Source organism: Mirounga angustirostris, unplaced genomic scaffold (assembly GCF_029215605.1).
Source record: "Mirounga angustirostris isolate CCGP_5_RB_7025 unplaced genomic scaffold, mMirAng1.0.hap1 SCAF_4, whole genome shotgun sequence".
Taxonomy (NCBI): Eukaryota; Metazoa; Chordata; class Mammalia; order Carnivora; family Phocidae; genus Mirounga; species Mirounga angustirostris.
The window spans coordinates 168,077,063-168,148,720 of NW_026991712.1; the positions used below are offsets into that span (position 1 = coordinate 168,077,063).

At 50.5% G+C, this 71,658-nt stretch overlaps 1 long non-coding RNA gene across 1 annotated transcript; it reads right to left on the bottom strand.

The window, feature by feature from the left end:
* Positions 1-34,364: 34,364 nt before the first annotated feature.
* Positions 34,365-46,230, bottom strand: LOC135364011 (uncharacterized). The gene is made up of 4 exons (XR_010410438.1): positions 45,964-46,230; positions 43,401-43,613; positions 34,944-35,043; positions 34,365-34,534 (listed from the first exon to the last, which is right to left on the bottom strand). It is a non-coding gene; the product is annotated as an uncharacterized LOC135364011 (long non-coding RNA).
* Between the last annotated feature and the right edge of the window lie 25,428 nt (positions 46,231-71,658).

Consider the following 71,658-nt stretch of genomic DNA (forward strand, 5'->3'; position numbering starts at 1 on the left):
AGAACCTGGTCCCCCGTGAGGCAGACACCAGCAGCCATTTACTAATTTCAGGAATTGCCAGCAACTATTCCCACAACTAGTAAACAGCTGAGCAGGGATTTATGCCTGAATTTCAGCTCCAAGGTTCCTCACTGCGGTCCAGCAAGGTCAAGTAGCTGAGTAGTTAAACCTACTCTACGTTGACACTTGGAAAGCCAGACATCTGAAGGTAGCCAATTAGACAGGCCCAGGGTCCAAATGTACAATCCCCGCTTCTCATCGCCAAGTACGTGGCCCGGCGAGACCCTTGTCCCCTCCCCCTCCCCGGGTCAGGACGGGCCGAGATCTCTAGGAAACACAGTGAGGGTTTCTGCCTCAAACATACTGACTTCTTTGGAATTGCTCAAGGTGTGAAGGCTTATTTTTTAGGCCATATCGAAATGCTCTGATATCGCCCCAAACAGTACATCAGACGCTCCTGCTAGCCAACCAAGAGAGAAAAATGTCGCAAACATGGGGCACAAACAGGGGTGATGAGATGCAGACCCCGACCAGCAGGAACGGAGAGCTCTGGGAGCGGGAGAGCGTCGGCCTTCTCCCCCACCCCCACCCTCTAAGGGTTGTGCAGGGCTCAGGGCTGGGCACCTGCTCACCTCGGGCGTTTTGCTTTTGTCCGTCGCTGGCTCCTTATGACGTTGCCGGAGGCAAATGCCCCAGGAAGGGGGCATCAGGCTCAGGTGACCTTTGGGGGCAGCTGGGGTGTCTGTGCTGGGCCCTGAGCTGTGCTCGAGGATGCAGGGATGCCGGATGCTTTCCTGTCGGGGCGGTGGGGGGAGGAAGATGTCAACCAGGTTGAGGGAGGGACCTCCAAGCTTGCAGCTGATTGTCCATCTGCTGTGTCCTGGGCCCTTTTCTAAGGACTTATTTGTATTAACTCACTAAATCCTCACAATTACCCCCGCGAGTGTGAGGTAGTTACTACTATTCCCATCTTACAGGTGAGGAAACTGAGGCACCTGATCATCATCCAGTAAATGGCAGGGCCAGGTTTCAGGCTGGAGGGTCTGGCCCCCTTCATGCCATGAGCAGGGAGAGGGAACAGTAGTTACAAAGGCTCAGAGGCGAGAGCGAGGGGATGGCGGACTCAGGACCTGGAAGCAGCTCGGTCTGGCCTGGAGGGACAAGGTGGGGAGCTGGGAGCTGGCCCATGGAGGGCCAGGCGCCGAGTTAGGGAGTGTGGACCCCCAGAGTCACTGCCCTGGGCAGGAGGACAGGGACAAAGGTTTGCCCGCCCCATGCTGGGTGGGTGACTCTTCTGTGCATCTGACCCACCCCCGGGGGCTGTGTCATCGTCATCTCTGGGCCCCCAGACCGGGCACAGGAGGGGCATGAAGCACGTGCTGAACTGAACTGACTGAAGGTCATTTGTTTTCTCCCCCATCATGCTCAGCCCTGGGCAGGCACCTCGGGGCTGAGATGCAAGGCCCTGCCCTGGCTTCTGACTCATGGTGGGGCTCCTTTCCACCCCCACCTTCAAATGCAGATGGGGCCTGTGACCTGCTCTGGCCAAAGAGATGTGAGAGGCTGGGTCTGTCACTTGGAGGGAACTTTAAGAGCCAAGCGCCCAGTGGGCTGAGATGGTCAAAGAACCCTGTGTCAGCCCAGAGTGACACTGGTGAGCCCTGGCGACCCACCCTGAGCGTGTCAGTGCCAAGCGAGGGACTTCCTCTTGTGTTGGGGATGCTGTGGCTGGAGCCCAGCCCAGACCTTCCAACTGATGTCACTGCTGGAACCATGTCACCCTAGAAGGTGCACATGACTGTGAGGAGGGGCGAGACCGGTGCTCCCCAGCCTCCAGACCCCCTCCACCCATGGATGCCGGTCCCTGTGGGACAGGCCACTCGACACATCCCCAGTCATAGGGGTGGGAGGGTCCTGCCAGCATCGGGAGGCCAACTCCCTCAGTTCTGACTCACCCAGACCTGGGCCAGACTGGCATGTTCTGTTCCAATGTGCGGATCACCCAAGAGCCTCTGGGCTCTTTACTCCTGTTTCCTCATCGTTCAACAAAGAACCCTTCAGAAGATGGAGTCTGTGCCAGCCATGCACTGGGCACTGAGAATGCCCCAGGGAGCAGGACCCACACAGCCCCTGCCCTCCCAGAGCTCACAGACTCGTGTGGGTGACAGTTGGTACCAGTGAACACCCCACGGAAAAGAATTACAGATGGTGCTGAGGGGGACAAGGGAAAAAACCAGGGCTTGGGGAGAGGCTATCAGGGAAGGGAAACCAAGTCAGCAGGTAGGGTTAGAGGGTCACATTTGGGCTGAGACCCAAAGATAAGAGGGACCAGCCAAGTGAAGAAAGGATAGGAAAAGGCATTCCATGTGGTAAGAACTGCATATACAAATGTCCTGTGGCAGGAAGGGGCCTGGAGAGAAGTAGCAGAGAACAGGAGAGAGGGGAGGGAGCCGGGGCAGGGAATGGACAGGAGCTGGACCACACAGGCTTTAGGGAGGAGTCTGCAGTTGATCTTGGGATCAAGGAGAAGCCTGAGAGTCCTCAGCTTCAGGAGTCAGGATGGGAGGGAAATGACCAATTCATATTCAGAAGAACATTCTCTGGGCCCAGGGCTTAGCACAGGGCCTGGCATACAGTGGTGCTCAATAAATGCTTGCTGACAATGACGTCACATGAAAGAAGCAGAGAGACTCTCTTTCGGGCAATATCGACTGGCCCTGGTCAGTCTATGTGCTCTCTACCCCCGGTGAGGACTGTCCACTTGAGGACGGGGAGGAGCTGGTGTTTGGGAAGAATCTGCCACCTGCCTGGACCCCTGGGCTTCTCAGGTGACCTCAATGAGGGCCCCATGAGAGTGCACACAGATGGCCCCCGTGAGGTACTGAGGTTCTTTTTACAATAAAACAGGTCCAAAATGAAAACGCTCCAACCCTGACGCCAGCACGTGTGAAACTGGATTCTCATTAACAAGGGCATCAAGGGCATCAAGAAATATCTCAATGTGGAAATCAATGGACAGTCATGAAAAGAATTACTAGCTGAATAATGAGGAAGGACAAGTCAATATAACTAAGTAAATACAGAGGAAAAAATCCACAACTCACCCCTGATTATAGGATAGGAGACACCGAGTTGATAAAACCATGACATTGAATTATGAGGAAACAGGCAACTTAACAAAAGGGGCAGAAACCAGCTGATGTGCTGGCAAACCACGCTGAGGGTTCCTCAGAGCCTGTGGCCGGCCCTGAGCATTTTCTAGCCATGTAAGTGATTCCAGAAGCCTGGCCTGCATCCCAAAGTGAGCCCTGGGACTGGCCCCTCAGCCCGGCCCTGCCCTCGCTGTGCTCCCTGAGCTCAGCCTCCCCAACACCTTCTCCGGACCAAACACCTCTCCACCTCCTCCAGGAAGTCTGCCCTGATTACTCCAGGCCCCAGTCACCCCAACTCTGACCTCAACCCATCTCCCCGCAAATATCAGGTGGTCTCGGCAAAATGTGAGATTAACAGTTTACAGAGCACATAGCAGATGTTAGATTCAAATTCTCTTTCCCATAGAAGGTGACCTCATCTGGCATTTCTGAAGCTTTCTAAAGCTGGCAAAACCCCGCACCTCCTTCATCGATTCTCAGAGCCCCGAGCAGCAGGCAGGAGTGTGAGCTCCAGAGCCAGAATCCCGGTGTTCAAATCCTGCCTCCACCACTTCCTAGTTGGCCTTGAACAAGTTATTCCCCCTGTCTGAGCCTGTTTTCTCACCTGTAAACCAGGACTAACAATGATATCTCCCTTGCGGGATTATTGCAAAGCGTGTAGAACAGAGCCTGGCCTGTGAAAGTCCCTCAGCCGTGTCTGACACCTTATCAGCCCTCCCATTTTACAGGTGAGGAAGCCGAGGCACACAGAGGGGACATGACCACCTATGTCCTCACAGCCGGTGGCTGGACCAGGATTCAGAGTGTTGTAACTTCTGAAGTGTTGTAACTTCTCCAGTGGCAGGGAAGGGGTAGGGGGGAGATGCTTTATCCACCAGCTTCATCAGCACGGAGCCCCTCCTCCCACCCAAGCCCACACAGGGCCAGACCCGGCCGTACGGGCCACCCGGGAGAAGGGGGTCGGTAAGCAACCTGAAGACTGACCACATGCCCCACACAGTACGAAGCATTGGCCATCACTCTATTCCCACTTCAAAGAGGGGCAAACTGAGGCTCAGAGGGGCTAAGGCACACGCCCAGGATCACACAGACGATGGCCATCAGAGTCAGCTCTCTACCTGGGATCCGTCGCCCTGGGACCCTTCCACACATCCCACCCCCACGTGGCATCTCATCTCATCCCACAGCCTCCTGTTTCACAGGCGAGAAAACTGAGGCCCAGGGTGTGCATGGAGCTGACTCAAGGTCCCACAACCAGCAGGTGGAAGCAGCCCATGGAATTCTGATCCAGGGCTCCCTTTCCCAAACCCACAGAGAAGGGGGTTCCCTCCTCCCTTCCTTGTTCAGAGCCTGCGGGGGACCCAGGGCCCACCTGGGGGAGGGGGCTGCAGGACAGGAGCCGGCTGGGGGCTGTGGGGAGGGCAGGTCCCTGGAGATCACCCCTGAGTTCTGAAGTTGCCCAAATTTTGCAGTCCTCAATCCTTTGCAAAGTCAGAGGGCTTAAGGTAGAGCCAGTTCTCAGAGAGCCCCGGAGGGGAGGCAGAAAGTGAAGCTCGTTTCCTGGGGTTTATGCCTGGGTTCCTCTTCTCTGACACTTGGAGAGTTGTGTGTCTGCATCAAGCCACATCTCTAAGTGGCCAGCAATAAACCCTGTGAAGACAGATGTATGATAAACTCATTATCTTTCCCTCCCCAGGGTCAGAGGTCACATCAATAACTTCCTGCCCACTTTCTCCTGCAGATCTGCTGCAAGGCTGCAAACATGGTTTACAAGCTAAAAATCCATCCTCCTTTCCCCATGGAAATCAATTGGAAGCCCAGTTGCTAAATCCACCCTACATATAAAAGCTCTTAAACCACAGGACTTTTCTAGACCAGGATGGACGCTACCTAAGGACCTGCCCCCAAAAGACACCCTCCTTGAGTCAGACCAGGCTTCTATCCAGGGTCTGGGCGTGGGGGGGATAGCAAGGGGACACAGCAGATGACAGTGGGAAACCGGAGCTGATGTCTCCCTCTCCTCCTACTCAGGGGCCCATTCCAGCTGCGAGTCTCTCTATCGAGGGGGAGAAAGAAGATCAGCTCAGAAAGGGTGGGGGTCTCCCCAGCTTCCACCAAGACCAGGCTGAGGGTGGGTACCATGCCTGAGCATCCTCTCCCTAAGCTGCTCTTGCTGTGCTTAGAGAAGAGAAGACGTCCACGTGGGGGTAGAGCATTGACAGTCCTGTGTCCCCAGAAATGAGGTGACAGTTCCTGTGAGTATTGCCACGGCTCTTGTCACCTGCCGTCGTCTTGGGTTCTAGAATAGAAGAGAACAGGCCATGTGTGTTTGCTGAGGGAATCGACTGATGGCTTTGGGTGGGTCAGATCCAGATATGGCGCCTGGAATTCAGGGGTAATCTCTGAGCAGCTTTGTGCAACAACAATATTGTCCATCACCAACCATGGCGATTTGAAAAACATTATACATGCTTTGATTTCTCTTCCCACGACTCTTTTGTGCACAATCGTGTATGATGGAAACCACATGATCTCCAGGGCTAGCTGCTAAAAGCAGCTGGGGGAGAAGTCCCACCGCCCCTGAAGCGGCCACATTGTGAGAAAGCCCAAGCCGCAGGGAAAGGCTCCAGCCAACAATCGCAGCTAAGTCCAGCCTCCAAACCCACCCCACCCCAGCTCAGCCCTCACATAAGTATGTGAACAATCCTCCAGATGCTGTCAACAGCCAGCTGTTCAGGTCACCACCAGCCATTCCAACCTTCCTGGCTGAGGCCCCAGACATGGTGGAATAGGGCTTGAACCACCCCTGTGGCATCTTGTCCAAATTCCGGATTCATAAGCTCTGGTTGTTACTTAGGGCCACTAACTTCTGAGTGGTTTGTTATGCAGCTGTGGGTAATCAGACTACCAACCTGGGGCACCAAACACTATTCAAAGTGGTCTGCCTCTGAGCCTCCCCCTTGAAGTTCTCACGCAGTTGACTTTCTTCTCCCGGGAGAGACCATCAACGCTGAGCACTTCAGCTAGGCTTTGCTGTGTAACAAAGCACCCCAAACCGTAAACACTTAAACCTTAAAAACAATGACAACGTATTATTTCTTACAATCCAGCGGTTGGCTAGGTGGTTTCTTGGCTGGTTTCACCCAGACTTACTCCTGTGCTGCATCCCATCTGGCCTGGAAAGTACAGCCTGGCCACACTCACTGTGCTAGTGGTCGGATGTTGGCCTGGGTGCCTGAGCTGCCCACACACCCACTCAGCTTCCAGCTTCCTTGCGTGGAGGTCTCAGGATAGCATTCCAAGAGGCTGCAGAGCCCTGAAGCCAATTTTCAGGAGGCACAGAACATCCTTCCCCTGCATTTGAGGGTGAAAGCCAGCCACAGCCCTGCACAGATTCAAGGTGAGGAGAGTCTATCTCTGTTTTGTTTTGTTTTGTTTTTAATTTGTATATGCTATTTATTTTTTCTTTTTTTCCTTTTTTTAAATTTTATTTTATTATGTTATGTTAGTCACCATACATTACATCATTAGTTTTTGATGTAGTGTTCCATGATTCATTGTTTGTGCATAACACCCAGTGCTCCATTCAGTATGTGCCCTCTTTAATACCCATCACCAGGCTAATCCATCCCCCCCCGCCCCCTCCCCTCTAAAACCCTCAGTTTGTTTCTCAGAGTCCATAGTCTCTCATGGTTCGTCTCCCCCTCTGATTTGCCCCCTTCATTTTTCCCTTCCTACTATCTTCTTCTTCTTCTTCTTTTTTTTAACACATAATGTATTATTTGTTTCAGGGGTACAGGTCTGTGATTCATCAGTCTTACACAATTCACAGCACTCACCATAGCACATACCTTCCCCAATGTCTATCACCCAGCCACCCCATCCCTCCCACCCCCCACCACTCCAGCAACCCTCAGTTTGTTTCCTGAGATTAAGAATTCCTCATATCAGTGAGATCATATGATACTTGTCTTTCTCTGATTGACTTATTTTGCTTAGCATAATACCCTACAGTTCCATCCACGTCGTTGCAAATGGCAAGGTTTCGGGTTTTTTGATGGCTGCATAATATTCCATTGTATATATATACCACCTCTTCTTTATCCATTCATCTGTTGATGGACATCTTGGCTCTATCCATAGTTTGGCTATTGTGGGAGGAGAGTCCATCTCTTGATGGGACAAATGACAAAGTCACACAGCAAAGGCACACACACAATGGATGGGAGGACACGTGGCCATATTTTATCATCTCCCCCCACTGAGGAAGCCCTGTGCAGGCCAGTGGGAAGAGACTGTGTGTTCCATGTGGAGAGAGAGGTTCAAGGGTGAGTCTACAACCCCCAAGAGGCTTATTCAGTTCCAAGGGACACCACTGTGTCCCCAAGAAGAAAGCAGGCACCTGCTCTCTGTCCATGGCGGCCACAGAGCTCCCTGGCGTCAGGGAGCAGGGCTCACACACCTCCCTCCCTAGAGTCGGGTCTACAATATTCCCAGCCCCACAGCCTTCTGCAATGGGTATGGTTTTGTACCTGCACAAAGTGGGCCCTGGAGCACCTGGGGAGGTGTGGGTGGCAAGGAGGTTTGGCTGTCCGGCTGAGGGTGCCAAGTAGGGCTACATCATGGAGGTGGGTAGCGTCCAGTTTCCAGGGGTAACCCGGAAGGAAGATGGCAAGGGAGATAAAAACAGAAAGACGAGCTGAGGGATGGCGGGGGCAGCAGCAGGTCAGGAAAGGGGATGCCTGCGGCCCACTAGAAGCTGGCCGGTGGGGTGAGGTAGCCCCCTCCTCCACAGCCCCCGTCCCAGGAATTGACCACCATGTGGAATGGGGAGCCGAGTCAGTCTTACCTCTATCTTGAAGGTCTCTGAGCTGGGGGACCAAGATCAGCCCCACTTGGGTCAGGGGCCAAACACAGACTAACTCACAGTGGCCAGGGGAGGGGACCAGGTCAAGCAAGACCATGGAAGCCCCCACCACACTATGTGGAAAGGATGGGGGGAGATGCCTTGAGGAGAGAGAAGTGGGAAAGCTGCAATCCCCCTGAGGAAAGAGGAGGAAACTGAGGCACAGAGCACAGGAGCTTACCCGATGACACAAGAGAGGTCAAGCAGCAGAGCAGGGACTTGAACCCAGGTCCCTCTGGGCTCCGGAGTCTCTGCTCTAACCACGAGGCAGCAGAGCCTCGGGCTACAGACTTAGGAGGCCCTACGAAGGCTAGCGGGGTGGCAGGTCCCAGGGACCAGGCAAAAAGTCCTGAGTCCCAGGGCACGAGGGATGGCTGACACTCTGCCCTCAGCGTCCCTCAGCCCCTCTCAGAGGGCTCAGCTTTGTGAGCATGCCCAGGGCTGATGGCTGAAGTGGGGTCATGTCATGAAGCTTCCACACCTCACAACCAAAGCTGGCGTCAGTAAATTACCCCAAATAATGGGGCTGTTTGCTCAGGAAATCGAGGAAGCAGTAAACAGTTGCCGAAGTAATTAAATACAAGCAGTGGACGTGCCAGGCTTCTCAACGCCGCCAAGCCACTCCCACGGTAGCCTCCCCTCCGCCGGGGGAGATGGAACCACGGTGTTGTCTGTCTGTTGAACTGAGAAACTGAGAGTCAGAGAATCAAAGAAAATCCAGAAAGGACAGGGTAGGGGGAAGGGTGCCTTGGAAACCACTGACTATAAACCCCTAGATTTACAGATAGGGAAACTGAGGCCCAGAGAGGAAGAGAGACCCACTCAAAGATACACGGCAGACTAGAGGCAGAGGTAAGTCTGGAATGCTCCCAGCACACCTAAGGTAGGGTCAAGGTCATGGTGATAGGGTGGAATCTGATGGGTGGTGAATAAGGAAGCTGAAGCTCAGAGAGGGTAGGTAACCAGCCCAAAGACTCGCAGTAGGGTAGGTGGTGGAGCAGGGGGTGGACCTGGGTCTGTCCGACAGGTTTTAATTGTGCTCTGCAGCCTTCCTGTCCTTGGCTTCTGGATCAGGACTTAAAGGAGACGGTTGGGAGAGGTCAGGGAGATCAGATTTCCAGAGCCAAGGGATGACGATCCCGGCTGAGGGAATGAGCAAAGGCATGGAAGTGGGACCCTGTTTGGTATACGTAGCAGCAGTCCTCAAGGTGGCAAGCAAAGTCCCACTCACCCTGCCTCGAAGAGTCAAGGGAATGCATTGGCTCTAGTAACTGAGAAGGCCAGAGAGGGCCAGAGCAAAGCCCGGACATCTCCATCGGCTCCATCCAGATCCACTTTCACTTCCTTCCACTTTCCCAATCGTGTTTCCTACTGAGGCCCAGATTCATAAAATTGGCTTCAGGTGTGGCTTGATCCAGCAACTCAAACAATGTCGCCAGAGACCCAGGTGCTCTTCATCTCCCTGCTCTGCCTTCTGTGACAGCAGTCTCATCTGTAGGTTATGCATGGTAGCACCCCCTTCCCTCCCCCCATCCCCAACCCACTCATTCCCACCTCTGATACCCCACACACTCCAAGTCTCACCTCCATGTGTCACACCACTTGAGGGGAAGAATCTCCTTGGGCAGCTGAATGGAAAAACCTGTTTGTCTCCCTGACACCAGAGAAAACATCTCCACATCTCACTGATTCTGATTTGATTAGTTCCCAACCAAGCCAATAACTAGCCAATGGCTAACTGACTCCAGCTAATCAGGGCCCACCCTGAGGCTGTGAGTGGGCCAATCCCACCCAAACCACATGGTTGAGGATGGAAAAGGGGTCGGCTCCACAGAGGGGAATCCGGGAGAGCCCCGAGGTGCTGAGGCGGAGGGGAGGTAGTCAGGAGGTTGCTGCAATGGTTCAGGGGCGCACTCATAGGCCTGGTGCAGGGCTGGAGGGGGCGAGAAAAAAGAAGTTTCAGGGAGACATGTATAGACATCCACTCCTGCATTCCAGGGCCCAGGTCAGCAACTGAATTACAGAGAAGGCATCCTCTGGCCCTGTACGATTCAGGACCTGGCTCCCCGGCCTTCCCAGACCGTGTTGATGGATGAACAGCAGCTGTGGGGAGTGCAAGCACAGAGCCAGGGCCCAGCAGCCACCCATACCCGCAAGTCATGGGGACCGGGCCACAGATGGAGCAAAATTAAGCATACAGATGGGCCTGAGACAGGGTAGGATCCTCTCCTGGGGAAAGACAGACAACCATGCAGGCCAGGGGAAAGGCCAGGACACTGGAATCTCACGCACCTGGATCCAAATCTCAACCCTGTTATTCACTCGGTGTGCAATCTTAGGCAAGTTACTGATTTCTCTGAGCCTTGGCTTTCTCATCTGTACAAAGAGGGGTTAAACTTGATTATAGGAACGCACCATGCAAGTCAAATTCTGGGCCACACAGGCTGTAGCTCCAAGACGGATCCCTGAGACCATAATGGCGAAGTTCCTCGCCTAGTTCACCAAGCACCCAACCGGACTTCATCTCCCCCACCCCGCGCCCAGCTTCCAAAGAGGAATCCCAACACGTAATTGTTCAGGTACTGGAGGCAACATGGGCCTCCTTAGGTATTTTGTTGAGCCTTACGCATAGACTGACCAGAAAACCTGCGGAAAGTAGCGGGGATCAGCAGGTGGTGCTACCGACAGCAGGATAGGACGTCTCAGCAGCTCGGCGGAGACCTGCCAACCCAAGGCCCCTCCTTCACTCAGGTCGGCTCGTGCTGATTGGAGTCTCTGGCAGAGGGAGGTGGTCCCCGCCTGGGGGCGCTCCTGGGGGATTTGGAAGCCCTGCCTCCCTGACCCGGCCACCCCACTCACTACACTCTGCTTGAGAAAGCGCTTCCCGTCCCCTACGGGGCACCTGTGGAAACTAAACACCATAGGCAGCCCCTCCTGGTCACACTGCACCCAGATATTCCTATCTTGGGTAGGGTCCCCTCAGGCACTGACCGCAGCGCTGGAAAGGCACCACAATATTGGCTTTATTAAATGAAAATGAATATTCAAGAGGGAAGCAAGTGTGGCCCCACAGGTGTGTCCCTCTAATATGAAAAGGTGGAACCACATCTTCAGGGGCCACTGTACCTCTCCTCAGTCAGCCACAGGGGCACCCTTCGGCCCCCTGGAGATCCCAGTTCTGGTCCCAGGAAGTCCCTCGGGATGCTTGGGTTTGGTTTACTGACCACTCAGCCAAACCATCAGTTGATGGTTCCACTGGGTAACTGTCCAGCCCTAACAACTCTGGAAGCCCAGGCTGAAAGCCATCACCCTTGTCTTTGACACTATTCCTAAAGACCAGACCTGTTATATTTTCACCACCGCTTGGGCTCTAGCTAACGGCCTAGGTATCTGGTCCAGTCCACAGGTGGTGGGCGACGGAGAGATGAGACACCCTTCTGCAGAACCATGAGCTCTGCAAAGCAATTGCCACAGCCCAACGGGACATCTATAAACCCATGTGGATGCCATATTCACACGACACTGGATAGAACAAGGTGGCAGATCAGGCCTGGTCAGCCCAGGTGGCCAGCATCGCTGGTGGGATCAATTGCTGGATTGGGTACAGCAATCCTGCCACCACAACCCAGTGGACTCCAAACATGGGTCTCCATCTGCATGCCAAGGAGTGACCATGGTATCTGTCAGTAGGCACACTCGGTAGCTGCTTGCTCTTTGTGGGAAGGGGACTGGCTTGTTCAGTGCCTGTTACAATGTTTGCTCCATGCTCAAAAAGTGCCGAAATCTTAGCCGTGAGCTCCCCAGCTCTCCCATAATCCACTGCGGGCACAGCACCCCCCTGGGCCCATCACTACGCCCTGTAGGGCTGGGGACAGGGCGATCGGTGCAGCTATGCTAATGGTCCCGCTGTCGGCTGTGTGGACTAAGTAACACATGGTCTTGCTCTGACCCACTAAGTCTCAAGTCTACTTGCAGCACCTATGGAGTAGAGGCAGGGTTACCCCTTGCCACCCTCTGTGAAGTTGGGAATCTTCTGGACAGGCCCCGGGGGCCAGAGAACGGACGAGGGAGCTCTCGAAACAGAAGTCTGCAGGAACTGGCATCTCAGAGCCTGCCAGGATTCTTCCTCCACCCATCTTTCATCGCTGCTTGTTTCTGCTCTGGTCCACACATTCAGTGGCTCTCACCAGACCCAGGCGTGACCTATAAGAACTGGGGAGCTGGCCCAAGCATCTACTTTCAGCTCCAGGACCCCAAAGAGGCGAGCTCTCCCTTGAGCTCCAGCAGAAAGTCCCAGAGAGGGCTCGGATTGGCCCATCTCTGAGCCAATCACTGGGGCCCAGAGTGCAATGCTCTGATTGGCCGAGCTTGGGTCACATGTCCATCCCTGCACGGGGTAAGGTGAGGTTAAGGAATTGAGAGTTCTCAGAATCACCTGGGGCTGATGGGAAGTTCTCACAAAGGGAGGGAGGGGCTCTTGCTGGGAGAGGAGAGGGGGGACAAAAAAGTTAACAGCCTACTCACCCAACACACACTCGCAAAGTCTGTTCCACCTAGTTAATTTGTACTCACCCTTTCAGACTCAGCCCCACCTCCCCCTCTGCCAGGAACCTCCCCTGACCACTTTCAGGCTCTGCCAGAAGCCCCTCTTGTGTGTCCCTGCAGCATCCCGCACCTACCACGATCACATCCCTGAGCAGCTGGTACACGTGTGTCTCCCCCACTGGACGTGACTCTTGGTGGAGGAGGGCAGGGCCCAAACACTGGCATGGAGGAGGTTTCAGAAAGTTGTTTGTTGAGCGATTTACACATCTCCTCCTGACCTTTCCTAGGACTCACTAGTAAGGTAGACTGAAATCCTTCAAATAACCAGTCAGTCCAAATGTCAGTACCCGGAGGAAGAGAGAGGGAGGCAAATAGTGTATGGAGCTGGCCCCAGAAGTGACCCACAGGGCTGTTGTGATCATTCTGCCCAAATGGCAACAGGCCCAGGAGCTCTGTGTCACAAGGAGCTGTCCGAGAACTTGGCCACATACAGCAAACTATTGGATAAAAAGAAGGTCCCCTCCCATCTTGTCTCCTGCTGGCTGTTTGCACGAACAGCCACCTGGGATCCACAACCCACATCTTTCCCAGCCTCCTGGGCCCTCAGACAAGACCTGGCCTGCCAAACCCCTTAACCCAGCAATTCCACATACTGATGCTAGAGAAAAAAGTCCCATGTGCATGCAGTGAGGCACACACAAGGATGTTTGTTGCAATAAATTTTATAGAGAGAAAAAAAATGGAAACCATCCGAATATCTGGAGGGGAATGATTTAGGAAGGAAAGGAAGGAGGGAGGGAAGAGATCCAAGCAATTGAACATGACACGTGCCTTGTGAAAGAGGTAGCTCATCTTTTTGGAACGATGTCAGTGATTTCAAATGATAAAAAGTTAGATACAAAACAGCATATATAGTATGATAGCTTTTATGCTTTTAAAAACATGCATAGCTCACCATACAATTATATGTGCAGAAATGCATATTAAAAGGGTCTGTGCAGATTACACACCACGCTGATAACGTGCACTATGGGGAGGAGTTTGACAAATGGAGGTGATTATGAAGGAGGATAGAACAGAGGCACTTTCCCGTTATCTGAATTCTTGAATGTGAAATAATGAGAATGTCTGCATGCAGCCCTTGTGTAATTAAAAATCATTTTCAGTGAATGAGGGAAATGGCAGGATACACTCATTGCAACATTTTTATAATAGCAGAAAAGCGAAAAACAACCTAAATATTCATCTATAGGGAACTCACTGGATAAATGATGGTGCCCTATGGCAACAGAACACCAGGCAGCCAGTGAAGGAATGGAGCAGGGCCATGTGGGAAGATATTCTTAAATGAAAAAGCAACTTGAATAAAGTGTGTATGGTATAATCCCATTTTTGTAAAGAAAGAATATGTAGAATACAGTTTTCCCCTGCTATCCAAAAGTAGAGCGTTACAATGAAGCCATCCCTAAGCCCAAATGGTGTAAATCGAAGAAGCAATTACTGTTCATTTATTATTTTGAGCATTCCCATACCCCAAAAATAACCTCTCTTAAGTTTCTGATACCTTAGGACACATCTCACTGACAGGTGCCCAAAATAAATGAAGATAAAGCACAGATGCTCCCGGACACAGTTCAAAGCTATGGCAGCTTGATGCTGAGATGCTGAGTGTAGCTCCAGGGGAAGGAGTTCGGCAGGACCACTCTCTCTGCTCAGGGTGCACGCTGCTCACTGCAAAATAAATGCTAAATGCTGATGTCACTTTTCACCTTTTCTCATAAAAGTGAAAATCCTCTTGGATTTCTTTTGGTCATCGAATACAGGTGTGAATGTAAGTCTTTTGTAAAAGCAAAGTGATGTAATAGAAAGTATACTTATATTGAAGTGTAACTGAAATGCAAACAACTGAACATATTTAAAGTGTAAAATTGCATAAGTTTTGATATATATACACACCCACGAAACCATCACCACAATCAAGATAATGAGCATATCCATCACCTCCAATAGTTTCCTCATGCCCCTTGGTAATCCATCCCTCCTGGTCCCCAGCCCAAGCAAACATTGGTTTGCTTTCTGTCCCTATAGATTAGTTCACATTTCCTAGAATTTACCATAAATGAATTCACACAGTATGTGTGCTTTTTTGTCTACTCCTTCCACTCAACATAATTATTTGGTGATTTACCATGTTGATAAATGTATCAAGAGTTCATGCCCTTTTATTGCTGAGTAGTGTAAACTTGTCTGATTTATATAAATCTTTTGCTAGATTTATCCTTATGTATTTTGTATTTTTATGCCATTAAAAAATAGATATTTTAATTTAAATTTTCTTTTTGTTCATTGCTATTGAAATAATCTTTTTTAATGTTTTAATTTGATGAGTTACATTTATATTGTATAATGGATGTAGGATTACTCGAGTTATCTATTTCTTCTTGAGTGAGTTTTGGTCTTCTGTGTCCTTCTTGAGTGAGTTTTGGTCTTCTGTGCCCATTCCATCTAACAACTCTGTGTGCATAGTTATTCATAGTATTCCCTTATTATAATGTCTGGAGCCTCCATACTCCCAATATGCGTGATTTGTGTTTTCTCTCCCTCTCTCTCTCACTCCCTCACTCTCTCGCTCTCTCTCTCTCTCTCTCTTTCTTTCTCATTGGCTTAACTAGAAATTCACCATTTTGTTTATCTTTCCAAGAATCAGCTTTTGGTTTCATTGATTCTCTCTGTTAATTACCTATTTTCAATTTCATTGATTTATGCTTCAATTGTTATTTCCTTCCTTCTGCTTGCTTTAGTTTAATTTGTTCTTCTTTCTCTAATTTCTGAAGGTTATTTTTAGAGCTTTCTTCTTTTCTGATTAGATAGAAAGATAGATTTTTTTAGTGCTATAAATTTATCTCCTAAGTGCTGCTTTAGCTGCATCCCACACATTTCTCTATGTTCTTTTTTCATTCTCATTTAGTTAAAAATAATTTTTAATTTTCCTTAAGATTTCCCCCTTTTGATCTATGGGTTATTTAAGTGGTGCTTAATTTCCAGATATTTGGGGATTTTCTAGAAATCTTTCTGTTACTGATTTCTAGTTTAATTCCATTGAAACCAGAGAACATACTTTGTATAAGGTCTGGTTTGTTTGTTTGTTTGTTTTTAATTTGTAAAGATCTGTTTTATGGTCCCAGATATGGTATATCTTGGTGAATATTCCATGTGTACTTGAGAACATATATTCTGCTCTTGTTGGGTGAACTGTTCCATAAATGTCAATTCAATTAAGTTAGTTAATAGCATTGTTCAAGTCTTCTATATCTTTACTGATCTGTGTCAATCGTGGATCAGTTTCAGTGGGTTGGGTTTTCTCCTCATTATGGAACCTATTTTCCTGCTTGTCTGCATGCCAGGTAATTTTTGATTGGGTGCCAGACATCACGAGTTGTATCTTCCTGGGTGCTGGACATTTATGTATTCCTCTACATAGTTTTCTGCTTTGTTCTGGGATAGAGCTAAGTTACTTTATAGTTTGATCCTTTCAGGTCTTGCTTAAGCGTTGTTAGGCAGGCTCAGGGGAATGTTCAGTCTGGGGATAACTATCCGCCATCCTACTTAGTGTCATGTAAGCCATGAGGCTTTCTAATCTGGGAATAGCAATAACAGATACTATTCTCAGCCCTTGGGGAGGGTGTGGTACTGTTATCTGGAGGACATTTGCCCCAAGCCACAGGCAGATTCTTCACATATTTGTCTTGATGACAACTCAGTTGAAGACTCAAGAGGATAGATCTTTGACTCTCTTCTCTCGAGCTCTGTCCTGTGAATCCTAGTCACATTGGTCTCCCCAGACTTACAACTCCACCTTCCTAACTCAGGGAGTCCACTGAACTCTGTCTGGGTTCCCCTGCCCTGCACTACACACAGCTGAAAATTTTCCCAACTGTAAACTAGTACAATCATAGGGCTCACCTCATTTGTCTCCCATCTCTCAGACATCACTGTCCTTCTTTGCCTGATGTCCAGCATTTTGTAAACTTGTTTTATATATCTTGCCCATCTTTTGGTTCTTTTAGGTGGCAGGAAAAAATCCATCCCTATTACTCCATTTCGGCCAGAAGCAAAGCCCCTCACTTTTAGTCTTTATATACTTTTATACTGTGTGAATGTTTACAATATGTCTGTGTTGTTTTCTAAATTAAAAAAAGACATACTAATTAAAATTAAGATGAGGTAAAGGAATAACCCCAGCCCAGCAGTTGCCTGTGATGTGTCCCTTCTTCTGGGTTCTATATCCCTATCTCACCCTGAAGTGGGGATCCTAGGGCCAATGTGCCAGATATTGTTGGCTTTGACTTCTGCTGAATGCTCCTGCCCATCTCCACTCTCATCTCAAAAAAATTGCTTTCAATTCTCCAACAATAATTGTGGAAAAGTGGGCATGAAATGAGCCAGGTCCTTAGAGCATAGTGAGACAGGCTAAGATGTTCCTTCCCTGGCAAGGCCTAGGATTTGGGTGACAAGTGTTCTCTTACTGCTCACACACGCCTTGTGATTTAACATTGTTTTGAAATTTCTCCAACTGCGCAGTGGGCGGGGCTCCAGCCACACGAAATTGTGCAGATAAAAACTTAAGCAAAAGGCACTGAGACCTTGGCTCCCTGACATTTTGCCACTGGTTCTGCCAGAGCCCAGCTGGCACACTAAATCGCTGGAGTCAGTAATGAGATGCTGCAGGGACTGAAGTCAAAGGGAGAATAGGGAGAAAAATTGGGAGTCTAGCAAAGTGGGCTCCTCTTCAAGATTTGCATGGTTCTGTTGCTGTTGCTTTGGGCAGAAGGGGCATCAGCTAAGTTCAGGGAGGCTCCATAGTTGTGACGAGGAGACCCCCCCAGGCGACTGGTGGCAGGACAGGGTGTTGGCTCCACAGAAATGCAGATTGCTGCCCTGTCAACCTTTGGCCTGCAGGACACAGGTCACTTTTAGTTTTTGCTTCCTGTATTTTGAAACTCTGTCATAAGGTACATAAAAGCTTAGGACTCTATGTCTCCTTGATGCATTGACCACTCTAGGGCTTATAGTATACAGATTTAGCTTACTGCAGTCTACTTTCTTTTTTTTTTTTAAGATTTTATTTATTTATTTATTTGAGAGAGAGAGCGAGAAACAGCATGAGAGGGGATAGGGTCAGAGGGAGAAGCAGGCTCCCCGCTGAGCCGGGAGCCCGATGCGGGACTCGATCCCAGGACTCCGGTATCATGACCTGAGCCGAAGGCAGTCGCTTAACCAACTGAGCCACCCAGGCACCCTGCAGTCTACTTTCAAGTGAGATCATGCTACTTCACGTACAGCGAGAGGACCCTATGATAATACACTTTCTTGTCTTTCACTGGCATCTCTGCTGTTTTTTCCACCACACTTCAAATTTATATATGTCATCAAGCCCACAATACATTGTCATTACTTTTGCTTAAGAAGCAGTTGATCATCTTCTTTAATCACTATTTAGTTAGTATTCATCTAATCTTTTGGTTTATAAGTACTGAGGGATCTATAAATTATACGTGAGCTAAATTCTGGATTTCTGTGCTCAGACTCCCAAACACAGCTCAAGTCCTGGTATCATATGTATTAGTAACTGACTGTTTCTATATTATTTTGAGCCATCTTTTTTTTTTATTGAAGTAAAGCTGACACAAGTTTACATTGGTTTTAGGTGTACAACATGGCGATTTGACTTCGACAAGTCTATATGTGATGCTGAGCTCACAACAAGCGTAGCTACCGTATATCACCTAGAGCACTACTGCAATACCATCAGCATATTCCCTATGCTGGACCTTTCTTCCCCATGTGGAACTGGTCGATTATCTTTTAAAGAGATTTAAATAATAAGAAGAAAGTCTGTAATGATTTCCCCATGTAGTAACCATCCCCAGTGATCGCCATTGTTTGTGTAGATCCCTATTTCCAGGTGGTGTTATTTCCCTTCTGCCCAAGAGACTCCCTTTAACACTTCTCATAATGTGGGTTGCCAGTGATACATTTTTCCAAAACCTGGTCTTCGAGGGCTGTTGTACCCAGAAGCCCAGCACCACGATTTCCCAACGATGGTACCCTGCAAAACTTCAAGGTGAACCAACATTGCCTATTATCCTGGATGGAGGGAGTGGGGGAGACAGCTGGATGTTAACACTATAGGGCCGCTAAAGCTCAGCCATACAAGTTCCTCTTTGTGGTTAATGTTGATGGGGGTCCCCTAGAGCTGGTGCTCTGGGAAACAGATGGGGAGAGCAGGGGGCACCGCATGTTGACCACCTACTATGTGCCATAAACTGCGTTATGCATACCTCGTCGGGTCTGAAGAGGATGAAATGAGCCCAGCACCTGGTACGTGTCTTCCCTCAGGAAAGGTAGCTATTATGATCATTTTCCTCGATGATTTTAACAACCTCGGGGCACAGGCATTCTGATCCCTGAGTTACAGCTGAGTAAGCCAGGCTTCGACAAGTGAATCTGTGGAGGAATGGGGATTCAAACCCAAATCTGTGTTTTTCCACAGCCAGGGATCTACACCACCTGTTCTGTCCCGGCCCCCCATGGCCAGGAACTGGGATGAGCCGGGCAGGACTGACCTCCTGGCAATTGAGCCCATGGCCAGAAGAAGCACAAAAAAGAATGTCCAGGAAATAGGGCTGCATTGAGCCAGACTCAGCTCAGGAATCAGTCCAAAGTGTCTGAGCAGGGGTGCAGCAGGGGCAGGGGGCAGGAGGGAGCACCCAGAGATGGGTCTGGGGCGGTTTGCACAAAAACCCACTGCACTCCACCTATCCAGATCTGTACCCAGGACACGAAGAGCCCAGCAGCACATTTGATCTTTTTCTTTTAACAAATCAGTATGTTTTTGCTGCAGCCGAGCAGCGTGGAAAGTACAATGTGTGCAGGCATCAGAGATAGGAAAACAAAACTCCAATTCCACAGGTTTTATTGGTCTCATTCACGGCCGCCCACTGCCACCACCTGCCCCCCCCAGTGGTCACCCCGGGGACTGGCTGCATGCCCTTAAAGCCCTGTGCTTCCAAAGCCAAACCAAACAAAGAACATCTGTTTTCTCTCTTTTTTCTTTTTTTCCCTCTCTTTCTCTCCTGTTTTCTTTCCCTTATCCTCCCTTGCTGCTTGTCCTCTCCCAGGCCAGGGAAAGGCGTCTCAGAATGCTGTGGCCTTCCTTTGCCCAGGACCTAATTAATTCCTTTATCACAGAGCTCAGAGATGCAGGGCCACAAGAAGACTAGGAAGGCGTTAGTGATTAACATTTCCCTGCTCTCTGCAATACAGGAATGATTCCAGGGTGTGGATTTCTTTTTAAGGAGCTTCAGCATAGGAGATGCTGGGAGGCCAGCCCATGGATTGGCTGATACCCCACCAAGCAAAGCAAGAATTCAGAGGAAGGGAGGATCGCCGAGCTGAGAGACCAGAGAGTGAGCTTTGTACCAGGGTTAGGGAGACCCCAGGACAGGGGCTGGAGCCAGCCTGGCCCCCCAGTACCAGGACAACTGGATGTTGGGGGGTGCATCTGGATCAATTCTGCCAAGTTTGCAAGATTATTCGAATCTTAAACCTCCCCTAATTTTTTTCCCTGCCACCTCCCATCGCACTGAGTTAAAAAGGTCTCCTCCAACCCAGACATGATGAGAGAGGATCCCGTGGCCCGAGTGGAGGGTACTTTGGGAAGAATCAGTAAATGAGGCCAGAACAGGCAGACCCAGGGAGAAGCTGCTATAGTCCTCAGGGGAGTAATGTGGTCCAGAAGAGAGGAGACAGATCTGGTCAGAAGGCAGCAGATGGGCAGTGGGGTTTGGTGGCGTTTCTCACGAAGTTCTTGGTGGAATGGAATGAAGTCACCCCACCCAGCTAGCAGGGCCACATCTAAACCCGGACTGGGTTCAGAAGATGCTGTGTCTGCAGCAGAAGTCGCAGCCCCCGCGATGGCCCAGGACATGGAGAGCAGACACGGGGAGCAGAGATGTCATTTCACATTTCTCCCTTCTCCGCCTGCACTTGCCAGCCCGGGCCACTTTCCCGCCCCCACGCAGGGCCGGCCTGGCTCCTGAGGCTGGCCCAAAGTCCAGGGCTGGGCCCCTCAGCCCCTCCCTGGCTGGTGGCCTCATCTCTGGGACTCAGTTTCCTCCTCCACCGAGTGGGTTAATGCCCCCTCCCTCCCCTCTTGGTGGGGCTGCAGTGGGATCGTGCAGGCAAGGAAGCTAGGGGTGGCCCGGCACCTCTGTGTCCGTGCCCGTCCCTTCTGTGCCCTTAGGTGACGTTAGGCTTTACCGAACTGAGGGGATTATAGGATCCAGCACAAAGTAGAACATTAGTTAATGGGTTTGAATTCTTGCTTTGACATTTAATACCTGCAGAACCTTCAGCTAGGTCATTCACTCCCTGGACTCAAGTGAAAAAATCACAGGGAAACAGACCCAGATTCAGCAAAGGAGCTGGGCACTGAAGAACAGAAACACTTTCGGAAACACCCATCATGGGAGACAGGTGTCCAGGCACCTGGGCAGTCACGCAGGGCCCTGCACACTTGCTTTAATCCTCTGTGATCACCATCTTGAAATTCCTAATAATTGTATCTTTAACTTGTGTTTTGTAAGTGGAATCCAAGGGGACAGCGGAGCACGGGCATGAGAGCAGAGAGCATTGGTGCAGTGCGTTTTTCTCCGCCCCCCTCGGACAGGGCGTCCGCGGTGCCCCGTGGGCTCAGAACCCCCCTGACCAGCCAGGTGTGTGAGTTCAGCAAGACTCAAAGTGAGTTAGAGGCCAGAGTGTCACGTCTACAGCCAAGTAAGTGGGGGTACTGACAGCCCCGAAAGGCCAGGCTCCTTCCCATCTGAACCAGGACGTTCTGCAGGTGCAGAAAGGAGTCAGTGATAGTCTAAGAAACATACATGATCAAGGAAACTTACCAGATCCTTTCTTACCTGGGTCACTTCCCGGAATTAGCCAACCATTCATCCTGGAAATGGTGCCGGAGGAAAGGAAAAAATGAAACAACTTGTAGTTCCCCTCCTTTCAGTCCCTCCTGGCTCACCAGTGAGTGGATGAGGAGAGTGTTGGGAGCGTGGACACGTGGCAGGAAGCGAAATAAAGGCTGTGAAGCTGGTTTTGTGTGGCTCTTACTCTTCCCGCAAGAATGAATACGTCCACGTGCATGCGCTATGAAAAGCAAATTGTGCAATTCCCGTGACTCCGTGTGCGAATTAGATGCTCTTATATTTGCATTTAAAACTGGCATTGCACAATATAAAGATGAACGGTAAAGTTCATGCTAATAATTTTAAATTCTAATTTTTCTTTACTTAGAGCCACATTAAATAGGAAATAAAATACACCACAGAAGATGAGGGAGAGACTGCGGCAGAAAGGAAAAGGCTTTATATTTTTGTGTTTAATGGCACTTTTTTTTTCCCCCAGCGCTTTGAACAAGAGCCCCACATACTTATTTTTCACCGAGCCCACAACTTCTGCAGGCAGCCCCGCTGGAGAAGCCAGGCGCCTACACACTTCCCCAGGGCAGAGAGGCTGGGTTTCTGTTAGGTAACTTCTAGCCCACAGGAGGCGCTCATCAGAGACACACAAGTCAGGTTGGGAGATGGGAGACCTGAGGAAGTTCCCCACCCAGGCGCTCTGAAGGTGGGGACAGCGGGTGGCGGGAGCCCTGCAGAGGCGAGGTGGGAAAGAAGCGAGGCAGGAGGCAGGGAGAGGAGTGTGTCACGGTGTCCGGCGCTTTCATGTCGTACCGCAGCAATCCTGGGAGATGAGGATTGTCGTCCCCTTCCACAGATGAGGACACCGAGGCTCTGAGTGGTCGGGAGACGTCCAAGCCCCACAGCCAGTGAGGAGGCAGAGTGGGGCACAGAGCGGGGCACAGAGAGCTGACGGAGGCCGGCCCTGTGCCAGGCCCTGTGCCCCCCACGGGGACAGAGACACCGTCGTGGCCCCCCAGGCCCCCATTCCCATGGGGACCAGGAGATGACCATACAGTGGGACCTGATGGGGCAGCATAGTCCAAGCGAGTCCGAGGGGGGCCCCCACCCAGTTTGCCTGCACTGGGGCCTGGCAGCGAGCAGCAGATAAACCTGCCCTGAGAAGGAGGGAGAGGATCGGGAGGAGGAGGGAGAGGAGGGGGAGGGGGAGGGGAAGGAGGAGGAGGAGGGACAAGGAGGAAGAGGAGGGCGGGGGGCGCTGGAGAGAATGATCATTACCAAGTTCCCAGTGGCCAGAGAGGTGAGGCTTGTTCAGGGAACTTCGGCCAGGCTGCTCCAGCTGGGGGACAGTCACCCATGGAGGGGAGGATGTTGGAAGGAAGGAGGCCATGGCCCCTCAGGGAGAAGGCTAAGAACTGAGACTCTGGAGCCAAAGCCGGGCCCTGGAGCTCCCTGGCTGGGAGGCACCAGGCAGGTCACTGAGCCTCTTGGGGCTGTTCCTTCATTGAGTGGGGACCTGATGAGAGCCCACCTCCTGCGAGAGCGGTCTGAGGGTCTGAGGCCAGTGCCAGGAAGCAGGAGGGCCCGCTGAGCCCGAGCCTTCCCGGCTGCCTGGCCCCACGCACTGCTGGATGCCATGCTTGCCCTGCAGAGAACAGACCCCAGCAGCCTCACGTGTGAGAGACAGTGACCTGGGCTTGCAGAAGGTGACAAAGCCCCTCCCCAATCCCTCCTCACCCCATCTGGACTGAGGTAACAAGACAGAGAATTTAGGGGTGACTTCCTTCTCCTTCTGCTACTGAGCAGCTTTCATTCCTTCCCCCAGGGAAGAAATGCCTTAAATTCATTGTCACACTGACTGACCCCCAGACCCATGTCCCCCCTCCCTAGGCTGCCCCTTCCCCTTCCTCTCTTGCCCCCCAAGGCAAAGGCAGTGCCTGGAGGCCCTGAGCAAGACCTGCTGTGTGTCCCTGGGGAGGCCACTTGCCCTCTCTGGGCCTCAGTTTCCCCATCGGTGAAGTGAGGAGCTTGGACAGGGAAGAGGGCCACCCTCAATGAGCCCTACTGTGTGCGGGGCCCTGACCTCCCACCCTCCCGGAGCCCAGTGCACCAGGATTACTCATGCTCCCTCATGAGTCCTGAAGCACAGACCCCTGCCCCGCTCCTCCCCTGCCCCCACACAACATCGGGGGTCGCCAGGCAGGACAGCTGTCCACATCACAGGCATCACTGCTCTAGGACCTGCTGTGGCTCCCACTGACAGCTGCCTTGAGCCATCATGACTCCCTACCTGGCAGCTTTACCACCCACCACCTCTCCCATCCCTGCCCTCCAGAAAGCTCCAGACAAAGCGGGTCTTCACAGGGCTCCCAGCACCCTCACCCACCCCCACCCTGCCAGGGCTTTGCTCCAGCTGTATCCCCTCCTCCCTCTGAGGAACTCCTATGCATCCTTCAAAGCTCAGAATTCACCTCCTTGGTGAAGGCTTTTCCAGACAGAACTAATCGCTCCCTTAGCTCCACCCCAGACAGCTAGTAGAGAACCTGCTCTGAGCCCCGAACACGTGCCAGGCTCTGTCCTCACCCGTTACCTGGGCCACCTCACTTTATCCTCACCACCACCCTGTGAAGTAGAGATCATTGTCATCTCTGCTGTACAGATGAGGAAACAGGCTCAGAGAGGTGGTGCTACTTGCCTGAGGCCACACAGCCAAGAAACAGGGGAGCCCCTATCTCTCCACTTCTGTGATGATCCATATCCCCAGTTGTCTCCCCAGGTGGATGGTGAGCAACTCAAACAGGAATCTCTCCTAAGTCTTCCTTGTATCCCCAGAACCTAAAATAGCAGGGCAGGGCAGCAACAATGAAGGTGTGTTCGATGAAGGCATCTGTCGGTGGATTCCCACCTCCCGGCCTTCGCCCCCACCTGGATTCCCACCTCCCAGCCTTCACCCCTTACCTGGATTCCCACCTCCCAGCTGGCCTCCCCCCGGATGTCCTTCCACTCCGTGTGCAATCTCCACAACCTTCTTCAGGGAGGCCTTGGGCTTCCCCAAAATGCCCTTGTGCCTCTTTCCTCAGCTGCTTATTTGCACCAGATGAGGTGGACATTCCCAGGGGCCCAGGACCTGCCTCTCTCAGACCTTCCTCCAAGGGCCCATCCTCTGCTTGACAGGAAATGCTCATGGCTCAGCTGAATTGAACTCAGATTCAGCCCCATTTGGGCCAGTGACAAATCCCACCACCAATGTCCAGAGTCCCAGCTTCCCGGAGGCACAGATCCCCGTGTCCCTCCTGCAAAAGGAGGGAAAGAGCAGGGACTTGGGTCAGCCTGGCGTGGGCTCACATCCCCTCCTGCCACCAACGAGCTGAGTGACCACGGACAAGGCAGTTCATCCCTCAGGGCCCCAAACTCCCCTCCAGAAAAGTGGGAGCAGCAGTGCCCACCCAGGGGACAGAGTAAGGGCTGATGGGTCCAGCATGGGCACAGCCCTGCACAAAGTAGGCGCTCAGTAAATATGAGCCCGCCTCCCCCGCAAAGGCGGGCAAACTCTAAGCTGCATCCAATTCAGAGCTGCTGAGTGAGTCCTTTATCCTGCAGCTTCCGAACCCCAACCCCACCCCTCCCTCCAAACCCCCAGCCCCACCCCTCCCTCTAAACTCCTGGCCCCACTCCTCCCTCTGAGGCCCCCCCGGGCCTCCAGCCCACCCTTGCCCTCCTGCTCCCAGTGTAATGTGTGTGGTTTCTGTGGGGTTGTTCCATTATTACACATAATAAATCTTTCAGGATATTTAAATTCCAATCATTTTTTTCCTAATTCACCTACACCCAAAGAGAAATGGCTGCATTTGGCGAAGGTCACACATAAAACACACAATATGGGACAGGAAGAGGAGGCGAGGCCCCGATTACAGAGCAGGTACCATTCATTAGAGGAAATCACGGCGCTCTCCTTTCCAGAAGCACCTGCTCACCCGGGGCTGCAGAGCAGACTGGCGGCTCGGGGCAGGACTGCTTCTCACGGCCTGGGAGTTCTGTTCCTGGAGCCCCTGCCTCAGTGGGCCCCTGAGCCCTGCATGTCAGCCCTGCAAGGGCATCCCCGTCCCAGCTGCACAGACCCGGGCCACTGAGAGGTGAGGGTCCCCCCCAGTCAGGCCCCCTTCAGTAAGAGGAGGTGGGGATTTGAACTTGGTCTGCTGGCTCCCCAGCTCCTGATCCCACTCTCCTGCTCCCCAGGAAGGCAGGGGGATCACAACAGGAAAGGTGAGCGAGAAATCAGCCCAATCCAGGTGGACGCCCACCGGGCTCTGGGTTCAACCTTGGTACCAGAGGCCTGAAACACAGGCCAAAACAACAAAAAACAAAACAAAAACCCATTGATGAATTAGTGCCACCAACCGAATGTTTACCGCAGGATGCCCTGGGAGCGCAGGAACAGGGAAGGGGTTCTGAAATGATCCCCGTTATTGCCCCCGGGGGCAGCAGGGCCCACTAGCCTGAGCCCAGCCTGAGCCCAGCCCCAAGGCCCTCTTCTGCCTGCTCTCCGGCCAGAAGGATGGACTCAAGAGGGCAGACGCGAGTCCATGTTTATCTGTCCCCTCTGCACCTCTCTGCCTTCACCTGTGTCGAGTTCTGACACCCCAGAACCAGGGCCCTGAGGGGCAGGATGGACGGCAGCCTCTGTTCTCTGCCAAGGCCCCAGAGGCCACACCTTCTCCCAGCCCAGAGCTGGTGAAGCTCAGACAGACTCTCCAGGAGTGACAGGACTTCCCGGGACGGAGCGAGGGCAGGAGGCCTGCCCGGCTCACAGCAACTCCTGAAGGGCAGCGGGCGCCCCTCGGGATGGGCTGCTCCGACCTGCCGCACAGGCTTCAGCCACCAGTGCCTGGTCCCTGAGTGAGCAGGGTGGAGGCAGGCGGGTCCGGGGCCTGGAGCCAGCCTCCAGGAGCCACCTTCACCGCTTACGGGAGGATGTGGGGCCCAGAGAGGTTGAGTATTTGCCCCAAGTCACACAGCTCATGGGGGCAGAACTGCGATCCCAGCCCAGACACTTGGCCGCCACCTTGCGCCTCCGCTGCTTTCTCAGATCTGCCGTGGGTGGGCGCCTCGGCCCAGGCTCCTCAGGAGACTTGGCCTCCTTGAGTCCCCAGCGGACGTGTGACTTAATCAAATCCAGCTCTTTATGTCAGAATCAAACCTTTCCAGATCCTTCTAAATTGCTCCAATGTTCCAGTGCTGGCTTTCATCACTAATGCATTCCATGTGGTTAGGGCTGGGTGTTGGCTGGGAGCGGATCCTATGTTTTCTGATGATTGTTTCTAACATGTTTTCATTGGTCCGACTTTCCTGCCCCTGCCTGAGGCTGACAGCCACCCTCTGTCCCCAGGCCAAGGTGGTATGTCTTCTCAGGAGGCCACCTCTGCCTGCCACGGCTCCCAGCACCCTCGCTCCACCTTCCTAGATGGTGGCATCCAAGGCCCCATGGCCCCCAGACCATGCCTACAGCTTCACCCCCACATCTCGACACCCCGAGAACGCTAGGTGCTACTCCCCAAACCCTCCTGACATGCTCAAGGCTCCCAGGCTTTGCACAGGCTGAGCCCTTCCCCGGGAATGCCTTTCCACGTGTTCTGCTTCTGGAGAAATCCTCCTCATCACCCATGGCCAAGGCACAGATGGAGGGAGGGAGCGAGCTAACATATTTTCCCTCCTGCCACGTGCCCAGGGCCATGCCGAGGCACGACGACTCTCAGTGAGTCCCACTGCAGCCCGGCGCCAATCGCAGCGTGGCTTCATTAGCCTATTTTACAGATGGGGAACATTGAGATACTTATTCCAAGTCACCCAGTGGTCAGCAGCAGGGCTGGGATAACTCGGACCAAGTTGGACAACCCACAGACCAGCCCTGTTCCCCCCGCCCCTGGCTCTGGGCACCGTCCCCAGCCCTGAGCAGGGACACAGCTCCCCCTGTCCCCATCACGGGGCATTACTAAGTATCTCCATTCTCCTTCCTCTCAGTTGTTCTCATGCTCTTTCTCTCTCTGCCTTGGTGAACTGAGGTGGGTTGAGTGTCCCCATGGCCGGGTGTCTGTCTCTGCCCTGGAGGAAGACACCCCTCAGCCCGAGGCCCAATCTGGTCCCCGTGTTTGACTGGGACAAACAGCTTGTGCCATGATGTCAGGTTCACTAGTTTTCATATTTAGCTCTTCGTGGGGGCAGGATGGCAGGGAAGTGGAGGGGGGAGGTGGGAAGTGTGCAGAGGGATGGGTGGGTCACCTGGGGTACATTTAGGTTCAGTATAAGCAGATGTGCCCAACAGCAGGGCAGGTTCCCCTGTCAGGTGGTGAGCTTCCTGTCCCTACGAGAGTTTAAGTTATTACAGGGTAGTGAGGAGAGAGCTCCCTGGATAAGGAAGCGGAGAGTAAAACCAGCATCGCTCTCTGCGCTGAGATTCTGATCCCAGGATGTCTGTTTCTGCTCCACGTTTCTCTGGACCGATTCTGTGATTCTGAGGACCCCATAGGCGGTGGGTGGGTTCCAGGTGTCCTCCAGAGATTCCTTAGTTCTCAGGTTGTCAGGCCTGTCAGTCCATGAATGCTTCCGTGATTCTAGAATTCTAGGATTCTGTGAAAGGGACCAGATGCTCACATTCTGTGATTCAAAGGTTTTCTGGAAGCATCTCTGAGTCTATGAAAGCCGCTCTAATTCCCAGATCCTGTGCGTCACAGGTGCCACAAAAGGACGGGCAGATCTGAAGATCCAGGAAGCTTCCATGACCTTGGCCCGCATGAGTCAGCATCTGCAGAGGGAGGACACAGGGCCGCTGACCTGCGAGCTCCTCTTGGCGCTCAATGTGGGTCCCCAGGAGCCCCTGAGCCCGCGTGCCCCATCTCCTCACCGGGCTCACCGCCCCCCAGGTCCACGCATGCCGAGTGGGTGAGATGGGTCCTGAAGCCCCTGGGGCCAACCCCTCAGCAGACGTGCTGCCTGATGAACATTGCTGTTCTGGGGTCGTTTTCCTCCTGTGCTAATTATGAGGTGCGTGATGGGGACGCAGCCTTTGCTAAGTGGAATTTTCTGGTGCATCTCCCTCAGTACAAGCTGTCTGGGGAGGGGAAGGTAGGAGCCCGCTTGCATTTCAGTTCTGTTTGTTGTTCCTGATGCACACGCCCTGCTCCATCACGGAGTCTCTCCCAGATTCACTGTTAATCTGGGGTGCTCTCGGTGGGCTCTGAGCGACGGCTGTCCTGTGGGTTCAGCTGGGTTTCTCTCGAAAGGAACTGGATCCGGGGAGGGGAGAAGCAGAGACTAGGCCGGCAGGGCTGGAATTCTGGAGGAGGCTGGATTCACACTCAGTCCTCCAGGATGGCCCAGGGGCCGCTCCCCACCCACCAGACCTCTGCAGGAAGGCTGGGGTCCCCGGGCACCTGCGGCAGAGGGAACCTGGAGCTCAGTGCCTGGCAGAGTTGGCCGTGGGGACAGGGACCAGCAACTCCCCTCCCTGGGTCCCAGGAGCCTCCTTGGAAATATCCCGAGCTGGTGGGGAACCCCTATAGCCCTGAGACACTGACCTTGTGGGGGCTATTCTCCATCTGGACACTCCCCATCCACCCACCCCCCCTTTGTTGGACTCCTCCTGGCCCTGCAGGTCCCTGCTCAGATGCCCCTGCTTCCAGGCAGGCTTCCCTACTCTTGCCAGGGACACCCACAGCAGCCTGTGCTCCCCCTCCATAGATGTCTTCACACTTCATAGTCATGTGTGCTCAACACCAGTTTCTCTGCTCAACTAAACCACCATGAAGGTAAGACCTTGGCTGTTTTGTTCAGCACTGTCTGCACCATGGCACTTGACATATAATAGGTGCTCAACTGCCAATTACCAGATGGAAGGATGAAGAGATAAATGGATGGTGGATGAATAATGGATGGATCGATGGATGGATGGATGATGGATGGGTGGATGATGGATGGATAAATGGATGGATCGATGGATGGATGCATGATGGATGGATGGATGGATAGATGATGGGTAGATGATGGATGGATGGATGGATGGATGGATGGATGGATGGATGGGTGGATGGATGAGCATGTCAGGTACAACACATTTAACACTCAGAACTGATTCAAATGCTTCCCCATATTTTAACAAACTGTCCCTGCCTGACCAGTAGATCTTCACCCCATGGGAAGACAACTTTTCTCATGGGATGAAGCCCTACTGTTCTGGGGACTTGACCTGCCTTTTCTTGTTGCTTCCCACAGCCACACCCCTGCGAGGTGAGTCTCTATTATCAGCCTACAGTCAGGGACATGGCAGCTCCAGGAAGCTGTGTTGCCCACTAGCCGGTGGCCCAGCTGGACACACACCCAGGCCTGCCTGGCCCAGAGCTGGGAAGCGTGAGGAGGGCGCCCCTGGTGGGGCTGCTGGCGTGAGGCTGGGCTGAGGATTGGGTGACAAGCTCTCTTCCCCCATGAAAACCATCAGTCCCCACACCCAGAATGAGCCCCTGGTGAATAGGGACACTGATGCTAACAATAGTAAAAGCACCCGCCGCCACCAGAGTGGGGCGCTGACCCCGTGCCAGGCTGGGGCCAGCCCTCCACCTTTCTCACCCCACCTCACCCTCTCCCCAGCCCCCCGTGCGCCACTGCTGCCCAGCCCACGTGACGGAGGAGCCAAGGGAGGCTCGCCAGGGAGCAGTGGCCTGCCCAAGGTCCCTTAGCCACAGGCAGGGCCAGGCCGGCCCCCCACGAATCTCACATGGAGCTCACGGGCCTCTTCAGCGCCCCCCAACTCAAGTGGTTTCTCTGGGCCTGTTGGGCTCTTCCCAACTCTGCCTCCTACCGTGTGGACTCAAGTTCCCTTCAGATCGACTCGAAATAGGCTCCGTTTTCAATGTGCCTCACCCTGAGCCATAAAATCCATGAAATCAAGGGATTCATGCATTAATTGCTTGGGGGGGGGGTTCTGATACTCATTAAAATAAACATATGACTGGTGGAATAGAAAATATAGTTTCTCTGTGCGCCACCGCAGTCACCTCCGACTCACCGGGAGCCGGTCCCCCTCCCTGGGAGGCGCCAGGCCTGCCTCCAGAGGGACTGGGAGGAGCAGCGAGTGGATGGCATCTGGGCGGGTGGACATGGCCTGGCCTCTCCCAGCCCAGCCCAGCACAGAGGCGGTTCTCTTTCTCCTGGGGAGGCCGCACCCTGCCTGTCACCCCAGCCTGGGCCTTGGCAGAGGAAACACCAGGGCAGCCGGAGGGGGCCTGGCTGACCACGGGCCCCTTGAGGGGAGGCCCCGTGGGGAAGGCTGCGATGGGCCCAATGGTCCCCTGAGAATGGGGTGCATATGGGGGTGCTCACCACCTGCCCCTCCTCTTTTCCAAAGGAAGCCCCAGGCACCCAAAAGCAGAATTCCCAGCTCTGCACCACCCCAGGGAGAGAAGCCAGGAGATGCCTTCTGTTCATGTGCAAAAGGTCCTGCCAAAAATGAAGACAGGAAACTGCAAAGGAAAATCTGGCAACAACAACAAAAAAAAGGGAACAGAACCTTCCAGAAAGGCAGTCACATCCCCAGCCAGACAAGGCAACTGTGATGGGTTGAGGAACAGACAGAAAAGCCTCCAGGCTGGAGTGGAGGCTGCGTGGGTGGGGGGAGAGAGCTGAGGCGGGCTGTCTGCTCTGGGCCCACACAAGAGGAAGTCCAAATGCAGCACCAGCAGACAGAGAAGCAGGGGGGCCTATGTGGCGCAGACGGGTCTGGATTCAAGTCCCAGCTCCTCCTCTTACCCCTGCAATCCCCTCCCTTCTCCCTGAGCCTCATTTTTCCCCATCCATAAAATGGGAGAGACTAGAACCTATGTCCCCAAGGTCTGGAGGGGGTGCTATTATGAAGGATAACAATGCTTAGCACATGGGAAGCACTCAATATGGGTCAGCGATCACAATTTGGGGGGTATTGAATATTATTTACTATCGGTTCAGCGATGGTCTGTGGGGAGCAAAGGGGCGGGTATGGTATGTGTGGTCCCGGATATTATTAATTCATTTACTCACCAAGCGTGTTTACTGAGTACCTATTTTAGGCCAAACACCACTAGATACTGAGCCTGGATACCGAGCAGAGCTGGGAAGCAGAGTTGAGTTCAAACTGGGAAATAATTCACCTGCAGTCACACTCTCCCAAGGGACACCTCAGGGCTGATGCTGACACTGGAGTTTCAGGGACATTCACACCGCTGAAGGGCCCACTGTGTGCCGAGCACAGGCCGAGGTGCGTCCCGCTGCAGCCTGTCACCAAGCCTTCAGTCGGAGCCTGGGAGCAGGAGGTTGCCCCCATCCACAGACAGACGGGGAGGTTTGGAGAAGGGGAGGGGCTTGCCCAGCGTCTCCTGTGCTGGACGCTGGAGCAGGGCTCGCACCCAGGCCTGGGCAGAAGCAAGGTGGCCTCTCGGAACCCCCGGGTCTCCTTGAAATGCAGGTTCCAAGCCCCCACCCATTTGAAGACTTAGGATCCCTGCGCCAGGGTCTGGGAGTCCCAGGGGGTTGGCGGGGGGGAGCAAAGCCCACACTAGGGAGCCCCCGGAGAGGGAGCAGCTAGAGGACTGCCAGGGTCTTCTCCAACCTTGACCATCCCAGAGTCTGAAATCCCACGCCTGCACAAAGCCCCGGCCACACGGGACCTCCGGGACACCTGGCTCCTTCCCGAGTGCCACACCCCCAACTGTTCTCCCACCCCGGTCTGGGGTGCTGGCACATCCTCCCAGCCACCTGCTCCGGCCCACCCTCAAATGCTCTCTACACCGTGCCCCTGCAGACCCCACGCTCCCGATCACCGGCACTGAGTAGGACAACCACTCGCACTTTACAGGGGGGACAGACAGAAGGGGCCACTTCAGGCCCTGTGAACCTGAGGGGGCAATTGGGGGACACGTTCTGACCCGTGGGGAGGTTTGCCATGAGGGAGGAGAGGACAGTTCTTGGTCTGGAGGGGGCGCCGTCTCCTCCTTGAAGCCCTGGTGGGAGACCTGCGGCCGAGGGGGCACCCGGGCCCAAACCCCAGCACAGGTGTGGTTTCCGTCCGGAGCCCCGACCACCCCTCACCCCCGCCTGGTGTCTCATTCCAGTCTGCCCCAGGTGGGAATTGTTCTCCCCATGTCCTAGGTGAGCAAACTGAGACCAGAGGGGCAGTCACGTGCCCCAAGTCACACAGCATGTCGGCGACAGCCCAGGCCTCCAGCTCTTTGGATTGTGGACTCCATGTTCTCTTCGTGGCACCTGTTTGGGGGCCCCTCAGACACCTCTGCTTGAGTGTTTCATACTCCCCTTCTTCCACCATGCTGTAGCTCTTTTTGGCTCAGAAGCACTTATATCCTGATGTGGGGACAAAGGACTCAGGCATTTGTAAATAAGAACAAGAGAGGAAGGGGACAGGACAATTCTCAGGTGCTCCTGTTCCGCCCCCAGCCCACTCCCAACAGTCAGCTCCAGGCTATGCCCTTGATCAGCACAGCCTCTGAACATAGCGAGGCCAGGACAAGCAGATAGGGCCACAGACAGGCCAGAGTCAGGGATGCAGAGGGTGACCCATCTAGAGAAGGGAAGATGGCCTTTCCTGGGGAGATCACAGACCCATGGTTTGCCCCATGAGAGGTCACTGCCTCCCTGGGAGGTTTTTGGAGGAGGGGCTAAAGGGGCCAAGTGACAGGGACAAAACCAGCTCTCTGACCAGGTCTGAGCCTTACTCCTGGTACCAGAACTGGACGCCCCTGGTCCCTGGACCACAGAGCCCCCTGATCCCAGACCTCTCCACCCCAGCCCCACACCTGCCATTCCGGGCCCACCCTCTTCGAAAAACACCATCCCAAAGCCTAAAGCAGCCTTCACACTCATCCTGTCCTGTCCCTTGGGGACCATTTCACAGGTAGGGAAACTGAGGCCCAGATTTTGCTATGCCTTGGCAGTGAAGAGGGAGGGAAAACAGCAGGAAATTTCGAGATAACAAACCTGCCTTCCAATGCCAGCTCCAACTCAAGTGCCTTGGCAAACCCTGCACGTCTCTGAGTCACCATTTAACACACCTGCAAATCTTCCCTGCTCCCGTATGTAGCCCAGTGCCCTGCACACATCTGTAAGAGTTAGTTCCCCTCTGTCTTTACAATGGGTTTGGGTAATATGATCACTGTGAAGTTTAAGTTAGAAAATCCACGTAGAGCCCCTAGCCCATAGTAGGGGCCCAAGAAACAGTAGCTCAATAGAGGATCAAGCCCGCTGCCCTGACCCAAATCCCCAGATAGTACGTCCGGTGAGCAGAGCGGCTGGGCTGTGGGGATGGAGGCTCCCAGCCACCCTGCAGCTCCAAAGAGGAGGCAGGCATGTCCTCCTGTCCCAGCCACCCCCTCCCCACACCTGTCTTTCCTCACATCAGTTGCATTTGCATCTGGAACAGATGGGTGTTGGGATCCCCCCGCCGCCCCCGATGTTTCACAGAGCTTTGGGCCAGGACATAAACATGCAATTAAAAGAGGAGACATGCGAAAGCAGCCTCTAGCAGGACTTAACCACCTTCCCTCCCTTGTAAATCCATCAATGAACTGTAGTTGCAAAGATAGACCCTTTACTGAAATCCGGTCACCAATGCACTGTGCAGCAAAGAGCTTCTTGGGACCTAAAGAAAGAAAGAAGAGCATATTTGTTAGCTTCATGCTTTATCCAGATAAAAATCAAGAAAACAAAAATATTGGTTAGAAAGCAACTTGCCTCTGGGCAGGCCTCCAGTCCCTGCGGGTCCTGCAGAAATCACTCCATCCCCAGATGGAAGAGGGGACAGAACTTCAGGGCTGGCCAATCAGAGTGGTGCATGCCCCGTCCACAGTGATTGGTTCAGAAATGAGCATATGAAGCCAATCCAAGCTCATGAGGCTGAATTCTGGGATTTCTGTGAACTTGGAGACAATATGGTGTGAGCATCGTCTCCACTGTGGAACCATCTCAAGGAGAGGGACTGCCAGAATGTCAGGCCATCCTGGCAGAAACCAGGGCAAAGGATGGAGACAGATCTAATGACATCATTTATTTAACTAGTAGGTGCTCATTCCCCCCCCCCCATCACCCTGATGTCCATATGCATGTATATATTTCATGACGGATAACTATAAGCTGTTTAAGATCAATTTTGGAACATAAATTTTAAAACTACAAAAAAAAATAGATTGATTCAGACTACAATCGAGGGTGACCTTGAATTAGAAAGAGAGATCGTGTTATTAAACCAAAATTATAGTGATCATTTATCAAAGGCAAAGTATATACTCCGTGTGCCAGGCATTAATGCCTTTTTTTCCCATGCATTACCTTAAGCCTCAGAGCCATCCCGAGGAGGTGAGGTCTGTTGCTCCTCCACGTTGTTCAGTTGAAGAAACTTGTGTTACTTTCAACCAGCCACTCCTCTGCCCTGAACCAAAAACCAGACAGCACACAAAAAGAAAACTCTAGACCAATATCCCTTATTTCTTTCTCCTGCCTTCCTGTCTATTATTGAATATTTTTAGACTTCAGTTTTTATTGATCTGTATTGTTTTGGAGTGGATCTCTGTATAGTTCCTTTCCTGTTTGCTCTGGGTGTTGCGTTGTATCTACATAACTTATCCCCTCTACTGACCTCATCACTTTACCACTTTGAGTGGAATGGAGAGAGCTTACCTTTCTTTACTCTCCCCCATTTATAATATAAATGTTTTAACTATCTCTTCTACATACATTTAGAACCACACCAGAGTTACAGTGTTTGTTTCAACCGTAAAACACAATTTAGAAAACTTAAGGGGGAAAAAAAAGTCTAGTGTATTTACTCATATTTTTACTTATGTTCTTTCTTCTTCCTGATGTTTTGAGAATCCTCCTTTTTTTTTTTTCCAGAGAGAGAGCTTAAGCAGAGAGAAAGAGAGATAATCTCAAGCAGATTGAGAGAGATAATCTCAAGCAGACTCCTTGCTGAGTTTGGAGCCTCACTCTGGAGTCTCAAAACCCTGAGATCATGACCTGAGCCGAAATCAAGAGTGAGACCCTTAACCGACTGAGCCACCCAGGTACCCCTCAAGAATTCTCCTTTTATGCTTCCTTTCCATTTAGAGAATTTTTTAGCCATTCTTTTAGGGCAGATCTTCTAACAACAAGTTATCTTAGTTTTCCTTCATTTGAAAATGTCTTGGTTTCCTCTTCATTCAGGAAGGATATTTTCACCGAATATAGGATTCTTTTCTTTCAGCATGTAAATATTGTGTGCCACTTTCTTGTAGCCTCTGTGATTTCTGATGAGAAATAACCTGTCATCCTAATATTTAACCCTATAGATAAGGTGTCAGTTCTCTCTCACTCTCTCCAAATTTCCTGCTTTTAAGATATTTTCTTTGTTTTTTAATTTTTAGAAGTTTGATGATGATGTCTTAGTGTGTATTTCTTTGGATTTTCCTATTTCAGATTTACTCAGCTTCTTGAATCCATAGGTTTCTGTCTTTTGCCAAATTTGGGGAGTTTTCAGCCATTGTTTCTTTGAGTTTTTCAGATCCTCCCTTCCCTTCTCCTTCTGGGATTCTGATGACACAAATGTTAGATTTTTAGTTATAGTCCCATAAGTCCCTGAGGCTTTGTTCTTTTTTTTTTTTTTCTCCAAATTTTGTCTTTGCTGTTTCAGATTGGGTAATTTCTGTAGTTCCATCTTCGAGTAGGTTGGCTTCTTTCTCTGTCTTCCCTGTTTAGCTATTAAACTCATTGACTGACTTTTTTATTTTGATTATTGTTATTTATGGCACAGGATATAGTCTATCTTGGAGAATGTTCCATGGGCACTTGAAAATAAATGTGTGTTTTGGATGAAGTGTTCTGTAGCTGTCAATTAGATCCTCTTGATTGTATTGTTCTGTTCTTCTATGTCTTTGCTGATTTTCGATTCTGAGAGTGGGGTCTTAATGTTTCCCAGCTATCATCTTGGATTTGTCTATTTCTCCTTTCAACTTTATCGGTTTTGCTTCATGTATTTTGAGGTTCTATTATTTGGTACATATATATTTAAAATTGTTATGTCTTCTTAGTGGATTGACCCTTTAATTATGTAATATTCCTCTTTCTTTCTAGTAATGTCCTTTTCTCTGAAGACTACTGTATCTGACATTACCATGGTCCATCCTGCTTTTTAATTATCTTTTCCATTCTTTTAATTTCACCCTATCTACATTGTTGTATTTAAAGTGAGTTACTTGTGTACAACACATTGTTGGGTCATGTGTTCTTTTGGTTTTTTGCTTGTTCTGTTCTGTTTTGTTTTGTTTTTGGTCTACTCTGCCAATCTCTGTCTTTTCATTGATGTATTTAAACAATTTACATCTAATTATTGATATGTTAGGGCTTATATCTGCCATTTTTATTTTGTTTGTTTTGCTTCTCACTCCTCTGTTCTCTCTTCTTACATTCCTGTGGGTTACCTAAACATATTTTCTGGATTCCATATTGATTTGTTTATAGTGTCTCTGAATATATCACTTTGTATAGTTTTCTTAATTTTACTTTAAGTATTATAATATACATACATAATTTATTGCACTCTACTGATATTGACATTTACCACTCAAATTAAATATAGATACCTTACTTCCATTTAGATCCCTCCACACTTTAAGCTAGTCTTAAATACTTCCTTTGCATGCACTGGATGCCACATTCAGTGGTTTTCAATTTTTCTTTCCACCATCAAATATGAGTTTTTAAACTCATAAGAAAAAAGATTTCTATTCTGTGTACCCCTACCCATTCTGATAGTGTTCATTCTTTTCTGAAGCTCCAAGCCTTCTGTTATCATTTCCTTTCTGTTTAGACTACTTATTTTAGCCATTCTCTAAGGATACATTTGCTGGCAAAAATTTAAAAAAAAAAAAAACCCACTTTATTTTCCCCTTAATTCTCAAAGAATATTTTTACCAGATATAGAATTCATGGTTGACAGTTCTTTTTCCTCAGTACTTGGAAACTGTTATGCCACTTAATTGGAGCCTCCACAATTTCAAAAGAGTCATCCACTGACATTCAGACTGATGTACCTTATAAGTAACATGAAGTTTCTTTCCGGCTACTTCCAAGATTTTTCATTGTCTTTAGTTTTTGAGCATTTAATTATGATGTGACCTGGCATCAGCTTCACATCAGTTTCTTTGGGTTTATCCTATTTGGGGTTTGCTCGGCTTCTGAATCTGTAGGTATATGTCTTTTACTAAGTTTAGGCATTTTTAGCTATTGTTTCTTCAAATACATTTTCAGTCCCACTCTCTCTCCTCTCCTCCTGAGACTCCAATGATATCATTGTTAGTTCTTTTGCTATTGTCCCATGGATCTCTGAAATTCTGTTCATTTTTTTTCAGTCTGTTTTCTCTCTCTTGTTCAGACTGAGTAAATTCTATTGAACTACACTTGAGTTCATGGATTCTGTCATCTACCATGTCCACTCTACTGTTGAGTCATCCCTTGAGTTTTCTTTTCTTTCTTTTTTTGGTTATTTTATATTTTAGTAGTATAATTTCCATTTGGTTATTTTTTATAACTTCTATTTTTTGCTGACACGTTTTTTTTTTCATTTGTTTCCAGAGAATTTATAATTGCTTATGGAATCATTTTTATGATGGCTACTTTAAAGTACTTGTCAGATCATTCCAACACTTGATTCATCTCAGTGTTGCCACCTATTATCTCTCTCATGCAGGTTGTGATTTCCCTGGTTCTTGGTATGATGAGTGATTCTTCTTTTATTGCATCCTGAACATTTTATAAGACTCTGAAGTCTATTTAATCTTTTTTTTTCTTCTTTTTTTTTCCTAGCAGTTGTAGCAAGAGGCCAGGTGGGTGTGTGTGCTCAGCTCCCCCCTGGCATGCCTGCAAAAATAGGGCACCAGCTCTACTGCCTTGTTTCTTCTGAATGGGGATATTAGGCTCAGCTTCCCACTGTGCCCTACTGACACAGGGCTGGAGGAAGCTGAGGGCTGACTCACACCACATTGCGGCTGGAGGGTAGAAGCAGAGCTGAGCTTCCCCCTCTGGGCCCTGTTGACACCGAGGGAGAGATAGAGGAAAGCAGAGTGCCAACTCACCCTGCTTCTCACCACTTCATTCTGCCTCACCAATGGCAGGTTAGGGTAGAGACACAGTTTCTCTCTAGGGCCTGCAAATACCAGTTGGATGTTGGATGGGAACATCAAATGCAAATAGCCCCACCTTCTATCACCAAGAAAGTTTCATTGATGTCAGGTGGGAGTGGAGGCTTAGCTCATACCTACACCCATATGACTCTTGCTACAACTATCCTGGCAGGGGAACCGGAACATCAATGCCTGCTTACACATGGTGAGGGTGGAGTGGAATGGAACATTAGCTCCCTGAAAATGCAGGGCAAGGGGAGTAGGAGGAGAAAAGGTTTTCTGTTGCTTTTCAGCTGAAGTAAGGCAGATTTTGACAAAAAGTTTTCTGTTATTAGGCAACCCTTTTCCTTGTCTTTTAGCTACAGTGACGGGTTTTTCTTGGAGCTGTTTTTGTCTGTATCTGTTAGTGGTTCTGGGTTGGAGGCTTTAGCAGGACTTTGCCAGGATATAGGGAAGGCAATAAGAAAACCTAGGGAATTCACTGCCACATCGTTCCTCAGCTTCTGAGGTCCCTATGCAGTGTATCTTCTTTCTGTCTTTTGGGGTCTTCCTGTGCTTGGTGTTGCATTATGTTCAGGGTTTTTTTAGCTCTAAATGGAAAGACCTGGGAGGATACTCTGACTTGGAGGAAACAGAAGTCCCATCATTTAGATTTTTAAATGTTACTCTTAGATAGAAACAGAGAAACCCTCCCTAACCCACAATAGGTCAGCCCCCCCACTCATTACATATTTCCATGGCAACCTATGTGCTTCCTGTGTGGCACCATCAGATGCATTTGTATATTTGTGTGTATGTGTGTGTGTGTGTGTCTGTGAGAGAGAGAGAGAAAGAGAGAATCCTCAACTATTATCAGTTCCAATCCTTTTACCTTATCAATAGAGTCACAAGTGTCTGAGGACAAGGACAGGTCCTGTTCACTGCTATGTCCTCCATAAATAGCACAGAGACTGAAAAGGAAGTGATGAGGAGCACTAAGAACACAGGGATTGGGGCACAGGGACTCCTTTAGATAGAAGTTCAGGAAAGGCCACTCTGAGGTGGTGACGTTTAAGCTGAGACCAGAAAGACACAACAACAGAGCCAGGCAGGTGAAGCTGTGAGCCTCCTTGGCATAGGGAGCATCAAGTGCCACAGCCCTGTTGTGGGTATGGATTTGATGAATTTCTGGAGCAGCAAGGAGGCCATTGACTGTGGAGGGAAGCAAGGAGATAGATCACTTAGGTCTTCGTAGGCCAGTGGAGGAGGGTGAGGAGAAGATATTAAAGCATTCAGTGGACAGATAAGGGTACAATCTGAATTGGGTCTTAGGGAGGTCTCCTCTATCTACTATGATCTGCAGGGACTGCAATAGGTGCCCAGTGCAGAGACTATTGAAACACTGGATGAGAGATGGCATTGTGTGAGGGGTAGAGGGCTGAGTTAGGTTAAGGGAGGAAGTTAAGGGGTGGCTGGATTTGGGAATGAATGACTCTATCTGCAGAAGGGTGTAGGGGTAAAAATGGGACAGGGTGTATAAAGCATCAGAAAATAGTTTCTAGCCCTCTCTGCTCAGAGCTTTCACCCCTCCCAAGGCCTCTGCAGAGAGCACGCAGCTCCAGGTCTAAAGGGAATGCTGTCAGCTGGCTCCTACAGAAGCAGATGGTGTTCCTGAACCTTCTACCTGTGACTTGTTGTGGCAGGTTCCACTTGGAGCCCAAGTGCACTGTAATATTGGGGGTGTCTGTGGAAGTATCTCCCCCAGAGTCTCACCTGCTAAGTCCGGCCCACTTCACCTCAGCCCCTGCCAACCAGATACCTGGCATGTCCTCCAGGGCCTGTAATGAGATCTGGCTGCAATGTACAAGGGAGCCCATGGCTTTTGAAGCTTGCTCCAACTCTGGAATCTCCAGTGAGAATCAGGGAGGCAAAGAGTTTTACACTGGAACCCTAGTTACCATCCTCCCTACCCCCTGTAACTTATAGATGGGGAAACTGAGGCTTACTAGGGCAAAAATCCTGAGGCTTAGTTAAGGAGAGTACTTGGGGGCCAGGAAATCTTAGATTCACATTTTAACTGTACCACCTCATTGCTGAGATCTTGGGCAAAGGACTTTGCTTTGCTCTTGGTTTCTTCATCTATAAAATATGGACAATACTAACAGCCAGCACTTTACACCTTGCCAGGCATTGTTTTAAGCCCTTTAAATATATTTAGTATCTGAATCCCCAGAGGCAGGTGCTATCATTATTCACTCCATCTTACCTGAGGGTACCAGGGGACAGAGAGCTGACATAACTCCATTAACATTTATTCAATCAGCAAATGCAGAGCTGGGTTCAAATCCAACAGGCTTGGCCTTCAAGTCTGTGCTCCCAGCCTCAGTGCTGTCTTGTCTCCAGTATGTCCTTGACAATGACCTTGAAGGTTAACTGACATATGCCTGTTAAGGGCTGAGCAGAGCCCCCAGCACACAGTCAGTGCTCAATAAATGCTGGCTAAGGTGTCAGGCAGCACCCCGCCTTCTGGGGAGTCAGTGGTGCCTCCCTGCATTTCACGGGCAAGGGGACTTTCCCAATAAGGGTTGGGAGGGGGTGCCCCTCACTCCCCTTTCATGATTGCTCTAGACTGAGGAGACTGAGTCTGTGGCAGACTCTGGAGCCGGCCAGGCTGATGGGGAGCCAGGCACCTCATCTCCTCCTTCCTCCCCCACCCAGCCCCTCTCCCTCCAAGGCTGTTCCAGCACATTCCATGATGAAGCAGCCTCATTACCGAAGGCTGCGGCTCATTAGCAGGTAGCTGGAGGGGCCGGGGGGACCCCTGGGCGACACTGGACAGGGTGGGGCGGGAAGGGGAGCCGTGAGCCCAGCCTGTAATAAACACATGCTCGGGGCTTCATGCTGACCTCGGGGTGCGCGGATGGGCAGGAGACATCCTGGGCTGTTTTTAATCACTCGCGATCCCACGTGATCTCCACAGGGACCTGTGGTGCCGTGCTGCTGTTAGAATGGTCCTCGTTTTAGGCCGTGGACAGGGGCGCAGGGAGGGGCATGACCTCCTCAGGGTCAGACAGCTGGAGGCCGCAAACCTGGCCCTAAGCCCTGCGGCCCGCATTGACCGAGGTCCTCCTGTGTGCTGGGACCGTGACCTGCAGTACGGGGCACTTGCAACAACACTACGAGGTGGGGGCCCTGTTATTATCCCATTTTATAGACAAACTGAGGCACAGAGAGGTCAAGGTGCTTGCCTGAAGTCACATAGCTCCTTTTTCTTGCCCTCAGACCCTATTCCTTCCACACGGAGATGAAATTGGGGTCTTCTGGGGAAAGGCCTGAGCCTTACAGGGGCCTTGGCTGATGGCACCCTCCCCCTCTTACATCACCCCTCCCCCCAGGAGTTCTGGGGTCAATAAAGGGCCAGAGTGTGGAGTTGAAGATGCTGCTGAGGCCTGCATAGGGCCCCAGTGAGCCCTTCAGAGGCAGGAAGGAAGAGGCCCTCTCCCTGACCCAGAGCCCTGACCCAGGCCGGCTGGCCTTGCCCTCTCTCAGCCTCCCACCCAGGGCTCACAGTGTCTGCAGGAGGACTTCTGTGATCCTGGGCACGCAGGAAGCCCTGCCACCCCCTCCCCCGAGGCCACAGGTGTCTGATGGTGACAGGCATGATCATCAGTAGAGAATGTCCGGTCAGGAGAGGTGACTAGCCAGGCCCATCCAGAGGACCCCCACTCAGACATCCTACAGAGATGGACAGCTCCCTTATTCCCAGTTTTTCTCTGGAGGGTCCTGCTCAGAGAGACACTGGGATGGGCTTTCTTGAAGGCTAGGACAGGTGGCCAGAGAAGACCATCGTTCTAGCATGACCAAGAACCTGGCTCGTCCTCCCCTCCTTTACCTCCTAAGGGAGCTGATGGCTGTGCCTCTGCCAGGTAGAAGGTGCTGGAGGCCGGGGGGTGTGGGAGAGCACAGGTGTGTGCGGGAGGGTATGTGCAGACGAATGTGGTCTGTATGTGCGCGGGACATGTGCGGGGGGTGGGGCGGCAATGTGTGGGCATGCGTGTGAGATTGGGGGGCACCCAGGAAAGGGAGGAGTCAGGAAACCCAACGACACCTTCTCCTTTCTCTGACCACTCTGGGAGTCCTGAGCAGGAGCCCAGGACACAGTAAGGGCCAAAGAGAGGCCTTGGCAGGGGGAAGTGCACGACATCAACAGAAGAGCTGGGAGTTCCAGTCTCCAAAGGACCCTGCTGTGTGACCTTGGACATGTCCGTCCCTTCACCTCTCTGAGCCTCCCTTTCCTTAAGCAAAATGGGGATCAGGCCAGATCCAGATGCTTTGTTCATAGCTCATGTTGGTTGTTATCACCTCCCGGTGGGGCGTGGGGCCAGTGGAGGCCTGACCTTGGCCTGGGAAACAGAGGCTGAGAGGGGCCTGGGCTGGCGTTTGCCGTGCGCTGGTGACAGGGGACGAACCTGTGTGGCCCAATCCCAGGGCACTGGGGTGATCCCCGCACAGCTCCGATGCTCGAACAAAACAGCTGGAGAGCCAGGGAAAGGCGTTCCTACTTCCCAGAGTGCAGCCGTCTGAAAGGGTGCCACATGCCAAGACGTGACCGAGGCTGTGACTAGAAATATTTGAATTAGTCAGCACTCACCTATTTACTCTCGGCTTTGTTCCACCGAGGATTTGGAGGAGCTCACAGCAAAAAGCCATTCAGTAAAGTGAGAAAAATAAATAGAAACACACAAGTCGGGATTGGGAGACACACATCAGAGAGAATGCAGATGCGGGCACACAAATCAGCTGTCGGGACCCGGAGATGACAGGCTCCGAGTTGCAGACTCCAGCCTCCCAGCATCCTGGTGACCTGGGGGAAAAGAGCACAAGGTCAATCCCTTCCATCCCATTTCTAAGCTCTTCTGTTGTTCTTTAGCTCAAAAGCAAGAGCCTCTGAAGGAGCCCTGGCCATGCCTGCTCCAGAATGAAGACCCGGGGCTCAGGGGTGACACTGGGAGCCCTCAGCCATTTACCCCAGGGGTACTTCCAAGGGATGGAAGAAAGGCCTGCCAAGTCCTTCCAGAAGGATTCCCAGAGACCCTGCCCTTCTCTCCTGCAGGCCTCCCCACACTGGGCAGTCCCAGAATCAGGTAGTGGTAACACCACCCAGGGCCTCATGAGCTATATTAAGGACTATGGACTTTATTGCAAGATCTCCTGGAATCCAGTGAAGGGTCTTAGTCAAGAGAAGAGAGACAGGACCCAGGTTTATCTTTTATAAAAATAACTTGTATATAGTGAGAGACAGACCACTGTTGACCCAGGTGTGCCTATCTCCAAACTCATGCCCAGCTTACCTCCACATGCTGCCCTCCTCAGCCCACCTGGTCCCCGCCCCAGCCCCAGTGACCAGCCATAGGGCCTGTACCCTCCACTCTCTCCTGGGATGGATGAGAGGAGACGTGTTGTGTGGCCTCCAGCCACTCTCCTGCCCTCACTGGGCCTCAGCCTTCCACTCTTCTCTCCTTCCCTTTCCCCAGTCTGCAGAGTCCCTCATGGAAGGCTATTCCCTGGGGTCGCTGCTGGGGGGTGGTGTGGGGGCAGGTGAATGAAGGACCCCTGGATGTGCCCAGATGGGGCCTCAGGAGGGAGCTGGCTCTGGGGGTCAGGGTCCTGGGACAGGCGTCTGCACTCTGCCCCTGACCCCCAGAGAGGCCTTGGAGGACCACGACTGTCTGGGACTCAGCTTCCCCACCTGCAAAGTGGGATCAGACCCAAGCCATGCTTTGGGTGCCCAGAGGGGGCGGCCCAGCTCCTCTGATGGGCCCCACACTCAGGGGCAGTCTGGGTCGGGGAGAGCGGGCCTCACCTTTGCCATGGAGTCCAGCTGGAGCCCTCTCCACCTCCCCCTACCCCCACCCCCCAGCCAGGGTTCCCTCCCAGGCACAGGTGTATGCGGAGGGCTGACCCCTCAGGGGCAGAGGGGCCTGCAGGTGTGAGCAGCATTGGGACTGAGGGGTGGGGCTGCAGGGGAGAGCAGGGTCACCTGTGAGCATGTGAGGGAGGGTGTCTGTGTGTGATTGTGTATCCACATGAGTGTGTCTGTTTATGTGTGAGTGTGTAAGTGTGTGTATTTCTCTCTGTGTCCACGTGTGTGTGATTGTGTGAAAGCTCGGCTTCCCCAGGCCCTTTCCCCACCACCTCCTCCCTCCAGCAGCAGGCTTGGGGAAGGTTCTGGAAGGGGCCTCCGGTCTTGGTTTTCAGCGACTGAGCCCAGCCAGCCCTTGGGACAAGGAAGGTCCTCCTGACCTGTCCAGTCCCTGGCCAGCACCCTCCCAGCACAGAAAGCACCAGGCCCCTCCCTGCCCACTGGGTGCTGCCCTCGGCCCACCTTGTGACTGGACCACGGGCCCAACTGTGCTCTTCTCTTTGCATGCTGCCAGGAGGGACCACTATGCCTACTCCTACTACCCGTAAGTAGCCCCGCCCCACCCCCTTGGGCCCTGTGTCGGCCTCCTGGTGTGGAGGGCCTCTCCCGGGTCCCTCTCTGGGGCCCACAGCCGCGCACGTGTGTGTGCGTGTCCAGGGCAGGTCTGTCCCCACCCTGGCAGCTGTCCCCACGGTGCACACAGCTCTCAGGTCAGCACGAGCGCCTTCTCCAGCCGGGCAGCCCCAGGCTCTTCAGACCCACCATTTCTGGGCGCTTCTTCTGGGCTCAGGCCCCGAGAAGCACGCACTGTCATCCCTCCCGTGTTACTGATGAGGAGACCGAGGCTCAGAGAGGTGAAGGGACTGGTCAGAGGTCACAGGAAGTGCCAGAGCTGGGGTTACCCAGGCCCCGTCTGACTGCCTGGTCTCCTGATGGTCCTCTGTGTTCTGCCTCTGTCTTCTCTGACTCTGCAAGCCTTCCAGAACATTCCCTGCACCCGTGCCTGTTCTCCCTCCTAGCAGAGCAGGCTCAGGGGGCCCCAGGACAGTCCAGAGGATGGGGGTCTGTCACCTCCTCCTCCTGGACCCTCTCCTTGCACCCACATCACCCAGTGTCGCACCAGCTTTTCCAGCAACCACACCGCCGTTGGCTCAGGGGCAGCCTCCAGCTGGACTTTTCCAGGAATCGCGGACAAGACGGTTGTCCCGCCCTCTCTACTTGTGCCGTGAATGTTTGACCCTAAACGCAGAACCTTTCCCAGTGTCTGATTGCCCTCCCTCTGCTGACTCACCCTGATCAGCTGCGGCCGGCAGTGTTCGCCATCCCTCCGGCTTCTGTCTTCTGCCGTCCCTCCGGCTCCTGTCTTCTGTGGAGCGGGGCTCTTGGTGTGTGTAGTTTTTCTTCCCCGTGAACCGAGAGGCCTGGGCAGGGAACAGAGCCCTGGGGCACACCGCTGGAGACTGCCTTCTAGGCACAGCTTGACTGCTGTCCTCTGTCCACGGCCCTCTGTCCTCCCTGTGGTTGCTGGTGTCTGCCTGTCCCTCCCTCTCTCTGTCCCTTTTCCTGTCTCCCTCCTTGTCATGGTCTCTTTACTGTTTCTCCTCCTCCCCCTCCTCCTTCTCTTATCCTCCTGATTCCCTTGCCCCCTCCTCACCTCTCTCTCCTTCCCTCCTTCCCCCTCCACTTCTCTCTTATGTTGATGGTCAAGATCACGGTCACAGAGGCTTTTAATCTGCCCATAAAGGGGTTCTCAGCTCTGCCCTGGGCCACAGTGAGGGTGATGTCCAGGGGTCACCCTATTCTTCCCCTGCCCCAGACAGCTCTTAAGCCCAGAACAGGCTGGATGGAGTTTGCCTGTCTGGGAAAATCAACTCATTAGCTTCCATGTCCCTTTGGATGATCAGTGACCCTGAGCCCACATAATCTGGAAGCCTCTCTTGGGTCTACCCCACATCCTGCATGCTGTAGGGCTGAGCAGGGGAACAGCTCTCTCATCTTGAGCTTTCCCTGCGATTGGGCCCCTGGCTCTATAGCAGTCCATTTGGGGTCCCAAGTCACCTCCCCTCTGCCTGTTGCTCAGCCTCTGATCATGGAGCTGTCCCCCTGCCTCCCCACTCCAGCCCTCTAGCCCCTTCCTCCTGGTCCTGAGTTCCCTTCCCCCAGCCTCCTGAGTGAATGGGGTCAAGACCTCCCATGGCCCTCTCCATATCAGATGAGTTCTGAAACACCCCTAACCAATACTGAAACAGTGGCTGTGCTCCTGCTGGGGCCCAGTACTGGCATTGAAATACAGAGAAAGCACAGGTATTACCTCTGCACTGAAGGTAGAAGAAACATTGAGGATTTAGACACAGACTCATACAGAGTCATGAAAGAAGTGAGGAATAATTAAACCTCTCCTGGGCATTGCTCTGGTCCCACCTAACAAATATGAAAAGCAAGACCCAGCAGGATCAGGCCATTTTCAAGTAACTTATGTCCCAGTACAATGCTCAAGAATATTTACAGGAATACAAAAATATCTGGCCTCCAACCAGGTAAAACATACAATGTTTGTCATCTAATCAAAAATTACCAGACTTGCAAAGAAGCAGAAAAATATGACCAGTAACAAGGAGAAAAAGTATGCGTTCAGAACTAATACAGGATGCAGAGCACGGTCAAAGATGGTGTGGCTGGGAAAGTCAAGCTGTGTTCAGCACGGTCTGTGATCCAGACACCACTGCTGTCCCTTCTTCTCTGAGGAACCTAACCCTATGGTTTACATCGGAAAGCGACATTAATTTTGACACTTCCTCAGTATGCAAGTCATTAAAAATGGGCTTCCCAAGCACACTTAGCACCCAGATTTGGATTCCGATACCATTTTTCAACAAAAAGAACCCAGGATTCTTGGAGGAATGGTTGATTCTAGGACTAGGTCGGGAAATATACAAGATGAGCCTGGAGCACCTTGTAAAGCCAGAAAGTGAGCAGGAGGTGCTAAACACATAAACATACAAAATGATGGGAAAATGTCAAAGGGACGCAAGAGCCAATGGCCAAAACTGGAAACAGCTGAGCAACAAAGTAAATAAAGTAGTATCAGATTATAACCCCAAGTATAAAACAAATACCTATGAGTCCATACTGATTTAAATAAATGATTGAATTAAATCAATAAATGGGGGAGAAGAGGCAAATCTCCCATGCAGAAGAATTCAAAAGAATTTAGGTTAGATGCTTAGCCCTCAAGGAGGTGGAGCTTAACTCCTCCTGAAGTGTGGGCTTCACATAATGACTTCCTTCCAAAGAATACAATATGAAAAGGAGAGAAGAGTGACTTCATAGTGGAATCCGGCAAACACTACCTTAGCCAGGTGATCAAGGTTAATATTACCAATGATAAGCCATGTTGATGGCATGTGCCCTTGATACAATGTGATGAGAATGGCACTTGACCTCTGTGATCTTCTGCCCAAAAACCAAAACCCTAGTATAATCATAAGAAAAAAATCAGACAAAACCCCATTGATGTTCAACAAATGATGCTGGGACAACTGGATATCCACTGGCAAAAGAATGAATTTGGACCCTGCAATGTTGCTATTTATAAGAAATATATATTTGGTCATTTAGAAGGCCAAAATATGTTTCTCATATACATCTGGTCTTCATCCACAGTTCCTGGCGCACAGCTCCAGAAATCTTGGGAATTTCCCAAGTGATAACGGTGCCTTTTGTTATGTTAATGAGGTAACTTTTGGACCCACCTAGGGATGGGAGCTGATTGCCAGGAGAACCAACCATGTGACCAAAAGGTTAGAACTTTCAGTCCCACTCCCTGACCTACAGGGAGGGGAGAGGGGATTGAGGTTGAATCAGTCACCAATGCCAATTAATTTATAATCAATCATGACTATGAAACCTTCATAAAAACCCAAAAAGGACAGGGTTCAGAGAGCTTCCAAGTTGGCAAACACATAGAAATGTGGGGAGAGTGGTGCTCCTGGAGAGGACATGGACCTTCTGTGTCCTTTCCCCTACCTTGCCCTATGCAGCTCTTCCTGAGTTCCATCCTTTCAAAATAAATTGGTAATCTCATAAATAAAATGTTTCTCTGAGTTCTCTGAGCCACTCCAGCAAGTTAATTAATTAATTCACGGAGGAGGTCAGGGAACCTCTGATCTATTACTGGTGGGTCGGAAGTACAGGTAACAACCTGGGCTTGCAACTGGAGTCTGAAAGGGGCAGGCAGTCTTGTGGGACTGAGCACTTAACCTGTAGGATCTGATGCTCTCCCCACATAGATACTGTCGGAACGAGTTGAATTGTAGGACACCCAGCTGGTGTCCTGAGAACTGTTTGTTGGTGTGAAGGAACACCCCCAGTGTTGGAATTGGGTCCAGGAACCCCAAAGAGACTCCTACCTCACACCATATAAAAAACTAACTCAAAATGGACCCAAGTTCTAAATGTAAGAGCTAAAACTACAGAAGTCTTAGAAGAAAACACAGGTGTAAATCTTTGTGACCTTGGCTTAGGCAAAGGTTTCTTAGATAAGACACCTAAAGCACAAGCAGCCAAAGGGAAAAAAAAAATAGATAAATTTGACTTTATCAGAATTAAAAGCTTTTATGATTCAAAGGACATTCTCAAGAAAATGAAAAGACAACCCACAGAATGGAGAAAATATTTGTAAATCACACATATAAGGGCCTAGTATCCAAAATATATAAAGAACTCTCACAACTCAACAATAAAAAGACAATCCAATTTCCAAATGGACAAAGGGTTTGAATAGATATTTCTCCGAAGAAGATACATAAATGGCCAATAAGCACATGAAAAGATGATCAACATCATTAACCATGGGAAAAATGCAAAACAAAAGCACAATGAAACACCACCTCACCCACTGGGATAGTTATTTTAAAAAAAGAAAAATAACAAGCATTGATTGGTAAGGATGTGAAGAAATTAGAATTCTCATACATTGCTATGGGAATGTTAAACGGTGTAGCCGCTTTTGAAAATGTTTTGACAGTTCCTCAAAAAATTAAACAAGAAGTTTGAAAACATATATCAAGCAAAACTTATACACAAATGTTTATATTAACATTATTCATAATAGCCAAAAAGAGAAACAACCCAAATGTCCATCAAGTGGCGAATAAAGAAAATGTGATATATTTATTCAATGGAATATTATTCAGCCATAAAAAGGAATGAAGTTTTCACAGCCATTAGGATGGCCACTAACAAAACAAAACAAATAAACAAACAAAAAATAACAAGTATTGGCGAGACTGTGGAGGAATTGGAACCCCTTTGCTCTGTTGGTGGGGATATAAAATGGTGCAGCCATTATAGAAAACAGTATGGCAGTTCCTCAAAAAATTAAAGATAGAATCACCATATGATACAGCAATTTGGCTTCTAGATACTTACCAGAAAGAATTGAAGGCAGGATCTCAAAGAAATATCTATAGACCCATGTTCAGAGCAGCGTTATTCATAATAGCCAAGAGGTAGAAGCAATCCATATATCCCCTGACGGATGAGTGGATAAACAAACTGTGGTCTATACACAGAATGGAATATTATTCAGCTTTAAAAAGGAAGGAAATTCCAAGAGATGATACAACATGGATAAACCTTGAGGACATTATACTAAATAAAATAGACCAGTCACCACAAAGACAGATTCTGTATGATTCAATTTCTGCGAGGTATCTAGAGTAACCAAACCCATACACATAGAAAACAGAGTGGTGGTTGCCAGGGTCTGGGGGAGGGGCAATGGGGGGTTGTGGTTTGAGGAGTACAGAATTTCAGTTTTGCAGGGTGAAAAAGTTCTGGATATCGGTTGCATAACAATATGAATACATTTAACACTACTGAACCATACACGTAAAAATGGCTAAGATAAATTTCATACTATGTATATTTTACCACAACTATCAATTTTTTAAAAATGAAGTGTTATACATGATGAACTTTGGCACCATGATGCTGAACGAAATAAGTCCAGTCACAAAAGACAACATGTTGCATGACCAATTTTATATAAAATGTCCAGAATGGGCAAATCCTTGGAAACAGAAAGTAGCTTAGTGGTTGCCAGGGGCTGGGGAAGGAGGGAGTGGGGAGTGATGGCTGATGGGGACCAGGTTTCTTTCTGGGGTGATGAAAATGGTCTGGAATTAATGGCGATGGTTTCACAATCTGTGAATATACTGAAAACCCCTGAATTGTACGCTTTAAGAAAGTGGATCTTGGGGCGCCTGGGTGGCTCAGTTGTTAAGCATCTGCCTTCAGCTCAGGTCATGATCCCAGGGTCACAGGATCAGTCGAGCCCCACATTGGGCTCCCTGCTTGGCGGGAAGCCTGCTTCTCCCTCTCCCACCCCCCCTGCTTGTGTTCCTGCTCTCGCTATCTCTCGCTCTGTCAAATAAATAAATAAATAATCTTAAAAAAAAAAAAGAGGGTGGATCTTATGGTATGTGAATTATATCTTAACTTTTCACAATCCCCCTTGAGAGACATCCTACAAATTATCTGACCAGTAATCTTCAAAACCATTAAGTTCATCAAAATGAGGAATGTCACGGGCACCTGAGTGGCTCAGTGGGTTAAACATCTGCCTTCAGCTCAGGTCATGATCCCAGGGTCCTGGGATGGAGTCCCACCTCATCATCGGGATCCCTGCTCAGCAGGGAGTCTGTTTCTCCCTCTGCCCCTCCCCCAGCTTGAGCTCTCGCTCACTCACTCTCTCTCTCTCAAATGAATAAATAAAATCTTTTTTAAAAATGAGGAATGTCGCAACCAAGAGAACACAAGTAGCCATGGTGACGAAATGTAATATGGTATCATCTATGGGATCCTGGAACAGTAGAAAGGACACTAGGTAAAAACGAAGGAAATCCCAATATAGCATAGACTTTAGTTAATAATAATGTATCAATATTGGTTCATTATTTGTAACAAATATACCATTTGGAAGACATTAATAATGGAGAAATTGGGTCAGAAGTAATGGGAATTCTTTGTACTAGCTGCAACTTTTCTGTAAATCTAAATATATTGCAAAATAGAAAGTTTATTTATTTATAAAGTCAATGTATCCTATCAGGCAAGTCGTGGCAGGCTGGTGGGAGGGAGCTTTCTGGGAACTTCCCACACTGCTGGAATTTAAGCCTGACGCCAAAGCACTGCCTGGAAAAGCCCTCTGGGTTCCCCTGGGCCCCATCCATCCTGAGCTCTTGACTCTGGCGGGTACCAGTGAATTCCACCAAAATGGTTTGCCAAGTTAAGTGCCCATTTCTTTCATTCCCACAAGTGCTCCTCTCTCAGGGAGCGGGACAACAAGGGGAACCCGATGGACCTCAGGACCCCAGAGTCCACCGGGCGGGGGTGTGAGTCCTGGTGCTGCTGCCTCTTCTCTATGTGTTGCTCAGGGAGGGCCCATCTTCCTGGGCTCAGGGTGTGCAGGGTCAAGGGCAGCAGCAGCATCCGTGGTCCTAGCCAGGCCGCTGCTGTATTTGCATTTGTATTTGTCTCTGCCGGCTTGTGTTGTCTTTGGACTCAGCCCGGAGGCTGCCCAGCTTTGCTCTGGCCTCCTCACATTGCCCTGACCAGGTGGTGCTGTTTGCTCTTGCTCAGCAGCCCTGAGCTCATGCGGGTCCACTTGCTGAGCCGCGGAGAGCTGCCAGAACCTTCCTGGAGCCCTCGCACCTCCTCCTCTACCTGGAGAGCTCTCCCTTGAGCTGTCAGCTCAGCTTCCAGAAAGAGCATGTGCAATCCTTTGTCTCCCCAGCCCTGCTTTTGGAGCTCCTGAGAGTTCTCTGAGCAGGAGACAATTCTCTCTTGAAATTTGAGCGCATGTTTTATGTGTCGGCCAAACCTCCTCTTTCAGATCCTTTCTCCACCAATGCCACCTTTCACGTCCTGGTCCAAACTCTCCCACTAAGGCAGATGAAAGTCAGGGCAAGCCCCACTCTTATTGGCTTCTTCTTTCCTCAAGAAGCTGCCCCCAGCTTTGGGGACTCAGGGAGGCTCTGACTCTACAGTGAATTCTGTGGGCTGTCTGTGGGCATTCACCATGTGCCAGCAATGGACTGGGTATTTCTCATGCCTCATCTCATTTAATGATCACAATACCTCTATTGGATAGTAATGATTTTCTCCTCATCTGGCATGTGTGAAAATTGTGTCTGGAAAGGTCTAGTTACCTTCCTAAGAACACACAGCCAGGAAGGGGCAGAACTGGGACTCAAATTCAAGCAGGTCTTAATCCAGAGTCTCCCCTCTTCGTCACCACATCACATGGTTTCTCTAGAAATGTTTTGTGAAACCAAAAAAGCCCTCCCTGATAAAAGAAATTTGGGAAGTGTGGCTACTTTGATTCTCCTCGTGGAGATTCACAATGGGCATTAGTGTGTTCAAAGTCCTGAAATGTCCTGCAGGGAACAGACCTGTTTAATTTTATTTAAAGCAGAATTTTCCAAATTCATTTTTTGTAAGCAGAACATGTATTCATTTTGTTTCTTTTGTAGATGGACCACCCCCGTCATCATCTTGTATAACTAATGTTCTCTGGAAGAAACTCTGAGACACTGCATTGGGCAAGTCACTTCTTTCTGACTTCAGTGGGGCTTCTGGTCATGATGGGGTAACAGGTGGTTTCCTGCCTTCCCACTGTAAGCAACTAAAAACAGCACAAAATATATGAGAAACTGTTTTCAGGCCTTGGACAACAGGCACCTCAGGACTATGATTCCTGAGAAGAAAAGCTGAGTCCTACGATTGCATGAGCGAGTGTCCAGAGGCGGGTGTGACTGAGTGGGGCACTTTGCCCTGTCCCAGGGCCTGATCTGGGGGACCAGGGTGGGATGTCCTTGGGGATGCTGACCAGAAGAGCGGGAAGCGGGTGGGCCTGGAGGGAGGGGATAGTTTTCCCCGTGTGTGTGTGTGTGTGTGTGTATGTGTGTGTCACTGGGAACCTCTGACCTGTTGCCCAATTGGCTGAGGCTGCCACACAGGCTGACAATGGAAATGCTTGTGCAGGAGAAATGCTGCTATTCGGGTGCCTCCCGTTAATCTGTGGAGGGGGTGGTGGCAGCAGCTAATTTCGGGATTTGCTTGTCTTTGAATGGGGGTAATTACTGGGAGTTGCCAATTGTTCCAGATTGTTCTCTGGAAGAGGGGGAGAAGGGGGGGGGCTCTCTTGGGCTCTGCTGAGCGCTGCCCCCTGCAGGCAGTGCGGTGAAGTCACAGAGGGGTGGTCCAGGCTGGGGAGCAACAGGATGGAGTCAGGGGACCCCAGGATCGCAGCAGGGCCAGAAGGGCTGGACCGGAAGGGCCCCCCAGAGACCCCGTGACCCAACCTGCTCATGTTACAGATGGAAAAACAGATGCAGAAGGGAAGGGACTTGCCCAGGGGTGCACCGGGTGGGCCCAGCCAGGCTGCTTGGCCCCGGGGAACAACTTCCATGTTGGCCATGCACCCCTCCCCCACCCCGAGTCCGTCTGGGATGCCCCAGGCTGGGGGGCCGTCTTAGGCTGGGGGGCCGTGTGCGTCAGGAACCCTCTTTCTTCCCTCTGACTGCAGGAGACCAGCGCAGTGCCGGGGTCACTGAGGCCAGCAGCCTGCTGGGGGGCTCACCGCAGCGTCCCTGTGGCCGGAAGGGCTCCCCATATCACACGGGGCAACTGCATCCTGCGGTGCGTGTGGCCGACCTCCTGCAGCACATCAACCAGATGAAGACGGCCGAGGGCTATGGCTTCAGGCAGGAGTACGAGGTGCGGGGCCCCAGTCCAGCCAGGACCCCTCGCCAGGGCCTCGCCGGGCTCCTGCATGCTGTGGACCCTGACCCTGGTCTGACCTTACCCCTACTCTGATCAGCTAATTCCCTTTGGCCTTCACCCTGAACCCTCAACCCCATCCCAATCTGACCTGGACTCTGACTCTCAGGCTTAGGCTGTTTTGAACTCTGACCTTGGATCTCAATCCAGTCCCCATGAGAATGTCAATCATGACCCCTAATTATACCAATCCTAATGTGACCCTGACTGTACCTTCTGGATTTTGACCTGAAACCTCATCCTAATACTCTCCTGATTTTGACTCTAATCCTAAACCTGATCCTTATCTGATAATTTCTCTGAACTTGACCTTCTTCCCAACCCCATCACTTCCCTCTCTGACCCTCTACTTTGGTTTTGAACCCCACTTCCTTGCTGATTAAAGGTAAATGCAGTCATTGACCTCAAGCCCCAGTGCTGGCCGTGACCCAGCCCTTCACCGTGACTCAGCCTTCCAGCCTGCCCGCTTGATCCCAGAGGAGGGGTTGACCACCGCTTTTCTTCTTTGCAGGGCTTCTGTGAAGGCTGGGATGCCAAGAGGAAGAAACCAGCTTGGAGGCCCATACCCGAGAGTCCTGACAGAGGGCCTGGAGCCTGGAGGAGCAGGCGGAAGGCAGTGAGCAGGGGGCTCGGCAGGGGGACCCAGGGTTGGAGCTCCGTTGAACTCGGTCATGCCAGTGCTGGATGTGGAAGAGTGGCATGGCCGCTCGATGTCCTGGACATGGACACGGACAACAAGGACATGGCATCAATGTCCTGCTACCTGACCACTGCCAGCCCTTCCTTAGCTCCGCCAGTGGGGACCCCAACATCTACATCAACATGGACCTGGCAGATGGGAGGGCTGCAGGCAAAGCACACCCTAGGAACCCCCAAACCCCATCTGGGAAAATCTCAGGGACTGAGCGTGGAGGGCTAAAGACTCTGGGAGGGTCCCCTCTGTGCCCCTGCCCATCTTTCTGGGCACCAAGCCTGTGGGATGGCCCTCTCCCCTCCAGGACTCCTCTATTCGGGGCATCAAGGCCAGTGCTCCTCCTCTGTGTGCCCATCTGCACACTTGGGGGCCTAGAGAGGAGGCTCTCTGGGGGTACTTCCAGCCCTGTGAGTCTTTGAGCTGGGAGGGTCATGTTGGGGCTCCCTGGCGCTGGGTAGAGAAGCTGCTGGGACAGCCCCACCCCCTCCTGGGGTCCTTGACACCTGATCCCAGCTACTTGGTATCAGCCCAGGAACCAGAAGGCCCTGAAGCTCAGACCACACTGAACTTACCAAGGAGGGACTACTGGGGTCTGTTTGGAGTGGTTGAGTCTGCAGAGAGCCCCACCAGGTACCCGGGCCTGAGTTTTAGAGTATGGCTGGAACTGGCCTGAGTTTTAGAGTATGAGCTGCTAGTCAGGCCATATCTGAGCCTTCAAGAAGTCCCAGGGAGGGGAGCTGGTGGACTGGGGAGGGATTCCCCCCTTTCTCTGCCCTTCCCCTTGCAGGATTACAAAGGGCAAGTTCATGTTTGGTCAGGGTATAAATCAGGGTCAAGGCCAGAAGAAGCAAGACAAGTGCCAAGGCTCCAGGAGCCTCTGCCAGCCTCTGGGGTCAGGTCAGGGAACTGGGTTTTAGAAGAGCATCAGGAGAGGGAGACAGGGCACAGGTGGAGCAAGGCAGGACACCAGGAGGAGACTTGGGGCTGGAGCACAGATGGGGAGAAGGCCAGCTACCAGCCTACCTGGCAGGTCAAGGTCAGGAGCAGGGAGCAGAGTCAGTGCCCATCACTGTCTGGGGAGCCAGGGTTGGGGCCTCTGATCCTCTCATGGAGGATGAAAGGAATGGAGTTGAACAGAATTCAAAAGATTCATTCATTTATTTAAATATATTATTGAGCTCCTGTCATACACTGGGCCCTAGGGATACTGAAGTGGACAACACAGGCAGAGAGCCTTGCTTTCCTAGACCTTACATCAGGAGTGGGCAATAATCAGGCAGGCATGTGGTGGGAGTCAGCAGCTGGCCTCGCTATGAAAAGCCATCAGGCAGGAGAAGGGGTAATGGGGCTCTCACCTTCCACCCAGCTATGGGACTCTGGGTAAGTCAGCTCCCTCTCTGGACCTCGGTTCTTATCTGTAAAATGGGGATGACCCTGGTAGGATCAGATGAGATCGTGGTGAAGTGCCCTGCATGGCACCAAGCCTGCTGAAAGGGCTCCATTTACAAACACCAGCAGAGATGGACACAGCCTGGCTGGGATGACCCAGAAGCCCGAGCCCAGCCTGTTCCCCACCTCGGGCTTGCACAAGGGGAGAAGTGGGAGGAGGAGCGGGCTGGCTAGTAGGGACCCCAGTCATTCCTGGCTCTCTCACAAACTTGCTGTGTCCCTAGCTAAGCCATTTCCTGCTTCTGGGCCTCAGTTTCTCCACATGAAAACTGACTGTAATTTGTACTAACTCTATTTGCACCCCTGCTGACTCTCTGTGCCTCAGTCTCTCCACTGGCCAGAGGATACAACCTATTCCAGTGACTTCCCAGCCCAACATCCTTTAATCTGAATTACGAAGTCAGGGGACAGCTCTACCCCCAGCTCATGCCATTGACGCATCACTTCGATCCTGGTGTGCCCGTCAGGGAGAGCATCTACTGTAGTGTTAGCTATAGTTCCTGCCTGTCAGGAGCCTCAGTCCACCAGGGAGCAAGAGGCCCATAGCATCATTCGCAGTCACCCTCGGGGCGGTGGGGGGGGGGCTCTTCAGGTTTGCAGGTGACAGACTCTTGGAAGGAAAGCAAGCATGTTGGACCAAGGTGGGAAAAAATATCCCCACAGGCCAGAGCTGTAGACTGAGGCTCACACGATAGGATTTAATATGTACTAGTGAACTAAACATGCAGCGCAAAATAAATCAGCAGCTTAGGGACGGGGGAGGGGGACAGGCCTTGAGATGAGACTGACAAAGAAAGGGCTCAGTGTGAGCCAATGAAGTGACACATCTCTCGTGTCACCTGCCCCTTCACTGCTCTCCCCATACACGCTGTCCCCTTCCAGTCCAGTCCCAACCAAGGTCTTTCCTGGAAGATGGAGGGAGGGCCCAGACCTAGTCAGTGTAGTAATAACAACAACATAGTAATAGCCTATAGCTCCCACATGCTTACTCTGTACTAGGCATTCACATTTTCTCTCTCTCCTTGCAAGTTCACATGGTTGGTATTATTAGTACCATTTTACACCAAAGAAAACGTACCCTCAGAAAATCTAAGTAATGAAGAGCCAGTAAGTGGCAGAGCTGAGATTTGAACCTCATTCTATCTAACTCTAAAGGCAACACAGCTCTGTGCATATCCTGCTGTTTTTTTAGGCCATGTAAATAGAGATATGGAATCTAGACAAAGGGAGGAGAGAATCTGGTTCACCCTTGTACCATCAGAGTCACACAAGAGGTTCATGGATAAGCTGGCCTAAAGGCAGGATCTCCAAGCTGAGAAGGGCACGGGAACAAGGTCATATTGATTGATCAATTAATTAATTTAAGAAGTATTTGTTAGAATCCTACTAAGTATTAAGCCCTCTTCTAAGTGCTTGAAGATACAGAGGTAAAAAAGATGGACGAAATCCCATTCCTGGAGCTTGCATTCCAGGAGGGAAGACAGATAATAATCAAACAACTACATATTAGAAAGTGATGAGCATGGAAAGAGACTAGAGACAAGAGGGCTGCCCTAGAGTCAGTTGTCAGGGAAGGCCTCTCTGAGGAGGTGATATTTAAGCAGATACCTGAATAAAGTGAGGGATGACTGTTGTGATAATTGTCAAGAGAATGAACCAGTCATAGTGAGCAGCAGATGCAGAGGCCTGAAATAGAAGTGACTATGATGGGCCTGAGGACAACGGAGAGGTCCGTGTGCTAGAGCAGAGCAGGTGGGGGAAGACAGGAGGAGACAGGTATGAGGAGTCACTGGAAAGAAGACCATTTAGGGTTTGCAGGCCATGGGGAAGTTGGGTTTTATTTTCAGCATTGAGGGAATTCATTGCAGCTTTGAGCAGGAGAGCAGTGAGATCTGATTTGTGCTTTCAGATCGCTATAGCTGCTGGGGGGCACAAAAGCTGTTGGGGAGGAAGGATCACAGAAGTTCAGGAGGACCAGGGTGGAGGCCAAGCAGGGCATGAGAAGTAAGTGGTCATTCACACATGGAATTATTGAAGGAATGGAATGTTCATCCTGAAAACGAGGAGGCATGGGTGGATACGGGAGCCCACCTCCAACTTCAGAAAAGCTGTCATGTGGACTTGAAGTTGGGCACACCCTGCAGCCCCAAGAAGGTCAGAACCAGGACCAATGACTGAGGCTATGGGACAGCTATTGGCCCTGGCTGAAGACAAAGTAGCTTCCTGGCAGCTCCCCACACTGGAGGTGCACAGCAGAGGTCAGCTCTCAGAGCTGTGAGGTGGAACGGATAGAGGTCAGCTTTTGGAGTCAGACAAATCTGAATTCGGACCATCCTCCCTTTTCTGCTTATTATCTGTGCTGCCTTGGGCTACTTTACCTTTCTGACTTTCAGTTTCCTCATCTATAAATTAGAACCAATACCTATCTCCTTGGATTCTTCAATAGATATGTGAAGTACCCAGCACTGTACCTAGCACATATAAGGTACTTAATAAGTGGCAGTGATGATGATGGTGATGGTAATGGTGATGATGATGGTGGTGGATGGGTGATGGTGGTGATGATGATGGTGATGTGATGATGATGGTGGTGATGATGATGGTAATGATGATGATGGTGATGATGATGGTGATGATGGTGGTGGTAGAAATGATGATGATGAGAAGGAGAATGGTGATGATGATGGTGGTGGTGATGATGATGATGGTGGATGTGATGATGATGATGAAGATGGTGGTGATGGGGTGATGATGATAACGGTGATGGAGATGATGCTGGTGATGATGGTGGTGATGGTGATGGTGGTGGTAGTGATAGAGATGATGGGGGTGATGAGAAGGATGATGATTTACCAGCATTAATCACAGTAAAATTATTCTTATGGTTGGCAATGGTTGTGTGGAAGGAATCCCAGCACCAAGCAGGGGATAGAACTAGAAGGCCACTAAGTTCTCTTCAAATCCTAAAATTTGATGAGAAAATGAAGTACAAGGTAGCTCACTCCTTCCATTGACATCACCACCCCTCTGTTGATTCTCCTGCCATGGGAGGGTTAGACAGAGACGGTGCTAGAGACAGTGGTTTGGAGACTTTCATGGCACCAGGCGCAGCATCTGCACAGGGAAGCCCTGACCCAGCTGGGGGTTGACACTGCACTGCCCATGTTCTGGGTAGCCATGGGAGTCAGGGAGGCAATGGATGGTCAGCTTGGAGGAAGCTCTTACTTCTGTCAACATTTCCAGGCCTCCCACATACCACAACTGACTGCACAGACATAGTCGGGGCTCCTTAGATCAGAAGGAAACAGACACCCTCTCACCCAATTCCTCTCATTTAGCACATGGGAAACCAAAGCCCAGGAGGAAAAGGGATTAGCTTAAGGTCACAGGTAAAGTCCAGGCATCCTGATTTCTAGTCTCACTCTTTCTACTTTAATAAAGTGGAACTATTGTGTCAGTTATCAATCGATTGCCTCTCAGCTCCAAGTTCACTCTTCAGCACATGAGCTAAATAGTAGGTTGAATTTCTTTAGGTATTTCTCCTTTACAGTGAACATAATATTAAGTTCTCTCAGTAGAAAGTGCTGGAGGAACACTGCAGGAGGTAGGGGCTTCTCCCACTAGTTCCAGCAGCCTCACAGTCAGTCAGCAGGATGGATCTGAGTACATCTGGCCATACCTGGCCCCAGCCACGGCTCCAAACATGCATTCTCTGGTGACCTTGCAGCCCCACCGTAGCCTGGTGATCACCCTCTGATGACCCCCCCACCAACATCAGCACCCAGATTCCCTCTGCATGCCTTCATGCCCAGCCACCAGCTGCAGCTTGCAGCAGCAGAGGGTTGCTTCCTGCTTGCCTGGGGATTGCAGACCAGCTCTGACCTGGGCAAACCACTGAAAGTCTCTGCCATCCAGTGATCTATGACTCCACCTTTTCTCTGAGGTCTAAACCATCCTTGAAGAGCCAGAACTCTTCCAACGTTGTCCTTTCTTGGGTACTCTTCCTCAGTCCTAGGGGACCACATAGAGTCTCCTTTATCTTACAGTTACTCTTTATTATAGTTTAATCATGTTTTATATTACACTTGCCCTGCCTAAATCACCATGTGGTTTCTACCTCCTGATTAGACCCAAGTTAATAAACTATCAACACTTGTGTTCTAGAAGGTAATTGGGAGCAATCCTCTTGGCCCCATTGTCCTGACAAACCCCTCATGCCATGTGCCACATTTGTAAGTACACAGCCTGGCTACAAAGGCAAGCTCCCATCCAGCTAACTCTTATTTTATAGAAATATTTTATTTAGAGGTCTTTTCTCAGTTCATCTTAGGCCTGTCCTGCTCTCCCTTGCACTAAGAGAAGTTGCTGCTTTCTTACCAATTCTATTAAAGTTCCTGTGTGTTATCTGGGGTTTTACCTTATCTCGGCCAACCTTGACACTGGCCCAGTGTTACAAAATGCATTCAGCTGCTAGAAACAAGGGTCCAGAAAGTAAGGTCTTAAACCAATTAAAAATTTATTTTTCACTCAAATAAGAAAAGTCTGGGTGCAGGAAGTCCAGGGCTGCTATGGGAATGTCAACCTTAAAAGTAAAACAACCAGTTATTTTACCAAGAAAATTTATTTTTATTCAGTTTATTCAGAAATAGCAGGGGAATTGCAATCCAGGACATGCAAACTTGGAGAACAGGAGCTCAAAGCCGAAGACCAGTACTTTACAGACTAAAAGAGGAAGTTGGGAGGGGCTGCTTTGAATGACAGCCCATTGGAGGAAAACAAGAGTTCAGGGTGGTAACAGTTTCTCATTGGCTAAGATGTGGTATTTTCTTATTGGCTGAGCTTGTTGCTGGGCGAAGAGAAATTCTTCCTTCCTCCTTCTCCGGTAGTAAAGTAGGCTTCTTCCTGTTGGGAATGCAAGATACTTCTCTTCCCCTTGGAGTCTGCAATTAAGGACTAGTGGTGTGGTGTGAGAGCTTTCCCTTCAGGGCTTCGCAGTGATGAGGTTTTGGAATATGTGAGGTTCAGTGGGGTGGAGTCCGGAGCCCACGACCAAGGAAGAATTCTTGAGGTGTCTTTGGTGCAAAATGGTGGTTTATCGAAGCAAGGGGACAGGACCCGTGAGCAAAAAGAGCTGCTGCCCTGGGGTTGTGAGGGGTGGCTGATTATATACTATGGGGTTGGGGGAGGTGAGGAAAAAGGGAGGTTTCCAAAAGACCTTTCATATGCTAAAGAAGACTCACAGGATACCTGAGGCCTTGCGGTGTCAAGTTAAGGTTGTTTACCCCTCTAGTAAGGCATTAACATGAAGATAGTTGGGAACTTCCTGGAGGAACATTACACTCTACCCACTTCAAGTATCTATCGATGGGCTGCAGGTTATAAAGACATTTAATTGTATCTACATTTCCTTCTGGAAGCTAGGTTATTGATGATAGGAATGCTTTGTTCTTGTAGATCGCTAAGACATTTGTAAACTGAGCAAGACTCTGTAAGTTAACTACTTGTTTTTCCTTTAGGGCAGCCAGGAGTGCCTGAGGAATGTCACATATATCCCTTGGGGGGGGGGTTGGGGGGTGTCAACTCCTGCTTTGTCCTCAGCTTGTCTTCTGTTCCCTCATCACCAGCTCCATTTTTAAAAAGATTTCTTTTATTCGGTTTCACAGTGTATACACAAAGCTGTCAAATTCCCAGCTTCCCTCTGTTTTTGCTCCACCATCCACAGTGGCACATGACTTTATCCTAAAGGTTACCTCATGGTTACATGTTGGCTGCTGGTGTCCCAGCCCTTGAGAGATGCATTACGCGGGGAGAAGGGGAAAGGGACTCGTTCCAGGTGAAAAAAAACTCCCATCAGAGAAATTTCCTGGAAGCTGCATCCACTACCTCCACTCATATTTCATTGGTCACCCCTATCTGCAGGGCAAAGCCGCCCACAACAGCATGGGCCTCTTGTTACTAATCAAGAAGGGAAGACTGGATTCTAGGCAGAGGACCAGCACCTCCTCCCACAACCAGCAACCAGGAGATTTAAATACAGACAGAGAGAGCCTGAGGTTAGAGTTCCAATGATAGAACTTCCTCCAGAAATCCCCTAAGTGGGAGGAGGAAGAATCCCTTCTCACTCAAATCTGCTTTTTAAAAAAGTTAAAAATAATAAAACAGCAATAGATGTTCATTGCAGAACAATTTTTTTTTAAATGGAAAAAAAAACACCAAAATCCCTCTTAATCCCATCATCCAGTGTGATATTGTGGTTTATTATTAAAAAAATATGTATTTGTTATTCATCCACTGTTCCAGGCATAGAGTTTCTAAAACCCTTGTCATTTCCTATATAAGAGCCAAAGGGGCATCTTTTGTTACAATATTTAGTTTCATTCCCAGTTCCTGAAATAGCTCCAGAGCATAAAGGTGAAATGGGTGTCTTTTGTTATTCATAACAAGCCCCTTTCAACCACACCAGAGTTTATGTTAATGAGGTGACTTTTGGAAAGCCCCTCAGGATGGGGACTGGTTGTCAAGGGAACCGACCACAAAATTAGAGGGTTGGAACTTTCAGTCCCACCTCCAACCTCCTGAGAGGGGAGAGGGGCTAGAGATTGATTTGATCACTAATAACCAATAATTTAATAAACCCTGCCTACTGGACCCAGGATAAAAATCCTGGAATTAACAGGGTTCTGAGAGCTTCCGGGTTGGTAAACAGAAATGCAGCCAAGTGCTGGGAGGGTGGTACCCACTGAACTCCCCTGAGATGGGAAGTTAATGTGCTTGAGACCCTAATAGACTTCGCCCTATGTATCTCTTCATCTAGCTCTTCATATCCTTTAATATCCTTTGTAATAAACCAGTAATCTAATAAGTAAACTGTGTTTCCTGAGTTCTGTAAGCTGCTCTGGCAAATTAATCAAACCCACAGAAGGGGTTGTGGGAATCTGATTTATAGCCCGTCATCAGAAACACGGGACCACCTGAATTTAAGACTAGCATCTGAAGTGGAGGGAGTGGTTGGGGAGTGGGGGGCAGGCTTCTGGGACTGAGCCTTTAACCTGTAAAATCTGATGATACCTCCAGGTAAGTAGTGTCAGAATTGAGTTAAATCTTAAGACGCCCAGCTGGTTGATGGTGAAGAATTGCTTGGTGTGGGAAGAACCCTCACATCCAGTGTCAGAAGCAAAGCAGTGCTGTAGCAAAGGGTTGAGAGCAGAACCTACCGGAGGGTGCTTTCCCTTTACATTAAAAATTGATTCAAAACTGTTGGTATTCTTGCACACTTCCTCCCGGGATTTCTTTTTCTCTGTGTATATTTAGAAAGTACATTATATCCAGATCATCTATATGTTGTTTTTTTTTCTCTCACCCCTTTTTTATCAGTATCTTCTCAGTGTGAATTACTTTTTGACTGTCGTGTTTTTAATGCCTACAATTACATTCCATCATGGGGTTGTTCTAACAGATGTAGCTAATCCCCCATTGTTAGGTGTCTAGATGGGTTCCATCTGAATTTGTTAGAAATGATGCTGGATGACTAACTCTTCACGTAGATCTTTGCCTCCATCTGACTATTTCCTTATAATAGATTTGTAGACTTATCGGGGCAATAGGTATGGGTATTTTTCCTTCTTTTTTATTGAAGTAGAATTGAAATACGGTATCATATTAGCTTCAGGTGTACAACATAGTGATTCAACATTTACATACATTGGAAAATGATCGCCATGGTAAGCCTAGGTAGCATCTGTCACCATACAAAGTTAATACGATATTATTGGCTATATTCTATTCCCCAGGCTATGCAATATACACCCATGGCTTATTTATTTTATAACTGGGTATTTGTAGGTGAGTCTTTTTAAGACTTTGGATTTGTTTGGTCAAATTGCGCTCCCAGAGGCTGACCTGAGTTCCACTCCCCATGTGGGCCTAAGAACTTCCTCACTGGGTTTCTGAGGCCCTCCTCCCCTCCTTGGGCATCAGCTCTCTGACTCCAGCCTCAGCGCCCCCTCCCCTGTTTCTCTAAGGAAACACAATGGAAAAGTTTGTATTCTGAAATATCTAATCAGGTGTTTATCTCTAAGTACTTTAAAAAGTCAACATAATTACTCTAGTCCCATTAAGTTTAATTTGCAGCAAATTAAGCATTTAGCATGAAGTTAGGGTTGCTTTGCTAGTTGCGGTGGAGCTAGGGTCTGGCTGTTTACAGCGGAGCCCGTGACGCCTGCTCAGGCTGTTGGGGGGTGGGGGACAGCCTGGGGGCCTTTCTTAAGAAGGTGTTATTCCCAGGGTGGGGGTGGGGGAGCCTCAGTGCCTGGGATACCCTGCCCCCATCCCCTGAGCCAGCTCTGCATTCACCTGCAGCAGATAAACAGTAGTGGGTGGTTCTGTTTCTCCAGCTGGGGGGCTCCCCAGTGCTTGGGGGTTTCTCCAGTGTCAGGGGCTTGACCAGTCTTGTGCAGGGCAGCCTGGAAATGCCAGGGCCTTCACACCCCAGGGGCACCCCTCAGCCAGTGAGGGATGGAAGTGAGTAGATAAATACCCAGCTTCCCTCTGAGGGACAAATCTGAGGCACGTTCTACACACTTCCTCAGAGGGTCCCCAGCAGGACTGGGCCCACAGTGTGGCCTGCTCTCTGATTCAGCCTTCGGGGCTTTTCTCCCTCCTGGCCCCTGGCCCCCCGTCACTGTGCCTCCTGGGGTCACCTTCTACATCAGCCGCCTGCACTTTCGGAGGAAGCCTCACCCAAACAGCGCTGGATCTCTCTCCAGAGCAGCAGAAGCAGGGGATGGGTAGAGCGGAGGGTTGCAGAGGACTGGACAGAGGGCAGGACAGTGATGGGCAGAATAGGGAAGTGTGAAACCAGATTCTTCCCCATTCGAGTCTTTTGAGGCCCTAAGCAGAGGGTGCAGCTAACCAGCACCCAGACTCCTGAGCTGTGGAAACAACACTCATTTACTACTTCACAGTTTTAAGTCCAGCACCTGGACACTTGCCTTCTCCCCAGGGCACGTTATCCCTCCTAACTAGTGTCTGAGGCCCTTCTCATCCCCATGCTCACAGTTCTTTTACATCTTATCCATTCCTTGGCCAGGCACCAGGTCCTCTTGGGAATTCTCTAGCCCCTGCCCTGGGCTGACCTTCCTTCTCCTGCTTGTAAGGCTCCTGCCCCACATATCCTCCTCCTGGGATGGTTCATTTTACATGTCAGCTTGGAGGGTGATTTGGGTGAGATTAATGTTTAAAGCAGTACACTTTGAGCAAGCAGATTGCCCTCCAAGCCATGGGTGGGCCTCATCCAATCAGTTGAAGGCCTGAATGGAATAAAAATACTGGCCTCCCCCAGCAAGAAGGAATTCTCCGCCAGACTGCCTGTCCAGGCTGCTGGTCCCCACAGCAGATTTTGAACTGACCAGCTTCCATGATTGCATGAGCCAATTTATAATAAATTTCTTTCTACATACGTATACATAGCCTATCAATTCTGTTTCTCTGAAAAGCCTGACTAATACACCTGCCCAGACCAAGAGCCCAAGGTCCCCAGGGCTATTCTGATATTGAGCAGTCAGCCTCCCAAAGCCAGCTGGCCTGGCTCCAGAGGCCACATCTTTGCTTAGCTCTTTCCCCTGTCCCAGAATTCTCCTCTCACTCCCCTCCTCCCAGTAAGCCACTCTCTCAAGAATCCTCATCTCAGGCTCTGCTTCTAGGGAACCCAATGTGAGCTAATTGCTAGTAGGAATGGTCCTAGGAAGCAGACTCTAAGATGAAACTGTGGAGATGTCAGTGAGGACCCCGTCGTTGGTGACAAATGGAGTAGCAATGGCCCCTGACCTGTGGTAGAGGTGCCGTCGTTAAGACATCCCCCTGTCAGGAACAGGGGTGCAGGTGGAGGGGGTGTGCTGGCTGGGGGCAAGGTCTCTGGGACCAAGAAATGCGGGAAGGAAAGGAATGAGAAGGAAACTAGAATTGTCAGCTGTTGTTAAGTATCACTGATAGATGAAGACTGAGAACTATAGACTCAGATTTATTAGTCTGCAATTTGAGGCAAAATGTTCATCAGAAAACCTACTTGGCAACATAGAAGAGATTCCAAGTCTGTAGCCAGAGACCAGGCAAAGGATGTCATTGTAGGAGTGGCCAAGCTTCCAAGAAGGACAAATACTCTGCCCAGGAAAGTCTTCTGTGCCAAAGTCAGGGCCCTGATAGGCCAGGGCCTATCTGTGAGCACGGGGATTAGAAGGGCCTCAGGCCCCCAAGACTTTGGGTGAAGATATCTGGATGGATGGACTTGAGAACCCAGACTCCCCTGTACTCTCTGGGCCTGCAAAGTGACCTATTCTGCCTTGTTGGAAGATGAAAGCCCCCTCGCTAAAAGACCATTCGAGGCCTCAGGTGAGGAGGTACCTGACCCCTCCTCTTTTTCAGGATTGGCCCCCTACCTCCCCTTTGGCCACCTACCTCCCCTTGGGCCACCAAACCCATAACCAGGCTCAAATCTGAGCTAATCTATCTGCTGAAGTACCAGACCTGCCAGGGGAAGAGAGAGATTATATACCCAAGGAGCAGCAAGACTTGGCTACGAGGACCAGGAAGAACCAGGGAAGTGGCCTGGAAATGGATTGTGGAGGTGCTGGTTCAAGAAGGGCAAAATACAAGGCTGGACAGGGCAACGTGTTGATATAGGGGGACTGCTCTGTGACACTGGATTTAACATTCTGGGAAGGACCTGTTCCAGAACAGGCTGCTATGGGGATGCCAGGACCTGACAATGGCAGATGCCATAATTATCATAGTGGACAGCAAGTTTGGATGGCAGCCGCATTAAATTTAAAAACTTTTGAGCATGAAAAGACACTGGTAAGAGGTTGAAAAGACAAGCCACAGACTAGGAGAAAAAGATGTGCAAATTATATATCTGACAAAGGACTTGTTTCCAGAATATATAAAGAGCTCTCTAAACTCAATAACAAGAAAGTAAACAACCTGATTTTTTAAGCGGGCAAAAGACTTGAATAGATATGGATGGCAATTCCATGCATGGAAACACAGATGGAAGCCACAGTGAGATGCCACCGCACACATGGCATGGTGACCGTCACAGACCGGGGATGTGGAGAACCGCAGGTCCACAAACTACAGGCGGAGACAGGAAATGGTGCAAGCGCTCTGGAAACCAGGTCGGCAGTTTCTTAAAAAGTTAAACATGCCTCCTTCCGCATGACCCGCCATTCTATTCCTAGGTATTTACCCAAGAAAGATGAAAACATGAGTTCACTCGAAGACTTGTACACAAATGTTCATAGAAACTTTGTTAACATCAAAAAGCTGGAAACAGCCCAAATGCCCAACACCAAGTGAAGAGATTAACAAACTGTGGTCTATTCGTATAATGGATTACTACTCAGCAATAAAAAGGAATGAATTATTTATTCACGTACCAACAATGGATGAAGCTAAAAATAGACTGAATGAAAGAAACCAGACAAAAGAGTACATGCTCTATAATTCTAGTTATATAAAAGTCTGGAAAATGTAAACTACAGTGACAGAAAGCAGAGAAGGGGAACAAAAAGGGAAAAGGTAGATGAAGGCAGGTGGCTGTCAACTTGTGGTCCACTGGGACTGGGTGCTCTCTCTCATGTTGAGCTGAGCCTCTGCCTGTCTCAATGTCTTTCCAGACTATCCTCTCCTGGAGTGAGTGTCAGAGGTTCTAGGCAGGATTTTGATGGCAGGGATGAGAGGACCCCTCCTCCACTCAGGCAGGTCTCCTGGAAAGTTACTCCAGCTGCCAGTCCAGGGCCATCCTGGGTAATGGATGGCCTCTTTCTATGTCAGCTGAGAGATGGGCCCTTCCTTAATCGGCTGCCGTGTCTTTAAGAGAGAAACCATTTGCTCTCTGGAGCTCCTGACGGCCTTTAGAAACTACAAGTTAAACACCAACCAGGAAGGGCTGCTTGGGGCTTAACCTTCCCCTTTCCAGGCACAGGCCCAGGCCTCCGCCAATGGGGCCACAGATCATTGGCCTGGATCTCAGGAGCCCCAGGGTCTCATTTCCCCTCTCTTCTCAGACTGGAAGTGAGTGGGTGGGCGTGAGGGCAGAGGGAGGACAAAGGGAGAAGAGGAATCCTTGAAGCTCTCCACTTGGGTGTAGTTTGTAGACAGAGGACCCTCCCCCAGGCTGGGCAGAGAGCAGAACACTGGGGGACCCACCCTAGGGGCTGGTGACTTTGGGCCACTCCCTGAACCTCTCTGTGCTGGATTCCTGCAGGGTGGAGGGGCTGGATGCGCCTCCCAGCTCCAAGGTTCTAGAGTCTGTTTCATGGCAAGTAGAGCCTGGTGGTCTTCCCAGAGAGGACTGATGTGTCCGTGTCCCCCGGGTCCCTGCACTGAAGCGTCCTCTCCATTGGGGCACATTTGACAGGTGGGGAGGCCAGCCCTGGGGACAGAGGAGAGCAGGTGACCTGGGTGGGCTGACAGAGAGGAGGGAGCCCGTTACCCAGCATTCCCTGGGAGCCCAGCACTGTGCTGGGACTCCCACCACACACACACACACACACACACACACACACACAGACGATGCCCAGGGCCAGCCTCACAGCACGAGAAAGAGGTCTCACCTTGACCCCTCACCTCCCACCTTCCTGCTTTTGCACAGTCTCCCCTCCTCACCTGCCTTCCCCTCCTCTATCCAAATCCTACACAGCCCAAGGCCTGCCTCCTCCAGGAAGTCTTCCCTGATGTCTCATAGCCAAACCCTCGTGGCTCCACCCAGCTGGCCTTCTGGTTGTTTCACTGCCCAACCCAGTTTTAGATTCTGTGCTGTGAGGCCCAGACCCAAATATCAGCCTGTCTCATTATCTCTCCAGGTTAATCGATATTTACGGGGTGCTGGCTTGGAGCCAGGCACTGTGGGGGCCACAGAGGGGATAAGAATAAACAACCACTGGCCACCTGCAGATGCCACCGGGCCCAGTCAGCCCACATTGGGTCCGGGCAGGCTCCTCTCCCTGTTGGGAGGATGAGGACCCAGGCCCAGAGACAGGAGGGGCAGCTCAGGTCTCACAGTGAGTCAGTGGCTGGGACTCAAACCCAGGCCAGACTCCACCCCCACCCCCATTACCTGCCCCCAGAACTCTCTTTTTAAATTATTAATTAATTGTTTTTTATTCATTTGTTATCCATTCATTCATTCCTTCATTTGGTTAACTAATACATATAGAACTCCGATATCATATTCCAGGTGACATGAAAGACTACATGAATCAAGTTGGTTTTTTTTTTGGTTTGCATTTTTTAATTGGATAAATTTGACATGTAATATTGTATAAATTTAAGGTGTACATCTTGTTACTTTGACACATTTATATATTATAATATGGTTGCCACTGTAATGATATTTATCACACTGCATACTTACAGTACAGTATTGCTATCTGTGTTCAAAAAACTGTACATGAAATCTCTGGCTATTTTAGTAACTCATTATAATTTTGTAACCGTAAACACCATCAACACTGTACCCCCACCCCCAACCCCAGGAACCACCATTCACTCCCTGTTTTTGTTCTTGTTTTCACGTTTGATTTTTTTTTTTTTTTTTTTTTTAGATTTCAAATATAAGTTATATCATTCAGTACTTGTCTTTCTCTATCTGGCTTATCTCACTTAGCATAATGTGCTCGAGGTCCATCCACACGGCCGCAAGGGGCAGAATAGCCTCCTTTCTTGTGGTTGATTAATATTCCATTGTGCATATGTACCACCTCCTTTTTAGCCATTCATCCACTGATGGGCATTTGGGCTGCTTCCATATCTAGGCTATTGTGGATAATGCTGCAATAAGCATGGGGGTGCATACATCTCATCGAATTCCTGTTTTCATTCCCTTTGGGTACATTCCCAGAAGTGGAATTGCTGGATCATATGCATGGTAGATCTATTTTTAATTTTTTTGAGAAAACTCCATATTGTTTTCCATAGTGGTTGGACTGATTTGCATTCCCACCAACAGTACTCGAGGGCTCCCTTTTCTCCACATCCTCGCCAACATGTGCTATTTCTTATCTTTTTGCTACTAGCCACCCTGACAGGTGTGAGGTGTGATCTCACTGTGGTTTTGATTTTCCTTTCCTTCACCGATGGTAACTGATGTTGAGCATCTTCTGTTGAGCATCACCTGTTGATCATGTTGATGTCCTTTTTGGAAAAAGGTCCAGAACTCCTTAAACCCCCTCAGTGGGGGCAGGGCTGGTCCTGGAACCTGGAGCTGTCTGTTCATACAAGTGGGGCTCAGGTGGCCACAGCTGTGCAGAGAAGGAGGGAACATGGAACAGCAAGGCAGGGTCCCTTGGAAGGACCACGGCGGGGGGAGTGAGGCACCCGGCGGGAGTGCAAACTTTTAAGAGGGTGCTCACTCGCAGGCACGAAAGCCAGCCTGCTTCTCACTGTCACCCCTCTGTGGGCTCGCCAGTGATCCACCAGGGACTCCAGGCCCCCTGGCTGTATACTTGCCTGTCCCCCTTCTCCAAACTGTCTCCAGGGCCTGTCTGTAGCCCCAGGACATGACTTACCTGTCTTTAGGCTTCTGGTTCCAGATCTTCTTTTCTCTTGCCTTCCCGGGCTGGTCCCCATCACCAGCGAATTTTTCAGAGAAATATTAAAGGAACAGATGGTGGTCACTGATCCCAGGTGGTGGGAGGGCCAGGCCTGGCTCTGGATGATAAATCCCATCACTGGGAGCCGGTAATGACTTTTCCTGCAGATGTGTCCCAGCGTGAGAGCAGAGCATGCTTGTGCTGCGTGCGCGCGTGCAGGGGCAGTAAAGCTCTGTGTTCACAGGCCCGGACTCCATCTCAGGCTCTGTCCTGGGGCTCCCAGGGTGAGTTGCCAGTTTGTTGATGAAGGCTAATCATGACTGATGGCTTGTGACCCCACTCTGTGCTGCCCCTGGGTCAGAGAGAGAGAGAGATGAAAGAGAAAATTAAACCCCAGGACGCCACACCC